We start from the raw sequence: 63,074 nt of genomic DNA, 5'->3' as shown, positions 1-63,074 counted from the left end.
GCCTTGTGCTTTGGACATGCATCCAGGACTCACTTCACTTTTGTAGCAATTGTTTAGCTCTTCAGTCTGATGTCCAAGCAAACCTCAGGGAAAGGGGAATGTTCCGTCTTACCACCTTTGTACTTCCCCTTCATCTAACCCCCTCCATCTCCGATATCAACCTGGTGAACCTTCTCTGTACTCCCTCCAAGGCCAATGTATCTTTACACAAATAAGGGGACCAAAATTGCACACAGTACTCTAGTTGCGGTCTCACCAGTGCCCTGTACAGTTACAGCAAGACCTCCCTGCTTTTATATTCTATCCCCCTAGCGATAAAGGCCAACGTTCCATTTGCACTGTTTCCTCCGTGCGCACCAGTTTCTTTCCACAGTCCAAAGATGTGTGGGTTGGGTTGATTGGGCATGCTAAAAAATTGCCCTTAGCATCCTGAAATGCGTAGCTTAGAGGGATTAGTGGGTAAATATGTAGGGATATGGGGGTAGGATCTGAATGGGATTGAGGTAGGTGCAGACTCGATGGACTGAATGGCCTCTTTCTGTAGTGTAGGGTTTCTATGATTTAAGCAAAAATAAATGAGGTGAGAGCGATTGGCCTTGAAATTGAGACAGTTTTTGACTGAGGATGGTGTCAAGGGAGCCCCAAAAAATTGAAGTCATTGGGAGTCAGGGAAATAAACATTATACTAATTGGCGTCATACCTAGCACAAACAAAGATGGCTGTGGTTGTTAGATGCCAACCCCATTGTGGCAGGAGTAGCTCAGGGGTAGTGTCCAAGGTCCAGCCAACTTCAGCTTCTTCATTCAGGTCATTCCATTGACCAGAAGGTTCATAATTAAAAAGCTGAACAGTGACAGGAACGCACAATGGGTGGAATTTTCCCCATTGTGCCTTCCACAGGAATCATGGTGGGTAGGACAAAAAAATGCAACTGTCCAGGCAATGGTCCGTTGACCACGGATGGGGATTTCCAGCCTCGGTACGAACGTGGCTGAGAATTCCTGCCCTACGCCCATTACCTGTGCAATAACATCTCCTCATGAGCTGGACTCTACATGAGTTTTTGAGACTGGAAAGGATGTTCGAACAGCACACAGTGAAGACTGGCGTAGATCCAAGATACTAAGTTGGATGAATCAGCAGCAAGAGACTATTTATGGCAGGGGAGTTCATTATCCAGCGATGAAGCGGAGAGCCTTTGGCAAACTAAAACAATATGCTAATAAATGATAACTCTTATGCTGTTGGTATGTATCCCATCAAGAATGCTAAGATTGTTTCTTTCATTTATTCATTCACAGGTATTGTGCCTCGGTCCGCCTTGTTGTCCAACAAGGGGCATACACGCGGTGGGTCATGCGAGGGCTGCTCTTGGATGTTTCGGGAGTAGCTTAGTGCTTCACGTCGTTAGTGTACGCTTAAACTGGACCAGCTGATGGGCACCTCGACAGCTCAGTGACTATCACTGTTTGCTGTGCAGATACATGGATTTGGGCCAGTGTCCGTGGGAGTTTGCGCATTCTCCCCGTGCTTGTGTGGGTTTTCTCTGGGTGCTCCGGTTTCCTCCCACACCCCAAAGATGTGCTCTTAGGCTGATTGGTGTAACAAATTGTCCCTAAATTAGTCCCCCCTCAATCTGGTTTCCAATGTGGAGTGCCATAAGTGCAGACAAGTGGAAGAGGGGAGTCACAATGTTGAAATGGCGGCGCGGGCTCGTTGGGCCGAAGGGCCTGTTTCCCGTGCTGTGTTATCCTTTGTTCTTTATTGCTGGGAAGGCCCACATTGGATGTGGATATTGCTGGGAAGGCCGGCCCTGCACTCAACCCTAGAACATCAGGATAACAGATACTTGTGTCAGACTCCTATTTATTGACTTCAACACCATTATTCATACAAAACTCATCTCCCAACTCCGTGGCCTGGGACTCGTCTCCTACCTTTGCGACTGTTCCTGAACTTCCTCACCCACAGACCACAATCAGTAAGAATAGGCAACAACGCCTCTTCCACGATCATCCTCTACACTGGTGCCCCACAAGACTGCATTCTCAGCCTGTTACTATACTCCTTATACATCTATGACTGTGCGGCTAAATTCCCCTCCAATTCGATTTTCAAGTTTGCTGATAACACCACTGCAGTGGGTTGGATCTCATCCAATGATGAGACAGAGTACAGGAATGAGATAGGGAATCTGGTGAACTGGTGCAGTGACAATAATCTCTCCCTCACTGTCAACAAAATGAAGGAGATTGTCATCGACTTCAAGAAGAGTAAAGGAGAACATGCCCCTGTCTACATCAATAAGGATGAAGTGGAAATGGTCGAAAGCTTCAAAGTTTTAAGTGTCTAGATCATCAGCAATCTGTCATGGTTCCCCCGTGCTGGCACTATAGTTAAGAAAGCTGACCAATGCCTCTACTTTCTCAAAAGACTAAGGAAATTTGGGCATGTCAGCTACAACTCTCATCAGCTTTTACAAATGCATCATAGAAAGCATTCTTTCAGATTGTATCACAGCTTAGTATAGCTCCTGCTCTGCCCAAGACCACAAGAAACTGCAAAAGGTCTTGAATGTAGCCCAATCCATCACACAAACCAGCCTCCCATCCGTTGACTCTGTCTACCCTTCCCTCTGCCTTAGCAAAGCATCCAGCATAATTAAGGACCCCACGCATTCCGGACATTCTCTCTTCCACCTCTTCCTTCGGAAAAAAGATACAAACCTCTGAGGTCACGCACCAGCTGACTCAAGAACAACTTCTTCCCTGTTGCTGTCAGGCTTTTGAATGGACCTACCTTGCATCAAGTTGATCTTTCTCTCCACCCTAGCTATGACTGTAACACTACATTCTGCACTCTTGTTGTTTCCTTCTCTATGAACGGTATGTTTTTTCTGTACAGCGTGCAAAAAACAATATTTTCACTGTATGCTAATAAATGTGACAATAATAAATCAAATCAAATCTATGTCTCTTGGGACACCTTGGGGCAATTTATCATGGCCAATCCACTTAACCTGCACATCTTTGGATTGTAGGAAGAAACTGGAGCACCCGAAGGAAACCCATGCAGACATGGGGAGAATTTTGCAAGCTTCTCACAGTTGCCTGAGGCAGGAATTGAACCCGAGTCCCTGGCACTGTGAGTAGTGTGAACCATTGTGCCTCTGTGCCACTCCATCGGAAAAATAAACTTGTATTTTTATAGCACCAGGGCGGCACAGTAGCACTAATGTTTTTCTTCATTGTTAATTGTAAATGTTGTTCATTGTTAATCATAAATGTTCTGTACTGTTAGTACAGATCTATACAGCTGTCATCCTTGTTGTTTATTTCACAATTTAACAATTTCTCCATGACAATTTCACAGCGTCAGCAGGTTTGATTCCCGGCTTGGGTCACTGTCTGTGTGGAGTTTGCACATTCTCCCTGTGTCTGCATGGGTTTCCCCTGGGTGCTCCGGTTTCCTCTCACAGTCTGAAAGACATGCAGGTTAGGTGCATTGAGGCAAACAGGCGCCAGACTGTGGGGATTAGGGGAATTTCACAGCGACTTCATTGCAGTGTTAATGTAAGCCTTATTTGTGACAAATAAATAAACTTTATTTTATATTTCATGGCCTCAGGAATTCCCACAGTGTCTTTTTAAAACTGTAGTCACTGTGGTGATTTTCTATTCGACTTCCCAGTCAAGGATTGGTGAAACAATAATTTGAGGATAAGACTATGGGTGGGATTTCTTTCCTCTCCGTGGCAGTGGGAGGTGACTTGTCCTTTGCTGGCAGCGGGATCATATGGTCTGACCGTTGTCACTGGGGTTTCCCGTTGAACGCACCCCTTGCTGCTGGGACACTCGCGATGGGGGTGTGTCATCAGCGGGACCATAACTCTGCCAACGTGGTAGCGATTAACAGCAGTTTAGGATCTGCTCCTTGTCATGCATATGATACGTATGTATAGAATCCTACAGTGCAGAAGGAGGCCATTCAGCCCATCGATTCTGCACCGACCACAATCCCACCTCGGCCCTATTCCCACAATCCCATGCCTTTACCCTAGCTAGTCCCTCTGACAGTAAGGGGCAATTTAGCACGGCCAATCCACCTAACCCACACATCTTCAGACTGTGAGAGGAAACCGGAGAACCTGGAAGAAACCCATGCAGACACGGGGAGAATGTGCAAACTCCACATAGGCAGTCACCCAAGCCGGGAATTGAACCCGGGTCCCTGGTGCTGTGAGGCAGCAGTGCTAACCACTGTGCCACCGTGCCGCTCCACGCAGTTACTTAGCAGGGCATGAACATTGTGCGTTGTACCATCAGAATGATTATCAGTGGTAAATGGCAAAAGAAACAATGGTGACTTGAGGAGGAACTTTGTCACATAGCGATTGGTTAAGATCTGGGATGTGCTGCTGGAGAGTGCGGTGGAAGTAGCTTCAATTGAGATTAGACTGTTATCTGAAAAGGAAGAATGTGTAGGGTTACAGGCAGAAGGTGGAGGTACAGCACTTGGTACTTTCCTCATTCAATAAGTGGTGCATGCGAGAGGGCTGAATGGCCTCCTTCAGTGCTGTGACTTGGAGATGGGGTCTCACAAAATTCATACGTGGTAATTTGCCTTTAAAGGATAACAGCATGATATCACTGGAAGTGAAGTGTGTCATGAAATCTAGTTTTATGTTCATTTTGATTTTGGAGGCATTTCTAGTCTCGGTAACATCCTTGTAAATCTTTTTTGCACACTTTGCAGTTTAATAACTTCCTTCCTATAGCGGGGCAACCAGGATTATACGTAGTGCTCCAAATCTGATCTTACCAACGTCTTGTGCAGTTCTAACATAACATCCCAACTCCTGTACGCAATGCTCTGACCGATGAAGGCAAGTGTGCCAAATACCTTTTTTACCACCCTATCTACCAGTGACGCCACTTTCAAGGAACGACCACCAATTTTGGGGAAAATGAATTAGGAAGTATGCAAGAGTCCACAGTGGGAGGAGCATTGGCAGGTTTGTAGGGTTGGTGGAGATTAGTGGGATCGTGGGGTGGGTTGGGAACATGAAACCTTTGAGGGAACTGAATTATGCAAATGTTAAAGTCAAGTTATTATTGGAAGCCAGCGTATGCAATGAGCACAGGACTTACCTGGTAACACGTACACAAAGAGAACTTTCAAAATTAAATGTGAAGGGCATGCCTTTTCTACATTTGTTGTGACTAGTGTTTCAGAATGTCTGAGCAGAGAGAAGCGAATGACTGATAGGGACTAAATATTTTCGGTCGGAAACAGCTGTCATTGATAACAGTGGATAAACGTGTTCATGGGGATAGTTATCTGGCCACTTGTTTAAGGAATATGAACTTGCTTCTTTGCTTTGTCAAGCACAGTCACCAAAACAAAAAATACTGTAGAGGAAATTTGGTGACCATGCTTGTAGAGGGACTAAATTGGGCTGATTTGGTGCTGGTGGATGAAGGGAATCAGAAAATCAGCCACCTTGTTTCCTCTGCATTGCAACCTCTATTTTTAGATATTATTTTTTGGGACTGAACAAGAGGAACCTTGGGCGGGATTTTATGGCTTCGTCCCAAAACCGCCCGAGGCCAACAGCCCTTCCCATTGTTTGCCCCTCACTCACTCCAATTCCCATGGCGGGTGGGGTGGGTAAAATTCTGGCCATTGGCTCAATCACCTGATCAGCTATCTTTCATGAGATGGAAAGTTTGGCAAATAACAAATATCTTCCATCTAACAGCTGTTTCATTTTAAGGAACAGAATCAGTAACTAAGGAACATAAACTTAGGATAATTGGCAGCCTAACTGATGAAATTTTATTCACTTGCACTGAATTCTTATGATCTGGATAGCACTGCGTGGAAGGGTGGTGGATGCAAACTCAATTGTAACAGTCAAAAAGGGAATGAGATGGAAAAGGAAAGATTTGCGGGGATACGGGGAAAGGGTGGAGTGGGAATCAATGGTCCACTGGTATTATCACTAGATTATTAATCCAGAAACTCAGCTAATATTCTGGGGACCCAGGTTCGAATCCTGCCATGGTAGATGGTGGAATTTGAATTCAATAAAAAATATCTGGAATTAAATATCTACTGAGGACCATGAAACCATTGTTGATTGTCGGAAAAACCCATCTGTTTCACCGACATCCTTTAGGGAGGGAAATCCTTACCCAGTCTGGCCTACGTGTGACTCCAGAGCCACACCAATGTGGTTGACTCTCTCCTGACGTCTGAACAAGGGAACCAAGGATGGACAATAAATGTTGGCCAGCCAGCGACACCCGTGTTCCACGAATTAATTTAAAAAAAATGGATTTAAAAGAACTGGCATTGATATGATGAGCTGGATGGACTCGTTTTGTCCTGTTTGAATCTATGATTGTAGGATAACGTAGGATATCAGGTCCCCTCTCATCCTTCGTCTCTCTAAGGAGATCTTTTCTCCATAGAGAAATGAAGGATGAGGGGTGACCTGATAGAGGTGTATAAGATGATGAGAGGTATTGATCAGGAGGACTCTCAGAGGATTTTCCCCAGGGCTGAAATGGCTGCCACAAGAGGACACAGGTTTAAGGTGCTGGGGAGTAGGTACAGAAGAGATGTCAGGGGTAAGTTTTTCACTCATAGGGTGGTGGGTGAGTGGAATCGGCTGCCATCGGTGGTGGTGGAGGCAAATTCATTAGGGTCTTTTAAGAGACTTCTGGATAAGTACATGGGACTCAATAGGATTGAGGGTTATAGGTAAGCCTAGTAGGTAGAGATAAGATCGGCGCAACGTGTGGGCCGAAGGGTCTGTTTGTGCTGTAGTTTTTCTATGATTCTATGATAGAATGCAAAAATAATGCTGAATATTCTTAAAAGCATTAACATTTAGTGCGGCTATGGTGCGAATGCCATTGTAGTCCTAAACAGGTAACTGAACAGATGAATGTTATCCCTCATTGACCTTCCCGCGTTGAGAATACTGGACTATGAACTGTCAAATGTCTTTATTTTAACATGCTTTATACATATTTATTTCAATACAAGTTGTTGACGACATAGTCGGCCACGTATTTAATGGCCAGCATGGTTTCTTCACACGTCGGTTTAATTTGAGATTCAGGCAACAGGAAGCCGTATCTGCCAGTGTCACGCAGTTCAAAGGTGAAGGAATACTTAATTCCCAGATCGTAGGCCCAATCGTGTGAACCTCCAGCAGCTGGATCTGTGCAAAGACAGCACGCCAACATTAACACCGAGATTTCAACTGGGCAATTTTGCACCTTCCATCAAATCCTCAAAGGAACGTATGGGCGTTACCCTGGGTACCTGGATTACTGCTCCAGTGACAATATCACCAAGCCACTGCTTCCCATCACCAGGTAACAACAACTTGTTCGAATGTGGCACATTTAAAATAAATAACTGACTCCAGGCGGTGAATTTCCACATTCCGACGGAGCGGATCATGGAAAGGTCCGTTGACCTCGGGCGGGAATTTCCAGTTTCAGGGCAAACACAGTTGGAAAATCCTGGTGCTTTGCAGGCACACAAGAGGGTAGCAGTGGAAGGGTGCGTTTCTGAATGGAGGGCTGTGACAAGTGGTATTCCTCAGGGATCAGTGCAGGAGCCTTTGCTGTTTGTAATATAGATAAATGATTTGGAGGAAAATGTAACTTAGTAAGTTTGTAGATGACACAAAGTTTGGTGGATTTGCGGATGGCAATGAGGACCATCAGAGGACACAGCAGGATATAGATCATTTGGATACTTGGACAGAGAGATGGCAGATGGAGTTTAATCCGGACAAATGTGAGGTAATGCCTTTTGGAAGGTCTAATACAGATAGGAAGTATACAGTAAATGGTAGAACCCTTAAGAGTATTGAAGAGCAAAGGGACCTGAGTGTACAGGTACATAGGTCACTGGAAATGGCAATGCAGGTGGAGAAGGTAGTCAAGAACGCATATAGCATGCTTGCCTTCATCAGCCGGAGCACTGAGTTTAAAAATTGGCAAGTCATGTTGATGCTTTATAGAACCTTAGTTAAGCCACATTTGGAATATAGTGTTCAGTTCTGGTCACCACACTATCAGAAGGATGTGGAGGCTTTGAAAAGGGTACAGAAAAGATTTCCCAGGATGTCGGCTGGTATGGAGGGCATTAGCTATGAGGAGAGGTTGGAGAAACTTGGTTTGTTTTCACTGTAACGACAGAGATTGAGGAGTGACCTGATAGAAGTTGACAAGATTTTGAGAGGCATGGACAGAGTGGATAGTCAGAAGCTTTTTTCCAGAGTGGAAGAGTCAATTACTATGGGGCACAGGTTTAAGGTGCGAGGGGCAAGGTTTGAAGGAGATGTATGAGGCAGATTTTTTACACAGAGGGCGGTGGGTTCCTGGAACTCGTTCCTGGGGGAGGTAGTGGAAGCGGACACAGTAGTGACTTTTAAGGGGCATCTTGACAAATACATAAATCGGATGGGAATAGAGGGATATGGTCCAGGGAAGGATGGGGGTTTTAGTTAAGTTGGGCAGCATGGTTGGGGCAGGCTTGGAGGACCAAAGGGCCTGTTCCTGTGCTGTAATTTTCTCTGGTGTTTGTTCTCTTTGTTTAACTGAAGGTAAGAAAGATGCATCAGGAGGGGTGAACAGAAGTGTGTTGATGTGGTGTAGGATTGTAAGGGAGGAGAAAGGCTTTGAGGTGGAATTTCCAGACTTTGGAATCTCAGCAGCCATTCATTTCATATTAGCGTTATTAATAAATTATTTGTTTGTTTACAATGATGACTAAACGTGGAACGAAACCAAAGACTCACAGATGGTGGTAGCTCCAGGACCATAAGTATATTGTGTTCCGTAGAGACTGGCCAGGCGGCGAATTGCTCCCTTAGCAAGGTTATTCTGCAAGAGAGAATGCGGGTTATTCATCATTTCAAAAATAATCAAATACTACACAAAGATTCCAAGTCTGTTTCATTAAGAGTTTAACAAAATATAGTTCCAAATGAATATATTAAAAAAACCATCACTGAGCCAACCAGGGTTGAGATCTTCTTACTTATAAATGTGGGACATTACAGCATTGTGTACTAACTTGGATGGCCAGTCCATCATGAGTGGGATTGCTTATATCTAATTGAACAGAGTAAGAAGTCCCACAACACCAGGTTAAAGTTCAACAGGTTTATTTGGAATCAGAAGCTTTTGGTGCACTGCTCCTTCATCAGGCGAGCACACCTGATGAAGGAAAAGCACTTCAAGAGCTCATGCTACCAAATAAACCTGTTGGGACTTTAACTTGGTGTTGTGAGGCTGCTTACTGTACCCACTCCAGTCCAGTGCCAGCATCTCCACATCGTAACTGAACAGAAAAGTAGGCCTCTACATTAATGACTGATCAAGAAGATGGCAACCTTGAGAGTGCAGCATCTCATTGAAATCTCAGTCTGGATTCCATGTTTAAATCCCGGAATATGGCACCAACCCATAACTGATTTGACTCAAAGATACGGCATTGAGCCCAGCCAACAGTGAATGAAGTAGAATACCGTCCACTTCCCTGGATGGGTGCAGCTTCAACCATACTCAAGAAGCTTGTGACGCCACTGTTTAAAAAAGGAGGTAAACAAAATGCAGGTAACTATAGTCTGGTTAGCTTAACTTCTGCAGTCGGGAAAATGCTTGAATCTATCATCAAGGAAGAAATAGTGAGTCATCTGGATATAAACTGTCCCGTTGGTAAGATGAAGCATGAAGGGCAGGTCATGTTTGACTAATTTGATGGAATTCTTTGAGAACATTATATATGCAGTGGATAATGAGGAACCTGTGGATGTGGTGTATTTGGATTTCCAGAAGGCATTTAACAAGGTGCCATACCAAAGACTGCAACATAAGATAAAGGTGCAGAGTGTTACAGGTAATGTGTTAGCATGGATAGAGGATTGGTAACCCATCAGAAAGCAAAGAGTGGGGGTAAATGGGTGTTTTCTGGTTAACGATCAGTGACTAGTGGTGTGCCTCAGAGATCAGTGTTGGGACTGCAATTGTTTACGATTTATGTCGATGGTTTGGAGTTGGGGACCAGGTGTTGTGTGTCAAAATTCGCAGATGACACTATGAGAGCTGGAAGAGCAAGGTGTGCAGATGACGCTGAAAGTCTGCAAAAGGATCTAGACAATCTAAATGAGTGGGCGAGGGTATGGCAGATGGAGTACAATGTCAGTAAATGTGAAGTCATTCATTTTGGTAGGAATAACAGCAAAATGGACTATTATTTAAATGGTAAAAAATTACAGCATGCTGTTATGTGGAGGGACCTGGATGTGCTTGTTTAGGAATCTCAAGGAGTTGGTTTGCTGGTGCAGCAGGTAATTAAGAAGGCAAATGGAATTTTGTCCTTCATTGCTTGAGGGATGGAGTTTAAAAACAGTGAGATTATGTTGCAGCTATATAAGGTGCTGGGGAGACCACACCTGGAGTACTGTGTACAGTTTTAGTCTTCTTGCTTGAGAAAGGATATATTGGCATTGGAGGGGGGGCAGAGGAGATTCACTAGGTTGATTCTGGAGTTGAGAGGGTTGGCTTATGAGGAGAGACTGAGTAGACTGGGGCTATACTCATTGGAATTCAGAAGAATGAGAAGCGTTGTGATAGAAACATGCAAGGTTATGAAGGGAATAGGTAAGATAGAACCAGGGAAGTTGTTTCCATTGGCGGGTGAAACTAGAACTAGGGGAATAGCTTCAAAATGAGGGGAAGCAGATTTAGGACTGAGCTGATTAGGAACTTCTTCACACAAAGCGTTGTGAATCTGTGGAATTCTCTGTCCAGTGAAGCAGTTGAGGCTACCTCATTGAATGTTTTTAAGGCAAGGATAGATAAATTTTTGAACAGTAAAGGAATTAAGGGTTATGGTGAGCAGGTGGGTAAGTGGAGCTGAGTCCACAAAAAGATCAGCCATGATCTTATTGAATGGCAGAACAGGCTTGAGGGGCCAGATGGCCTACTGCTGCTCCTACTTCTTATGTTCTTAACCATCCAGGACAAAGTTGCCTGTTTGATTGCTACCCCTTCTGCAAACATTCAGTCCCTCCAAAGTGTGTCACAGTTATGTGTATCATCATCAAGATGCACTGCAGGATCTCACCAAGGTTTCTTAGAAGTTTTCAGCCGAGAACGCGATGAACAGTTTAAAAACAAAGGGGTCTCCATTTAAGATGGTAATAAAGATGAATTTCATCTTTAAGTGGGTCATTAGTATTTGGAACTCTCTTCCACAGAGAGTTAAAAGATTAGGGTCTTTGAATATGTTCAAAGCTGAGCTAGATCAATTTTTCGAGATACAGTGGGTCAAGGATTATGTGGTCAGGCAAGAAAATGAAGTGAAGGTCACAAGCAGATTTGCCGTGATCTTAGTAAATGGCAGAGTGGGCTTGATGGGCTGAATGCCTACTCCTGCTCCTATTTCTTATGGATCTGACACATAAGTCAACATGCATCTGTTGCCAGATGAAGCATTTTCTTGTATACATTCATGGAACATGGGTGTCGCTGGCTGGCCAGCATTTATTGCTCATCCCTTGTTGCCCTTGGAAGTCAGTTGGAATCAACCACATTGCTGTGGTTCTGGAGTCACACATAGGCCAGACCAGGTAAGGATGGCAGATTTCCTTCACTAAATTAGTGAACCAGATGGGTTTTCCGACAATCGAGAATGGTTTCATGGTCATCAGTAGATTCTTAATTCCAGATTTTTTATTGAATTCAAATTCCACCATCTTCCATGGTGGCATTCGAACCCAGATTCCCAGGAGTTTCTGGATTAATAGTAAAAGATTAAAGTTTAATTTGTGTCACATGTAGGCATGCATTAACACTGTAATGAAGTTACTGTGAAAATCCCCTAGTTGCCACACTCCGGCAACTGTACGGTTACACTGAGGGAGAATTGAGCATGGCCAATGCCCCTAACCAGCACGCTTTTTAGACTGTGGGAGGAAACCGGAGCACCCAGAGGAAATGCACACAGACATGGGGAGAATGTGCTGACTCCGCACAGACAGTGATCCAAGCCAGGAATTGAACCGGGGTTCCTGGCACTGTGAGGCAGCACTGTGCCACTGTACTGGCTTAGTCTAGTGATAATACTGTCAGGCCACCCGAAGGCTTCTCCTTCTCTATGGGGAGGAAACAATTTTACTCCTCCGATCATCCTGATAAACCAGAGAAACTGCATTGTGGAAGGGAGTTGGGCTCTCAAACTGAGAACCCAAACATCCCACCTCCCACTGAAGCCAAATGTCACTCAGAGAATATAAATCAAAGTGTCAAATTCTGCTTTGCATCGCACGGGTTTGTGAACATGTAAAAGGCTGAGACACATACCAGTTCAGCGTGATTCGGCACTAAGTCATAGGTGTAGGAATAAGGGAAGAGGCACATCTGAGAGTAAGAGTGCATGCTGAGATATGCCTTGATGCTTCCTTTGTGGCGACGGATGAAGTTTGCGACAGCCTGGACTTCTTTCTCAGATTCTACCCGAGGACCACAGTATGTCTCAGAACAAGGGTTCGATGAGGCACCGATTGCTAGAGGACACAATGTGACAGTTAGCAGGACGTGTGATGGTTCTAATTTATTCCAACTCAGATATAGCCCAGAGACAAACAGGAAGCATTGGAATTTTTTTTGCACCCAAGGTCATTCGGCATCTATAGAGAGAAGAAAGATAAGCCAATATTTTAAGCAAGATTTTTCTGGAGGCCAGGTTATCGTGGAAACATGAATCTTTATTTTCACATAATCCTTGGCATTCTTGCTGACGGGAAAGATTATAGCCAGGGTGAGCAGAAATACTTTTTGTCATAGTATACAGATTAAACCTTAGGGCTGAGATTTTCGCCTTGCTGCTGGTGGGATCTTCTGGTCCTGTCGATGGCGCCCCCCCCCCCCCCCCCCCCCCCCGTCCCCCCCCACCCCTCCCCCACTCAGAGATAAGGAGCAACTTCTTCAGCCAGAGAGTGGTGAATTTATGGAACTCTTTGCCGCAGGAGGCTGTGGAGACCAGGTCAATGGAGTGTCTTTGAGACAGAGGTAGATAGGTTGCTCACGGCCCATTCTCAGCTGCCAGTGTTGCCCCGGAGACTGTTCTCTGACGCCAGCCCTTTGTTGGTGCTGGCCCCAATCCCATAACCCAACACTTCTGGAAGCTACTCTTGGCTGCTGATTCTGATTCCAAGGCCTTTGCCGTCACGTTTCACAATAGAACATAGAGCATCGAACCATATAGCACAGGAACAGGCCCTTCGGCCCGCAAACATGCCGAATGTGCCACCAAATTAAACTAATCCCTTGGTCCTCATCCCTCTATTCCTTGCACATTCATGTGCTTATCTAAAAGCCCCTAAATCACCCCTATTGTTTACAAACAGTAACCTTTTTAACTAAATGTCTTGACAAATGATGCTATCGGCGTCAGAGAGAAGAATCATGGTGATGATCCTTAATAAAGAAATTCAATTATGTTTCTAACCATAACAAAACATTCGAAGGTGCTTCACAGTCGAGACATAGAGCCAGGCGGTGGGATTCTCTGGCCTCCCCGTGGCAGGAGATGGCGTAGCATTCGCTGGTGGTGGGATCCATTGGTCCCGCCACTGTCAATATATATGTGATATCGGAGCCGTAGCAATGTGGTTGACTCTCAGCTGCCCTCTGAAATGGCTAAGCGAGGCGTTTAGTTCAAGGGTTTAGTCCGTAGCCTTGTACGCTCTGGTGTTTCAAGAGCTCATCTAAACATTTTAGTCAATGTTGTGAGGGTTCTCTTCCCTCCCACCCTTTCAGGCAGTGAGTCCCAGATTCCCACCACCCTCTGGGTGAAGAAGTTTTGCCTCAAATCCCCTCTAAACCTCCTGCCCCTTACGTTAAATCTCTAGCCCCCAGTTATTGACCCCTCTACTCAGGGGAAAAGATTTTTCCCACCTACCTAATGAGTGTCCCTCAGTTTTTTACACCTCAGTCAGGTCCCCCCACCTCGGCCTTCTCTGCTCTGAGGAAAACACTCTGCCAGGGGGGTTAACACGGTAAATATGTGGGGCTACGGGGATTGGGTCTGAGGAAGATGCTCCATTGGAGAGTCGGTGCAGGCTCGATGGGTCGAATGCACAGTAGGGATTCTAACCTTAGAGCAGGGGACATCCCAGCGAGGTTATCAAGGCCACACGTGGTGAATCCGACATTTTGCTTTTGCATCTTTCCCTTTCTCGTCACATTAACATCACAAAACCGACATCTCCCGCTCCCGTCCAGCTCAGCACATGGCTCTCTGCCTCCCTCTGGTGCTGATGATGTGGAGATGCCGGCGTTTGGACTGGGGTAAACACAGTAAGGAGTCTCACAACACAAGGTTCAAGTCATAAACATAAGAAGATAAGAAATAGGAGCAGGAGTAGGCCATCTGGCCCTTCGAGCCTGCCCCGCCATTCAATAAGATCATGGCTGATCTGTCGTGGCTCAGTTCCACTTTCCGGCCCTCTCCCCATAACCCTTAATCCCCTCTCTTATCAAAAACCCATCAACCCGCTTCTTAAAAATATTTAGCGAGGCAGCCTCCACCACTTCAACGGGCAGAGAATTCCAGAGATTCACTACCCTTTGAGTGAAGAAGTTCTTCCTCAACTCTGTTCTAAACCGCCCCCCCTTTATCTTGAGGCTGTGCCCCCTAGTCCTACTGTCTTTTTTGAGCGGGAAGAGTCTCTCCACCTCTATCCTATCCATCCCATTCATCATCTTATACGTCTCAATGAGATCTCCCCTCATTCTTCTAAACTCTAACGAGTACAAGCCTAGTTTATTCAGCCTCTCCTCATAGCTCAACCCCCTCAACTCTGGCATCAGCCTAGTAAACCTCCTCTGCACTCCCTCCAAGGCCAAAATATCCTTGCGCAGGTGCGGCGCCCAAAACTGCACACAGTACTCCAGCTGCGGCCTCACCAATGCCCTATACAGCTGCAGCAAGACCTCCCTACTTTTATATTCAATCCCCCTCGCGATGAAGGCCAGCATCCCATTCGCCTTCCTGACCACCTGCTGCACCTGCAAGCTGGGTTTTTGCGACTCATGCACAAGGACCCCAAGGTCCCTCTGCACCGTCGCCTGCTGCAGTTTTTCGCCACGTAAGTAATAGTCCTTCCTACCATTCTTCCTACCAAAGTGGACCACCTCACACTTGCCAACATTAAATTCCATTTGCCATTTCCTGGCCCACATCTGTGGTGGGTAAAATGTTAGAATCCGTCATTAAGGAGGAAGTTGCGAGGCATCTTGAAGGGAATTGCTTGATAGAGCGGACGCAACACGGTTTCATTAAAGGGAAGTCGTGTCTGACAAATTTACTGGAGTTCTGTGAGGATGTGTCTAGGGCGGTCGATAGAGGAGAGCCGGTGGATGTGGTCTTTCTGGATTTTCAGAAGGCGTTTGACAAGGTACCTCACAAGAGGTTATTGCAGAAGGTCAGGGGACATGGAGTTGGTGGTAGGGTGTTAGCGTGGATAGAGGACTGGTTGTCAAATAGGAGGCAGAGAGTGGGGGTCAATGGGTGCTATTCGGATTGGCGGTTGGTGACTAGTGGGGTGCCCCAGGGGTCGGTGCTGGGGCCTCAGCTATTTACCATTTATATAGATGATCTGGAGGAGGGAACCGAGTGCAGGGTGTCGAAATTTGCTGATGACACCAAGATTGGGGGAAAGGCAAATTGTGCGGAGGGTGTGGAGAGTCTGCAGAAGGATCTAGATAGGCTGGGCGAATGGGCCAGGAAATGGCAAATGGAATTTAATGTTGGCAAGTGTGAGGTGGTCCACTTTGGTAGGAAGAATGGTAGGAAGGACTATTACTTACATGGCGAAAAACTGCAGCAGGCGACAGTGCAGAGGGACCTCGGGGTCCTTGTTCATGAGTCGCAAAAACCCAGCTTGCAGGTGCAGCAGGTGGTCAGGAAGGCGAATGGGATGCTGGCCTTCATAGCGAGGGGGATTGAATATAAAAGTAGGGAGGTCTTGCTGCAGCTGTATAGGGCATTGGTGAGGCTGCAGCTGGAGTACTGTGTGCAGTTTTGGGCGCCGCACCTGCGCAAGGATATTTTGGCCTTGGAGGGAGTGCAGAGGAGGTTTACTAGGCTGATACTGGAGTTGAGGGGGTTGAGCTATGAGGAGAGGCTGAATAAACTAGGCTTGTACTCGTTAGAGTTTAGAAGAATGAGGGGAGATCTCATTGAGACGTATAAGATGATGAATGGGATGGATAGGATAGAGGTGGAGAGACTCTTCCCGCTCAAAAAAGACAGTAGGACTAGAGGGCACAGCCTCAAGATAAAAGGGAGGCGGTTTAGAACGGAGTTGAGGAGGAACTTCTTCACTCAAAGGGTGGTGAATCTCTGGAATTCTCTGCCCGTTGAAGTGGTGGAGGCTGCCTCGCTAAATATTTTTAAGAAGCGGGTTGATGGGTTCTTGATAAGAGAGGGGATTAAGGGTTATGGGGAGAGGGCCGGAAAGTGTAACTGAGCCACGACAGATCAGCCATGATCTTATTGAATGGCGGGGCAGGCTCGAAGGGCTGGATGGCCTACTCCTGCTCCTATTTCTTATGTTCTTATTATGTTCATTCGCCCAGCCTATCTAGATCCTTCTGCAGACTCTCCACACCCTCCGCACAATTTGCCGTTCCCCCAATCTTGGTGTCATCTGCAAATTTCGACACCCTACACTCGGTTCCCTCCTCCAGATCGTCTCTATAAATGGTAAAAAGCTGAGGCCCCAGCACCGACCCCTGGGGCACTCCACTAGTCACCATCCGCCAATCCGAATAGCACCCATTGACCCCCACTCTCTGCCTCCTATTTGACAACCAACCCTCTATCCACGCTAACACCCTACCCCCAACTCCAAGTCCCCTGACCTTCTGCAATAACCTCTTATGAGGTACTTTGTCAAACGCCTTCTGAAAATCCAGAAAGACCACATCCACCGGCTCTCCTCTATCGACCGCCCTAGACAGAGCCTCATAGAACTCCAGTAAATTTGTCAGACACGGCTTCCCTTCAATGAAACCGTGCTGCGTCTGCTCTATCAAGCCCAACAGGTTTATTTGATAGTAAACACCACTAGCTTTCGGAACACGCTGTTCCTTCGTCAGGTGAGTGGTCTCTGGTGTTAACAAACACAATTTAGTTGAAATAAATTATTGGAATGTGGGTAAATTTGTAAGCTGACCGTAACTGCAACTTAAGCTGAAATATAGCATCAGCGCCGTGTATTAGCACTCACAGGACCCAAAGAGGGGAAGCTTCCAATCAAAATAGGGGAGCCAAGAAACTGAAACAAGGTCAGGAACCTGGATCTGGTTTGATCCACGGTCGTGGCACTAAATCTTTCAACACCTTCCCCATTGCCTTAAATAACACCATTCAGGAGTGAAATTAGGAAGTACATCCACACTCTAAGGTTTGAAACAACTGGCAGCTAATGTTAGGACAATTCCTACATCTTCAATCAGAGATGGGGAGATATTTGATAAGCAGGAGTATTAACGGGAAGTGAGGAGAATCCATTATTATTAGAAGGGTATTTGGCCTCTGATCTTCGGGTAAGCATTCTCCAAGGCGGCCTTCACGACACACGACAGCGCAGAGTCGCTGAGCAGAGACTGATAGCCAAGTTCCACACACATGAGGACGGTCTCAACCGGGATCTTGGGTTCATGTCACACTATCTGTAACCTTCACGACTTGCCTGGACTTGCAAAATCCCACTAACTGTCCTGCCTGGAGACAATACACATCTCTTTAACCTGTGCTTAACGCTCTCTCCACTCACATTGTCTGTACCTTTGAGACTTGATTACCTGTAAAGACTCGCATTCCAACCTTTATTTTGTAAATTGAGTTTGTGTCTTTATATGCCCTGTTTGTAACACATCTCCCACTCACCTGATGAAGGGCAGCGAGCTCTCTGAAGGCTAATGGTTTTTGCTACCAAATAAACCTGTTGGACTTTAACCTGGTGTTGTGAGACTTCTTAAAGTGAGGAGAAGGCAGGTTTATTATGAAAGATTACGTGGCACAGACTGATGGACAGGCTTAGGAGGCCCCTCCACATTGGTTTCCTCCTTCAAGGCACTTTTTTAAAATTCATTTGTGGGACATGGGCGTCACTGGCTGGCCAGCAAATATTGCCCATCATAGAATCTCTACAGTGGACGTTCGGCCCATCAATTCTGCACCAACCATAATCCCACTTAGGCCCTATCTCCATAACCCTATGCATTTACCCCAGCAATTTAGCACGGCCAATCCACCTAACCTGCACATTTTGCCCACACCTTGTTGCCCGAGGGCAGTTGAGAGTCAACCACGTTGCTGTGACTCTGGAGTCACATGTAAGCCAGACTGGGTCAGCACAGCAGATTTCCTTCCCCAAAGGAAGGGACGTTAGTGAACCAGATGGATGTTTCCTACAATCGACAATGGTTTCACGGCCATCAGTAGATTCTTAACTCCAGATAATTTGTATTGAATTCAAATCCTACCATCTGCCGAGGCGGGATTCGAACCCGGGGGCTCCAGCACGTTGGCGGAGTTTCTGGATTAATAGTCCAGCGATAATACCACTAGGCCATTGCCTCCCATGATTCAAAGAGATTTGATAGAACTGTTCATTGTGTTGTTTGTTAAAATAGAAATACTTACAACACCATTTGGCGTCAAAGTTTCGGTTTGGGTCTGTGCCTATACAATGTGTGCCAGGATTCCTGGAACGTGTTTTCCTCCAAAATCGATCCTGTGGGCAGACGCGGCAAAGCAATAAATGTGTAAGATCCCTTCTATCATCCTATCAGATGAACAACTCCTTACATAGCCAAATAATAAAAGGTTCATTCAGAGAAATCATAGATTCCCTACAGTGCAGAAGGAGGCCATTCGGCCCATTGAGTCTATACTGACTCTCCAACAGAGCATCTTTCTCATGCCCATACCCCCTCCCTTTAACCCCAGACACTTACCCCGCAATGGGCCAATTTATAACAGCCAATCATCTAACCTGCGCATCTTTGGAGTGTGGGAGGAAAGTGGGGCACCCGGGAGAAACCCACTGCAGGCACTGTGCAAACTCCCAGTGTCCCAAGTCCAGAATTGAACCCCCAGGTCCCTGGTGCTGTGAGATAGCAGTGCTAACCTCTGTGTCACTGTGCCGCCCAAAATTCGATTGATGCCTGGGATGGGGGTGACCTTATTGAAACACGCGACACCTCGAGGGGATTTGACAGGGTGGATGCTGTAAGGATGTTTCTTCCTTGTGGGAGAAACTGGAACATGGGCACAAGTTTAAAAATAAGGCAGCAGCCATTTAAGATGGAGATAATTCGACACTTTCTCTTCAGAGGGTTATGAGTCCCTGGAACTCTTCCCCAGAAAGTAGTGCAGGCATGGTCATTGAATGTTTGTAGGGTAGAGATAGATAGATTTTGGACTAACAAGAGAGTCAACAGGTTTCAGCAATAGGCAGGAATGTAGAGTTGAAGAAATAATCAGATCAGCCATGATCTTACTAAATAGTGAAGCAGGTTTAAAGGGATTGAATGGCGTATCCCTCTTCCTAATTCATATTTTCATATGTTCATACAGACCTGTTTTACACATTTATTAGAGATTTTTGAGTATGTACTACAAAGAACAAAGAATGAAACAGCCAGGGAAGCAGGCCCTTCGGCCCAACAAGCCCGCGCCGCCATTTTAACACCACCAGTCCCCCCCTCCAGCCATGACCCTTATCTATTGTTTTATGGCCATCCACATTGAGGGAAACTAATTTAGGGACAATTTATTACTCCCAATCAGCCTAGTAGCTCATCTTTGGGGTGTGGGAGGAAACCAGAGCACCCGGAGAAAACCCACGCAAGCACGGGGAGAATGCGCAAACTCCCACAGACACCGGCCCAAATCCACATGTCTGCACAGCAAACAGTGATAGTCACTGAGCTGTCGTCTTGCCCAGCATCTAGTAATCTAGATAAATGGGAACCAGTAAATGTAGTATACCCGGATTTCAAAAAGGCATTCAATAAAGCACCCCATCAAGCGTTAAGAGACAAGTTAAGGGCTTACAGAGTTGGGGTAATATTTTAGCATGGACAGTGGATTGAGCTGAGGCTGACATATCCAAAAAATTCCTACAGTTCAAAAGGGAGCATTCAATCCATTGAGCCTGCACTGACACTTAGACCCTATTGCTATAACCCCACACATTTACCCTGCTAATCCCCCTGACACTAAGGGACAGTTTATAATGGCCAATCCACTTAACCTGCACTTCTTTGGACTTTGGGAGAAAACTAGAGCAGATACGGGGAAAAATTGCAAACACCAGTGACCCAAACCAGGAATCAAACCCAGGTCTCTAGTGCTGTAAGGCAGCAGTGCCACAGGCCATTACTTTTTTCTCAAGCAGTTTTACCTGGACTAATGCATCCTCTGACGTTATGTTGATCATTTACATAATGTTCCATCTATCCCTGATCTTCAATGATGCCCAGATCCAACTTAATTCTTCCTGAAACAATTTTAATTTGGCTGCACAAAACTTAGCCCACGCTTCTCCCATTCTCTCTGACTCAACACATAACCAAATCAGTTCAGGGACTTTGACTCTAAAAGTCTAAGGATTCTGTTCTGTGTAAAGCAAGACACACTGGTTGGAATTTTCCAGTAAAAAGTCTGACAACACCAGGTTTTAGTCCAACCTATTTATTTGATGATATACTCTTAAGCTTTCGAGGAGACTGCCTCTTCGTCAGGTGAATGGAGAGTTCTGGCCTCAGACAGAGCTCTGGTGTTGTCAGACTTTTTACTGTGTTTACGCCAGTCCAACGCCGGCATACCCACACCATGGAATTTTCCAGCCACTGGTGTTACTGCAAATGAGGATGGGGAATTTGGCGCTCAGCCAAATCTTCATTCACTACAGCAGGACCAGAGAACCCTGCCGGTGTGATCAGTCTGAGAAACTGGTCCACTGTCCCAATTCCTAGAGATGAGATCATTGCCTAACTGCAGTGAACGTATCGCCCTTGCAAGGGCTTTTTAAAAAAAAAAATTCTTTCACCGGACGTGGGCTTCACAGGTTAGGCCAGTATTTATTGCCCGTCTGTAATTGCCCCTTGAGAAGATGGTGGTGAGCTGCCTTCTTGAACCTGCTGCAGTCCATGTGGTGTATGTATACCTACTGTGCTGTTAGGGATGGGGTTCCAGGATTTTAATCCAGCAGCAGCAAAGGAACTGCAACATATATCCAAATCAGAGTGGCTTGAAGGTGATGGCATTCACATGCATCTGCTGCCCTTGTCTTTCTAAGTGGTAGATGTTCGAGGTGCTGTCAGAGGAACCTTGGTGATCTGTTGCCATGCATTTTGTAAACACTGCACACTGTTGCTATTCACTAGAGGTCGATGGTGTTTGGAGTGAATATTTAAGGTGATGGTTGGATGAGAATCAAGTGGACTGCTTTATCCCGAATGGTGCTGAGTTTCTTGAGTGTTGTTGGAGGCCAAGTGGAGGATATTCCATTATACTCCTGACCTGTACCTTGTAGATGGTAGACATGCGGGTCAGGAGGTGAGTTACTCACTGCTGAATTTCTGGCGTTCTTTCTGGAGCACAAGTCTTCAGTACTATTGCCGGAATATTATCAGGGCCCAAAGCCTTTGCAGCATCCAGTGCCTTTAGCCATTTCCTGAAATCATGTGGAGTGAATCAAATTGGCATGAAGACTGACATTTGTAGTGCTGGGGAGCTGTGCCTTGATACATTCTGTGTGAGCAAAGATGTAGGCCAAACAAAACCACCTGTACTCCAGTTCCATTGATTTACTCAAATAAAGGCTTAGGGCCCATTTTTAGACAGGACATCTGGAAGCTCCTAGTCTACTGAGGGGAGGAAAGATTTCTCCACCAGGGAGGGAGTGAACCTTTAGAATCTACCTACCCTGGAAGGCAGTGGATGCTGAGTTGTTCAGGTCAAAGCTGAGGTAGAATGATTTTTGGACACTAAGAGAATTAAGGGATATGTGGATAGGGAAGGAAAGTGGAGTTGATGTCAATGATTGACCATGATCCTCTTGAGGGACCACATGACCGTTCCTGGTGCTATTTCGAAGGCTCTTATGTAACCTGGCTTCTGTAGCAAAACTCTTTCAGATTGAGTTTTTGTTTTCCACCATTGACTTCATTTTCCCTTAATCTTTTAACCCTAACGACTGTTTTCTGAATTACTCTGGGTCATCCACAGATGTTGTGACACTTGCCTCGGTCCAGCTATATGCGTAGCCATCCACATTGATAACAGGGACAACCAGGAAATACAGTTTATCAAGGAGTGTGGTCATAGTTGAATCAGATCCATAGTTTCTTGTGGCCTGTGGAAGCAGAAGTTTATTGCATGGGCATGTTTCTCGACTGCTATCGGAAAGTGTTGTAAATAAATCCCACGAGTGTTTTGCTAACCTCTCTCACAAACCACTGGCAAAATGCTGGAGAGATCCACTCCCTGGCATGGATTCCACAGTCCAAGAGGATGGTAGGTTTCGCCGAACCCGTTCTCCTGCCAACCTGTAACAAGAGATTGGCACACGTACTATCATCCCATCAGGCTGCTTTATTGGTCCAAACACACAATCTATCATTATTTCGCAAAACACAAGTCTTTTGACATGTTTGAAGTTTCTTTATTAGTGTCACAAGTAGACTTACATTAACATTGCAATAAAGTTACGGTGAAAATCGCCTAGTCTTCACATTAGTGCCTATTTGGGTACACTGAGGGAGAATTTAGCATGGCTAATGCACTTAACCAGCATGTCTTTTGGGCTATGAGAGGAGCGAGGGCACCTGGAGGAAACCCACACAGACATGGGAAGAATGTGCAGACTCTGCGCAGACAGTGACCGAAGCCAGGAATCAAACCCAGGTCCCTGGCACTGTGAGGCAGCAGTGCTAACCACTGTGCCGTCTTAAGAGAATGGTTTTGATCCGTCGACCTCTGGCTTATGGGCCCAGCACGTTTCCACTGCGCCACCCCTACTGCGCGTCACAGCAGGGTGAAGTGCAGACATCAGAAACCATCACAACAATAACAAATCTGGTAGAAGTCACCTTACCCGGAGGAGATAGATGTGTCGACCTTCATAGCTCCGTCCAATTTTAAAGCGGGAAATTAGTGTTGGGTTTTCAGCGGTGATCTTGACAATCCAGCGATTAATCTGCAATAGAAAAATTGTTTGTGAGCACATCTGGAACATCACAATACCTCCACGGACTGCAACGGTTCAAGAAGACAGCTTAGCATCACCTTCTCAGGGGCAATTAGCGAGGGGCAATAAATGTTGGCCTAGACAGCGATGCCCATGTCCCATGAATAAACTTAAAAAAAACCGATAGCTTTTATTACTTTTTTTAAGAATATTTTTCAAATTGAATACAATTTTCAAAATCCTATATAAATTTACAGTATGAAAATATCTATGGAGGCTGCGGTGCTTGAATCTAGAGGCCTGAGGAAAGACAAGCAGAGGGGATTAGTTGCCTGTCCCCCCTCGCCAAGTCGCTTAAGTTCCATGAGCAACATCTTCTTCAGGCTAATGGCCTCACTAACTGTGGCGTCTGGATAAGGAGAGCGAATGGGAGGGATATCCGGAATAGCCCAATCGCAGACCATCGGACTCGGGGTTTGGGAGTGGTGGTGGGGGAAGATTTTTCTGCTTTTTTTTTGCTTTCACGGAATGATCTTTGAAATGAACATTAAAACGGAACATAGCTTCAGCTGGTATTTACAAGGGGCCACTGAAAAATCTTGCAAGGGAAAGACTTGGCACCTTATCTCATTGACCCACTCAACAATTACTAAATACATACAGGATTCCTTCAATGATACTTGACCACTAATAAATGTCTGCTTTCACCAACTTTCTGGAACCCCTAAAATCCAATCCCCATGAATTCTGCAGTGGGACTAATATCTGCATAGTTTGGATACAGGCCACCTCAGTATTACATTGGTACGCATTGTGCCAATTTTACATCAGAACAATCCTAGCCTAGGAATTCTTCTGGCTGTGATGGTTTATCAACACTTGAATATATATTTGTGTTCTGTCCTGTGTTTGCCAGCAGAATTGTAAACACATTCCAAAATTTGCACCATAACCTCCGAGCAAAGAAAACCTTCAAGGTCACATTGTGACACAGCGTGCTGCCAAGAAAACATATCCGGGAAATCCAAGAAATTGGAATCAGAGAACTCTACAGCGCAGAAGGAGGCCCTTCAGCCCATCAAGTCTGCACCAATCACAATCCCACCCAGGCCCTGCTCCCATATATTATCCCCACTAATCCCTCTAACCTACGCATCCCTGGACACTAAGGGGCAATTTCTTAGTGTGGCCCATCCACCTAACCGACGCATCTTTGGACTGTGGGAAGAAACTGGAGTACTTGGAGGGAACCCACGCAGACACGAGGAGAATGTGCAAATTCCACACAGACAGTGACCTGAGCCAGGAATCGAACACAGGACCCCAGAGCTGTGAAGAAGCAGTGCTAACCACTGTGCTACTGTGCCGGCCAGAAAAAACAGAATATTTTTTGTTGTCCATGTTCTGTTCATATATTTTCAACTAAGGGAAACAACGAGTATTATAATTAAGGCCAGGGATTGAGTGACCGTGTGAATCTATTGTGTTTACCTGAAATGTTAATGAGCCTAGTAACACAGCAAATAGATGTTTATCTGAAGCAACTTAGTAACAATGGGTACAGAACATGGATAGTTTTTCAAAGTTTAAGTTTATTTATTAGTATCATAAGTAGGCTAATATTAACACTGCAATGAAGTTACTGTGAAAACCCCCTAGTCGCCACAATCTGGTACACTAAGGAAGAATTTAGCACGGCCAATGCACTTAACCAGCACATCTTTCGGACTGTGGGAGGAAATCAGAGCACGTGGAGGAAACTCGCGTAGACAATAACCCGAGCCAGGAATCGAACCCAGGTCCCTGTCACTGTGAGGCAGCAGTGCTAACCACTGCGTCATTGTGCCACCCACTGTTGTCAAGGATTCAAAGGATAAGGTAAAGTGGATAAAGGGAGTCAACTTTTCTTTTAAACTCTAAAAGGTAAAATAAAGAGAAGGAAAGTAAATGTTATGAAAGTGCATTGCTAAAGAAACGAGGTAAGATAAGAGAGAAATTAAAGGGAAAACCGTATATAAGGAAGATCCTCTTGGGGACAGTGACCATTGTATGGTGGAGTTTCTGGTGCAGATGGAGGAGGAGAAAGTGGGTTCCTGGACACGCGTCCTTTGTTTGAACAGAGGGGAGTACGGTAGGATGAGAGAAGAATTGGCGAATGTGGACTGGGGGAGCGCGTTGGAAGGTAGGTCTGCTGAGGAGAAGTGGAGGATCTTTAAGGAGATCTTTCTTGGTGCTCAGCAGAAATTTATTCCGATGGTCAAAAAGGACCGTTGGAGGAGAGGTAATAAGCCGTGGATAACGAAGGAGGTGAAGGAAAGTGTTAAAGTAAAAGCGGAGGCGTTTAGAGTAGCTAAGAGTAGTGGGCAAGAAGAGGATTGGGAGAGGTTTAAATGTCAACAGAGATTGACAAAGAAGTTGATAAAGAAGGGTAGGAGAGACTATGAAGCTGGGCTAGCGCTTAATATAAAAAAGGATAGCAAGAGTTTTTATAAATATATAAAAAGGTAGAGGCTGGCTAGGGTGAACGTTGGTCCCTTAGAGGATGTGGTAGGGGATGGGGATATGGCTGAGGTCTTGAATAACTTTTTTGTTTCGGTCTTCACGGAGGAGGACGTGAATAATTTGCCGGATGTTAGAGATGGAAAGGTGGTAGGACTGGAGGGTCTCGATGGCATTACTGTTACTAGAGAGGCGTTGCTCGACAGACTGGAGGGGCTGCTTGTGGACAAGTCCCCAGGACCGGATGGAATGCATCCGAGGGTCCTGAAAGAAATGGCGGAGGTGATAGTGGATGCCTTGGTGGTTATTTTCCAGATGTCGCTGGATTCCGGGGAAGTGCCGGAAGATTGGAAAACGGCTAATGTTACGCTGTTGTTTAAGAAGGGTGCCAGGCAAAAGGCGGGGAATTATAGGCCTGTAAGTTTAACGTCTGTTGTAGGTAAAATGTTAGAATCCGTCATCAAGGAGGAAATAGCGAGGCATCTTGAGGGGAACTGCTTGATAGAGCAGACGCAGCACGGTTTCGTTAAAGGGAAGTCGTGTCTGACAAATTCACTGGAGTTCTATGAGGATGTGTCTAGGGCGGTGGATAGAGGAGAACCAGTGGATGTGGTCTTTCTTGATTTTCAGAAGGCATTTGACAAGGTACTTCACAAGAGGTTATTGCAGAAGGTCAGGGAGCATGGAGTTGGTGGTAGGGTGTTAGCGTGGATAGAGGACTGGTTGTCAAATAGGAGGCAGAGAGTGGGGGTCAATGGTTGCTATTCGGATTGGCGGATGGTGACTAGTGGAGTGCCCCAGGGGTCGGTGCTGGGGCCTCAGCTATTTACCATTTATATAGATGATCTGGAGGAGGGAACCAAGTGTAGGGTGTCGAAATTTGCTGATGACACCAAAATTGGTGGAAAGGCAAATTGTGCGGAGGGTGGGGAGAGTATACAGACGATCTAGATAGGCTGGGCGAATGGGCCAGGAAATGGCAAATGGAATTTAGTGTTGGCAAGTGCGAGGTGGTCCACTTTGGTAGGAATAATGGTAGGAAGGATTATTACTTACGTGGAGAAAAACTGCAGCAGGCGACGGTGCAGAGGGACCTCGGGGCCCTTGTGCATGAGTCGCAAAAACCCAGCTTGCAGGTGCAGCAGGTGGTCAGGAAGGCGAATGGGATGCTGGCCTTCATCGCGAGGGGGATTGAATATAAAAGTAGGGAGGTCTTGCTGCGGCTGTATAGGGCATTGGTGAGGCCGCAGCTGGAGTACTGTGTGCAGTTTTGGGCACCGTACGTACGCAAGGATATTTTGGCCTTGGAGGGAGTGCAGAGGAGGTTTACTAGGCTGATGCCGGAGTTGAGGGGGTTGAGCTGTGAGGAGAGGCTGAATAAATTAGGCTTGTACTCGTTAGAGTTTAGAAGAATGAGGGGGGATCTCATTGAGACGTATAAGATGATGAATGGGATGGATAGGATAGAGGTGGAGAGACTCTTCCCGCTCAGGAAGGACAGTAGGACTAGGGGGCACAGCCTCAAGATAAACGGGGGGTGGTTTAGAACAGAGTTGAGGAGGAACTTCTTCACTCAAAGGGTGGTGAATCTCTGGAACTCTCTGCCCGTTGATGTGGTGGAGGCTACCTCGCTAAATATTTTTAAGACGCGGGTTGATGGGTTTTTGATAAGAGAGGGGATTAAGGGTTATGGGGAGAGGGCGGGAATGTGGAACTGAGCCACGACAGATCGGCCATGATCTTATTGAATGGCGGGGCAGGCTCGAAGGGCTAGTTGGCCCACTCCTGCTCCTATTTCTTATGTTCTTATGTTCTTATGAAATACTGGAACCTATGGGGAAAGTTGCTTTACACCTCAGCCAACAGTATGAATAGCTGTATACCTCCCAACAAGCTGTGTGAAGGAAATCTGATTTGAGAAACAAACTGCTGGTTAATTTCAGAACCAAATCCAAGAGACATGAAGGCCTTGTGTGGTAACATTTACTGGATTTATATCGATCTCAAAATCTATAAGGTTTTGATTTGATTTAGTATTTTCAGATGTATTGGAACACAGTGAAAAGTATTATTTCTTGCGCGCTATACAGATGAAACACACCATTCATAGAGTACATAGGCAAAAAGGAAAGGATAAGATGTTGTCACACTAATTGGGAAGAGTTAGCTCTGATGGAAGTTAAGTCAAGATTGTTTAGAACTGTTTAAAGTAGTGATGCTGTGTAAAGCCACTGTTTTATCAAAATGTAATTCTATTTTTTTTCTATTTCTCAATAAACATTTGCTTTGTTAAAATCATCAAAAGGAGTTGGGGATTTCAAGTCTCTCCTCACACTATACAAATTGCAAACACAGTTGAGGGTAGTTGTTTCCTTCTGGGATTTTGAACAACTCGGGATTTACCGTTAGCCGTGCCTTTAACCAGAGGAACTCTTACATGCCGAGCATCAAATTATACACCTTCAGAATGATCTTACATTTCTGTTTAATTTTGTGACACAATCATGTTTTTACCTCCTTCAACCGATGATATTTTTCATAGTTGTAGCCTGTTGAACTGATTTTTTTTCGGTCAAACTGTTTCTCCACCAGGGTCTGCACGTTCTCAACTAATATGCTGTGCAAAGTAAGATTAATGTGAACATGGTCATTCTGGGTGGTTAAGACAAAGAGGGCAGATCTCTCACAATTCACTCAAAGATTACACCCAGTGTCCAGCGCCATCTATTGGGCTGTTTGGGAAAACATTGCATTGCAAGCCAGCTATGCTCACAAAATGAGTGATAGCCACGGATCAAAATGTTTCTGTTCATTGCTCCTGTTTGCAATCCTTCGAGTAAACTCTTAAAATTGAGCAATATTTTCTTTTGGTATTAAGATCCGCACGTGGAAAGCTATTTTCTCCTGAGTTTACTAAGCAGCTGACTATTGCACACCAACATAACCACTAGGTGATAGTCTATCGCTTTTCAAAGTCATTTGCAGATATTTAAAATTCACTTACTCACAGATGGATACCAGGATGCTGACTGGGTCGTGATGGTTTGAGTTATAAAGAGACGCTGGATAGACTGGAATTTTTTTTCTCGTAGGAGGCTTAGGGGTGACCTTATAGTGGTATATAAAATAATGAGGGGCATAGATCAGCTAGACAGTCAATGTCTTTTCCCAAAGGTAGGGGAGTCTAAAACTAGAGGGCATAGGTTTAAGGTGAGGGGGGAAAGATACTAAAGGGTCCAGAGGGGCAAATTTTCCTCACAGAGGGTGGTGAGTGTCTGCAACAAGCTGCCAGAGTTAAAATTTTGTCTTTTAAAAAGCATTTAGACAGTTACATGAGTACAATGGATATAGAGGAATATGGGCCAAATTTGGGCAATTGGGAGTAGATTAATTGTTAAAAAAAGGGATGACATGGACAAGTTGGGCTAAAGGGCCTGTTTCCATGCTGTAAACCTCTATGTGGATGAGACACACCTTTAAAAATGCTTATTTTTTGTGACAAACTGGTTTTCAGCTGCTTTGATGAAACGACAGTGGGTTCCCCCACCTGAATACATCAAAATATGTTTAAAGGCAAATGTAAAATAAGAAATTAGGTTCTGATACACGTAGTTCATAAGATATAGGAACAAAATTAGGCCATGCAGCCCATCGAGTCCACTCCGCCATTCGATCACGGCTGATATACTACTCAAACCCATTTTTCTCCCTTCTCCCCATAACCCTTCAACCCATTACCAATTAAAAAATCTGTCTAACTCCTCCTTAAATTTATTCATTGACCCAGCATCCATCCACTGCACTTTGGGGTAGTGAATTCCACAGATTTCATTGGGTTACAAGTAAATTTGGTAATGTGCAAATTAGTTTGAAAGGAAGGTGAGCAAAAAAATAATATTTGAGGTGACTGGGGCTGATTGGCGTCCAATTTGTGTGGAGTCATCGAATACACCCAAGGCAGGAACTTCACCCTCTCACCCTTCCCCTCAGGTTTCTGATTGGTAAAAGTCAATACAAGGTCTGAAACTAACTGATATTTCAATTCAATCTTCTCCAGTCCAGCCCGTATGTACGAGGCCCAGAAAGCATCGACCCTGAAATCCACACTCCTGTTTGTGGTCACCAACTCGGCCGAATCCGGCTGCCAAAAATCAACCTGCGCACACGTCAATGAGACAATTAATGGCTTCATCAAATGCAATTAAATGATTTTCATAGAATCTCTACAGTCTGCACCGACCACAATCCCACAACCAACCCCCCCACCCCCCCCAGGCCCTATCCCCTTAATCCCATGTATTTACCCTACTATTCCCCCTGCACTGTGAGTGCTGATTGGCTAATTGAGAGTGCTTTTGGATTTGGGTGGAAACGGGGAGCTCAAGTGGTTATTTATAAGGAGGTAACTAGTCACTAAACTTGCTTTCAGGATTAGCTAAATTAGTTCTTTAAATGGGAAGTGAAAAGCTGCTCTTTAGTTCATGCATTCCTGAAACAGGTGTCAGCTCTCTGTGACACATCTTTGGAAAGTTTATTTATTAGTGTCACAAGTAGGTTTACGTTAACAGTAGCAATGAAGTTACTGTGAAAATCCCCTAGTCACCACACTCCAGTGCCTTTTTCAGTACACTGAAGGAGAATTTAGCATGACTAATGCACTTACCCAGCACGTCTTTCAAACTCTTGGAGGAAAGCGGAGGCCCAGAGGAAACCCACGCAGACATGGGGAGAACGTGCAAACTCTACACAGACAGTGAGCCAAGCAGGAATCAAACCCAGGTTCCTGGTGCTGTAAGGCAGCAGTGCTAACCACTGTGTCACCTCAAAATTAAATAGCAGTGAGTGCGAATTAGCAACATGAGATCATACCTTCACGGAACTGGCCATGTTCCTTATAAACTGCAGGTGCTGTTCATTTTCCGGCCACAGGCGCAAAACTTTCTCGCTGTCAACAAAAACTATATATCACTTTTAGAAGGTGCACACCTCCCTCACTCCCACGGCACACTGAAAACAACAACTTGCATTTATATAGCAGATATGCTGCCTCACAGCTCCAGGGTCCCAGGTTTGATTCCGGCCTCGGTTCACTGTCATTGTGGCATTTACATGTTCTCCCCGTGACTGCATGGGTGCTCCAGTTTCCCCCTACACTCCAAGGGTGTGCCGGTTAGATGGACTGGCCATGCTAAATTGCCCCCTAGTGTCCCACGATGTAGAGGTTAAGGGGGATAAGTGGGATAAATGCATGGGGTTAGAAGGTTAGGGAGGAGGGTGGTAGGCCTGGGTTTGATATTTCATTGCATAGTCAATGCAGACTTGATGGGCTGAATGGCCTCCCCCTGCACTGTCGGGATTCTAGGATTCTGTAATATGACCGAGTAAGTTCTTCAGGTGCTTCACAGGAGCAAGCGGAGAAAAATTTACACATCGTAAGGATGCATTAAAACTGGCGATCAAAAATTTGATTAAAGAAATATTTTTTAATGCTATCTTTAGGAGAGGAGGGAGGTTGAAAGGCTCAGGGTTTAAAGTTGATTTATCAATGTCACAAGTCAGCTCACATTAACGCTGCAACAAAGTTACTGTGAAAATCCCCTAGTTGTCACACTGCGCGCCTGTTGGGGTATGCTGAGTGCAAATTTAGCATGGTCAATGCACCTAACCAGCACAAGGGAAACTGAAGCACCCAGAGGAAACCCACACAGACACGGGGAGATTGTGCAGCCTCCACACGGACAGTGACCCAAGGCTGGGAATCGAATCCAGGTCTCTGGCACTGTGAGGCAGCAGTGTTAATCACTGTGCCACTGCGCTGCCTTAGGGCTGAAACAGCAGAAGGCATGGCCACGAATTATAGTAAAAAGTCTGACAACACCAGGTTTTAGTCCAACCTATTTATTTGATAATATACTCGCAAGCTTTCGGGTTAGCCCCTTCGTCAGGTGAATGGAGAGTTCTGGCCTCAGACAGAGCATATAAACTCTGTCTGAGGCCAGAACTCTCCATTCACCTGACGAAGGGGCTAACCCGAAAGCTTGCGAGTATATTATCAAATAAGTAGGTTGGACTAAAACCTGGTGTTGTCAGACTTTTTACTGTGTTTACGCCAGTCCAACGCCGGCATACCCACATCACGAATTATAGGACAAGGGAAATGTGGAATGCCTATAAGTCAAGAATTGAAAGAGATATCACTGGGTTGTAAGCTGAAGGAGGTTGCAGAGATAGGAATGGCTAGGGCTATGGGCAATAATTTAATGAATTCAGGGACATTCCTTACCCAGCATACTTATAACCAGGCGCTCCAAATGAAACCACGGCGACAAAACCTAGAAACAAAAGTGCCTTCATTGTTCTCCTATAGTGGATGAGACACTCGAGCAGGTCAGCCCTGTTTCTATCCTTCATGGTATCTGCAGCAAATACACAAGTACAGAGTGACATGCCTAGAATTTGTCTCCTCATATCTTTGGCAAATTGCTTTCTGAAATGGGTGTTTCTGAAATGGAACTTCCCTGCAGTTGATCATCTGAACTCTGACATTCTTGTCAATCCACACAGTGAACATCCTATACCTCAACAGCCTATTATCATATTTCTCAGGAAAAATAATTTTCACATGCATCACCAGCCTGGAGCTTCTTGCTCTAAGGGATCATGCACGACTACAGAAAGTTTTGCAAAAGAATGTTAATTTGCTGCCGATTAGTGACAAACAAGCCTTGTGCTTTGGACATGCATCCAGGACTCACTTCACTTTTGTAGCAATTGTTTAGCTCTTCAGTCTGATGTCCAACCAAACCTCAGGGAAAGGGGAATGTTCCGTCTTACCACCTTTGTACTTCCCCTTCATCTAACCCCCCCATCTCCGGTATCAACCTGGTGAACCTTCTCCGTACTCCCTCCAAGGCCAATGCATCCTTACACAAATAAGGGGACCAAAATTGCACACAGTACTCTAGTTGTGGTCTCACCAGTGCCCTGTACAGTTACAGCAAGACCTCCCTGCTTTTATATTCTATCCCCCTAGCGATAAAGGCCAACGTTCCATTTGCACTGTTTCCTCCGTGCGCACCAGTTTCTTTCCACAGTCCAAAGATGTGTGGGTTGGGTTGATTGGGCATGCTAAAAAATTGCCCTTAGCATCCTGAAATGCGTAGCTTAGAGGGATTAGTGGGTAAATATGTAGGGATATGGGGGTAGGATCTGAATGGGATTGAGGTAGGTGCAGACTCGATGGACTGAATGGCCTCTTTCTGTACTGTAGGGTTTCTATGATTTAAGCAAAAATAAATGAGGTGAGAGCGATTGGCCTTGAAATTGAGACAGTTTTTGACTGAGGATGGTGTCAAGGGAGCCCCAATAAAATTGAAGTCATTGGGAATCAGGGAAATAAACATTATACTAATTGGCGTCATACCTAGCACAAACAAAGATGGCTGTTGTTGTTAGATGCCAACCCCATTGCGGCAGGAGTAGCTCAGGGGTAGTGTCCAAGGTCCAGCCAACTTCAGCTTCTTCATTCAGGTCTTTCCATTGACCAGAAGGTTCATAATTAAAAAGCTGAACTGTGACAGGAACGCACAATGGGTGGAATTTTCCCCATCGTGCCTTCCACAGGAATCATGGTGGGTAGGACAAAAAAATGCAACTGTCCAGGCAATGGTCCGTTGACCACGGATGGGGATTTCCAGCCTCGGTACGAACGTGGCTGAGAATTCCTGCCCTACGCCCATTACCTGTGCAATAACATCTCCTCATGAGCTGGACTCTACATGAGTTTTTGAGACTGGAAAGGATGTTCGAATAGCACACAGTGAAGACTGGCGTAGATCCAAGATACTAAGTTGGATGAATCAGCAGCAAGAGACTATTTATGGCAGGGGAGTTCATTATCCAGCGATGAAGCGGAGAGCCTTTGGCAAACTAAAACAATATGCTAATAAATGATAACTCTTATGCTGTTGTTATGTATCCCATCAAGAATGCTAAGATTGTTTCTTTCATTTATTCATTCACAGGTATTGTGCCTCGGTCCGCCTTGTTGTCCAACAAGGGGCATACACGCGGTGGGTCGTGCGAGGGCTGCTCTTGGATGTTTCGGGAGTAGCTTAGTGCTTCACGTCGTTAGTGTACGCTTAAACTGGACCAGCTGATGGGCACCTCGACAGCTCAGTGACTATCACTGTTTGCTGTGCAGATACATGGATTTGGGCCAGTGTCCGTGGGAGTTTGCGCATTCTCCCCGTGCTTGTGTGGGTTTTCTCTGGGTGCTCCGGTTTCCTCCCACACCCCAAAGATGTGCTCTTAGGCTGATTGGTGTAACAAATTGTCCCTAAATTAATCATAAATGTTCTGTACTGTTAGTACAGCTCTATACAGCTGTCATCCTTGTTGTTTATTTCACAATTTAACAATTTCTCCATGACAATTTCACAGCGTCAGCAGGTTTGATTCCCGGCTTGGGTCATTGTCTGTGTGGAGTTTGCACATTCTCCCTGTGTCTGCATGGGTTTCCCCTGGGTGCTCCGGTTTCCTCTCACAGTCTGAAAGACATGCTGGTTAGGTGCATTGAGGCAAACAGGCGCCAGACTGTGGGGATTAGGGGAATTTCACAGCAACTTCATTGCAGTGTTAATGTAAGCCTTATTTGTGACAAATAAATAAACTTTATTTTATATTTCATGGCCTCAGGAATTCCCACAGTGTCTTTTTAAAACTGTAGTCACTGTGGTGATTTTCTATTCGACTTCCCAGTCAAGGATTGGTGAAACAATAATTTGAGGATAAGACTATGGGTGGGATTTCTTTCCTCTCCGTGGCAGTGGGAGGCGACTTGTCCTTTGCTGGCAGCGGGATCATATGGTCTGACCGTTGTCACTGGGGTTTCCAGTTGAACGCACCCCTTGCTGCTGGGACACTCGCGATGGGGGTGTGTCATCAGCGGGACCATAACTCTGCCAACGTGGTAGCGATTAACAGCAGTTTAGGATCTGCTCCTTGTCATGCATATGATACGTATGTATAGAATCCTACAGTGCAGAAGGAGGCCATTCAGCCCATCAAGTCTGCACCGACCACAATCCCACCTAGGCCCTATTCCCACAATCCCATGCCTTTACCCTAGCTAGTCCCTCTGACAGTAAGGGGCAATTTAGCACGGCCAATCCACCTAACCCACACATCTTCAGACTGTGAGAGGAAACCGGAGAACCTGGAAGAAACCCATGCAGACACGGGGAGAATGTGCAAACTCCACATTGACAGTCACCCATGCCGGGAATTGAACCCGGGTCCCTGGTGCTGTGAGGCAGCAGTGCTAACCACTGTGCCACCGTGCCGCTCCACGCAGTTACTTAGCAGGACATGAACATTGTGCGTTGTACCATCAGAATGATTATCACTGGTAAATGGCAAAAGAAACAATGGTGACTTGAGGAGGAACTTTGTCACATAGCAATTGGTTAAGATCTGGGATGTGCTGCTGGAGAGTGCGGTGGAAGTAGCTTCAATTGAGATTAGACTGTTATCTGAAAAGGAAGAATGTGTAGGGTTACAGGCAGAAGGTGGAGGTACAGCACTTGGTACTTTCCTCATTCAATAAGTGGTGCATGCGAGAGGGCTGAATGGCCTCCTTCAGTGCTGTGACTTGGAGATGGGGTCTCACAAAATTCATACGTGGTAATTTGCCTTTAAAGGATAACAGCATGATATCACTAGAAGTGAAGTGTGTCATGAAATCCAGTTTTATGTTCATTTTGACTTTGGAGGGGTTTCCAGTCTCGGTAACATCCTTGTAAATCTTTTTTGCACACTTTGCAGTTTAATAACTTCCTTCCTATAGCGGGGCAACCAGGATTATACGTAGTGCTCCAAATCTGATCTTACCAACGTCTTGTGCAGTTCTAACATAACATCCCAACTCCTGTACGCAATGCTCTGACCGATGAAGGCAAGTGTGCTAAATACCTTTTTTACCACCCTATCTACCAGTGACGCCACTTTCAAGGAACGACCACCAATTTTGGGGAAAATGAATTAGGAAGTATGCAAGAGTCCACAGTGGGAGGAGCATTGGCAGGTTTGTAGGGTTGGAGGAGATTAGTGGGATAGTGGGGTGGGTTGGGGGTATGAAACCTTTAAGGGGACTTAATTATGCAAATGTTAAAGTCAAGTTATTATTGGAAGCCAGTGTATGCAATGAGCACAGGACTTATCTAGTAACACGTACACAAAGAGAACTTTCAAAATTAAATGTGAAGGGCATGCCTTTTCTACATTTGTTGTGACTAGTGTTTCAGAATGTCTGAGCAGAGAAAAGCGAATGACTGATAAGGACTAAATATTTTCGGTCGGAAACAGCTGTCATTGATAACAGTGGATAAACGTGTTCATGGGGATAGTTACCTGGCCACTTGTTTAAGGAATATGAACTTGCTTCTTTGCTTTGTCAAGCACAGTCACCAAAACAAAAAATACTGTAGAGGAAATTTGGTGACCATGCTTGTAGAGGGACTAAATTGGGCTGATTTGGTGCCGGTGGATGAAGGGAATCAGAAAATCAGCCACCTTGTTTCCTCTGCATTGCAACCTCTATTTTTAGATATTTTTTTTTGGGACTGAACAAGAGGAACCTTGGGCGGGATTTTATGGCTTTGTCCCAAAACCGCCCGAGGCCAACAGCCCTTCCCATTGTTTGCCCCTCACTCACTCCAATTCCCATGGCGGGTGGGGTGGGTAAAATTCTGGCCATTGGCTCAATCACCTGATCAGCTATCTTTCATGAGATGGAAAGTTTGGCAAATAACAAATATCTTCCATCTAACAGCTGTTTCATTTTAAGGAACAGAATCAGTAACTAAGGAACATAAACTTAGGATAATTGGCAGCCTAACTGAGGGAATTTTATTCACTTGCGCTGAATTCTTATGATCTGGATAGCACTGCCTGGAAGGGTGGTGGATGCAAACTCAATTGTAACAGTCAAAAAGGGAATGAGATGGAAAAGGAAAGATTTGCGGGGATACGGGGAAAGGGTGGAGTGGGAAGCAATGGTCCAGTGGTATTATCGCTAGATTATTAATCCAGAAACTCAGCTAATGTTCTGGGGACCCAGGTTCGAATCCTGCCATGGTAGATGGTGGAATTTGAATTCAATAAAAAATATCTGGAATTAAATATCTACTGAGGACCATGAAACCATTGTTGATTGTCGGAAAAACCCATCTGTTTCACCGACATCCTTTAGGGAGGGAAATCCTTACCCAGTCTGGCCTACGTGTGACTCCAGAGCCACACCAATGTGGTTGACTCTCTCCTGACGTCTGAACAAGGGAACCAAGGATGGACAATAAATGTTGGCCAGCCAGCGACACCCGTGTTCCACGAATTAATTAAAAAAAATGGATTTAAAAGAACTGGCATTGATACGATGAGCTGGATGGACTCGTTTTGTCCTGTTTGAATCTATGATTGTAGGATAACGTAGGATATCAGGTCCCCTCTCATCCTTCGTCTCTCTAAGGAGATCTTTTCTCCATAGAGAAATGAAGGATGAGGGGTGACCTGATAGAGGTGTATAAGATGATGAGAGGTATTGATCAGGAGGACTCTCAGAGGCTTTTCCCCAGGGCTGAAATGGCTGCCACAAGAGGACACAGGTTTAAGGTGCTGGGGAGTAGGTACAGAAGAGATGTCAGGGGTAAGTTTTTCACTCATAGGGTGGTGGGTGAGTGGAATCGGCTGCCATCGGTGGTGGTGGAGGCAAATTCATTAGGGTCTTTTAAGAGACTTCTGGATAAGTACATGGGACTCAATAGGATTGAGGGTTATAGGTAAGCCTAGTAGGTAGAGATAAGATCGGCGCAACGTGTGGGCCGAAGGGCCTGTTTGTGCTGTAGTTTTTCTATGATTCTGTGATAGTATGCAAAAATAATGCTGAATATTCTTAAAAGCATTAACATTTAGTGCGGCTATGGTGCGAATGCCATTGTAGTCCTAAACAGGTAACTGAACAGATGAATGTTATCCCTCATTGACCTCCCCGTGTTGAGAATACTGGACTATGAACTGTCAAATGTCTTTATTTTAACATGCTTTATACATATTTATTTCAATACAAGTTGTTGACGACATAGTCGGCCACGTATTTAATGGCCAGCATGGTTTCTTCACATGTTGGTTTAATTTGAGATTCAGGCAACAGGAAGCCGTATCTGCCAGTGTCACGCAGTTCAAAGGTGAAGGAATATTTAATTCCCTGATCGTAGGCCCAATCGTCCGAACCTCCAGCAGCTGGATCTGTGCAAAGACAGCACGCCAACATTAACACCGAGATTTCAACTGGGCAATTTTGCACCTTCCATCAAATCCTCAAAGGAGCGAATGAGCGTTACCCTGGGTACCTGGATTACTGCTCCAGTGACAATATCATAAGAACATAAGAACATAAGAAATAGGAGCAGGAGTAGGCCATCTAGCCCTTCGAGCCTGCCCCGCCATTCAATAAGATCATGGCTGATCTGTCGTGGTTCAGTTCCACATTCCCGCCCTCTCCCCATAACCCTTAATCCCCTCGCTTATCAAAAACCCATCAACCCGCGTCTTAAAAATATTTAGCGAGGTAGCCTCCACCACTTCAACGGGCAGAGAATTCCAGAGATTCACCACCCTTTGAGTGAAGAAGTTCCTCCTCAACTCCGTTCTAAACCGTCCCCCCTTTATCTTGAGGCTGTGCCCCCTAGTCCTACTGTCTTTTTTGAGCGGGAAGAGTCTCTCCACCTCTATCCTATCCATCCCATTCATCATCTCATACGTCTCAATCGCCAAGCCACTGCTTCCCATCACCAGGTAACAACAACTTGTTCGAATGTGGCACATTTAAAATAAATAACTGACTCCAGGCGGTGAATTTCCACATTCCGATGGGGCGGATCATGGAAAGGCCCGTTGACCTCGGGCGGGAATTTCCAGCTTCAGGGCAAACACAGTTGGAAAATCCTGGTGCTTTGCAGGCACACAAGAGGGTAGCAGTGGAAGGGTGTGTTTCTGAATGGAGGGCTGTGACAAGTGGTATTCCTCAGGGATCAGTGCAGGAGCCTTTGCTGTTTGTAATATAGATAAATGATTTGGAGGAAAATGTAACTTAGTAAGTTTGTAGATGACACAAAGTTTGGTGGATTTGCGGATGGCAATGAGGACCGTCAGAGGACACAGCAGGATATAGATCATTTGGATACTTGGACAGAGAGATGGCAGATGGAGTTTAATCCGGACAAATGTGAGGTAATGCCTTTTGGAAGGTCTAATACAGATAGGAAGTGTACAGTAAATGGTAGAACCCTTAAGAGAATTGAAGAGCAAAGGGACCTGAGTGTACAGGTACATAGGTCACTGGAAATGGCAATGCAGGTGGAGAAGGTAGTCAAGAACGCATATAGCATGCTTGCCTTCATCAGCCGGAGCACTGAGTTTAAAAATTGGCAAGTCATGTTGATGCTTTATAGAACCTTAGTTAAGCCACATTTGGAATATAGTGTTCAATTCTGGTCACCACACTACCAGAAGGATGTGGAGGCTTTGAAAAGGGTACAGAAAAGATTTCCCAGGATGTCGGCTGATATGGAGGGCATTAGCTATGAGGAGAGGTTGGAGAAACTTGGTTTGTTTTCACTGTAATGACAGAGATTGAGGAGTGACCTGATAGAAGTTGACAAGATTTTGAGAGGCATGGACAGAGTGGATAGTCAGAAGCTTTTTTCCAGAGTGGAAGAGTCAATTACTATGGGGCACAGGTTTAAGGTGCGAGGGGCAAGGTTTGAAGGAGATGTATGAGGCAGATTTTTTACACAGAGGGTGGTGGGTTCCTGGAACTCGTTCCTGGGGGAGGTAGTGGAAGCGGACACAGTAGTGACTTTTAAGGGGCATCTTGACAAATACATAAATCGGATGGGAATAGAGGGATATGGTCCAGGGAAGTATGGGGGTTTTAGTTAAGTTGGGCAGCATGGTTGGGGCAGGCTTGGAGGACCAAAGGGCCTGTTCCTGTGCTGTAATTTTCTCTGGTGTTTGTTCTCTTTGTTTAACTGAAGGAAAGAAAGATGCATCAGGAGGGGTGAACAGAAGTGTGTTGATGTGGTGTAGGATTGTAAGGGAGGAGAAAGGCTTTGAGGTGGAATTTCCAGACTTTGGAATCTCAGCAGCCATTCATTTCATATTAGCGTTATTAATAAATTATTTGTTTGTTTACAATGATGACTAAATGTGGAACGAAACCAAAGACTCACAGATGGTGGTAGCTCCAGGACCATAAGTATATTGTGTTCCGTAGAGACTGGCCAGGCGGCGAATTGCTCCCTTAGCAAGGTTATTCTGCAAGAGAGAATGTGGGTTATTCATCATTTCAAAAATAATCAAATACTACACAAAGATTCCAAGTCTGTTTCATTAAGAGTTTAACAAAATACAGTTCCAAATGAATATATTAAAAAAACCATCACTGAGCCAACCAGGGTTGAGATCTTCTTACTTATAAATGTGGGACGTTGCAGCATTGTGTACTAACTTGGATGGCCAGTCCATCATGAGTGGGATTGCTTATATCTAATTGAACAGAGTAAGAAGTCCCACAACACCAGGTTAAAGTTCAACAGGTTTATTTGGAATCAGAAGCTTTCGGTGCACTGCTCCTTCATCAGGCGAGCACACCTGATGAAGGAAAAGCACTTCAAGAGCTCATGCTACCAAATAAACCTGTTGGGACTTTAACTTGGTGTTGTGAGGCTGCTTACTGTACCCACTCCAGTCCAATGCCAGCATCTCCACATCGTAACTGAACAGATAAGTAGGCGTCTACATTAATGACTGATCCAGAAGATGGCAACCTTGAGAGTGCAGCATCTCATTGAAATCTCAGTCTGGATTCCATGTTTAAATCCCGGAATATGGCACCAACTCATAACTGATTTGACTCAAAGATACGGCATTGAGCCCAGCCAACAGTCAATGAAGTAGAATACCGTCCACTTCCCTGGATGGGTGCAGCTTCAACCATACTCAAGAAGCTTGTGACGCCACTGTTTAAAAAAGGAGGTAAACAAAAGGCAGGTAACTATAGTCTGGTTAGCTTAACTTCTGCAGTCGGGAAAATGCTTGAATCTATCATCAAGCAAGAAATAGTGAGTCATCTGGATATAAACTGTCCCATTGGTAAGATGAAGCATGAAGGGCAGGTCATGTTTGACTAACTTGATGGAATTCTTTGAGAACATTATATATGCAGTGGATAATGAGGAACCTGTGGATGTGGTGTATCTGGATTTCCAGAAGGCATTTAACAAGGTGCCATACCAAAGACTGCGACATAAGATAAAGGTGCAGAGTGTTACAGGTAATGTATTAGCATGGATAGAGGATTGGTAAACCATCAGAATGCAAAGAGTCGGGGTAAATGGGTGTTTTTCTGGTTAACGACCAGTGACTAGTGGTGTGCCTCAGAGATCAGTGTTGGGACTGCAATTGTTTACGATTTACGTCGATGATTTGGAGTTGGGGACCAGGTGTTGTGTGTCAAAATTCGCAGATGACACTATGAGAGCTGGAAGAGCAAAGTGTGCAGACGACGCTGAAAGTCTGCAAAAGGATCTAGACAATCTAAATGAGTGGGCGAGGGTATGGCAGATGGAGTACAATGTCAGTAAATGTGAAGTCATTCATTTTGGTAGGAATAACAGCAAAATGGACTATTATTTAAATGGTAAAAAATTACAGCATGCTGTTATGTGGAGGGACCTGGATGTGCTTGTTTAGGAATCTCAAGGAGTTGGTTTGCTGGTGCAGCAGGTAATTAAGAAGGCAAATGGAATTTTGTCCTTCATTGCTTGAGGGATGGAGTTTAAAAACAGTGAGATTATGTTGCAGCTATATAAGGTGCTGGGGAGACCACACCTGGAGTACTGTGTACAGTTTTAGTCTTCCTACTTGAGAAAGGATATATTGGCATTGGAGGGGGGGGCAGAGGAGATTCACTAGGTTGATTCTGGAGTTGAGAGGGTTGGCTTATGAGGAGAGACTGAGTAGACTGGGGCTATACTCATTGGAATTCAGAAGAATGAGAAGTGTTGTGATAGAAACATGCAAGGTTATGAAGGGAATAGGTAAGATAGAACCAGGGAAGTTGTTTCCACTGGCGGGTGAAACTAGAACTAGGGGAATAGCTTCAAAATAAGGGGAAGCAGATTTAGGACTGAGCTGAGGAGGAACTTCTTCACACAAAGCGTTGTGAATCTGTGGAATTCTCTGTCCAGTGAAGCAGTTGAGGCCACCTCATTGAATGTTTTTAAGGCAAGGATAGATAAATTTTTGAACAGTAAAGGAATTAAGGGTTATGGTGAGCAGGTGGGTAAGTGGAGCTGAGTCCACAAAAAGATCAGCCATGATCTTATTGAATGCCAGAACAGGCTTGAGGGGCCAGATGGCCTACTGCTGCTCCTACTTCTTATGTTCTTAAGCTTGACACCATCCAGGACAAAGTTGCCTGTTTGATTGCTACCCCTTCTGCAAACATTCAGTCCCTCCAAAGTGTGTCACAGTTATGTGTATCATCATCAAGATGCACTGCAGGATCTCACCAAGGTTTCTTAGAAGCTTTCAGCCGAGAACGCGAGGAACAGTTTAAAAATAAAGGGGTCTCCATTTAAGATGGCAATAAAGATGAATTTCATCTTTAAGTGGGTCATTAGTATTTGGAACTCTCTTCCACAGAGAGTTAAAAGATTATGGTCTTTGAATATGTTCAAAGCTGAGCTAGATCAATTTTTCGAGATACAGTGGGTCAAGGATTATGTGGGCAGGCAAGAAAATGAAGTGAAGGTCACAAGCAGATTTGCCGTGATCTTAGTAAATGGCAGAGTGGGCTTGATGGGCTGAATGCCTACTCCTGCTCCTATTTCTTATGGATCTGACACATAAGTCAACATGCATCTGTTGCCAGATGAAGCATTTTCTTGTATACATTCATGGAACATGGGTGTCGCTGGCTGGCCAGCATTTATTGCTCATCCCTTGTTGCCCTTGGAAGTCAGTTGGAATCAAGCACATTGCTGTGGTTCTGGAGTCACACATAGGCCAGACCAGGTAAGGATGGCAGATTTCCTTCACTAAATTAGTGAACCAGATGGGTTTTCCGACAATCGAGAATGGTTTCATGGTCATCAGTAGATTCTTAATTCCAGATTTTTTATTGAATTCAAATTCCACCATCTATCCTGGTGGCATTCGAACCCAGATTCCCAGGAGTTTCTGGATTAATAGTAAAAGATTAAAGTTTAATTTGTGTCACATGTAGGCATGCATTAACACTGTAATGAAGTTACTGTGAAAATCCCCTAGTTGCCACACTCCGGCAACTGTACGGGTACACTGAGGGAGAATTGAGCATGGCCAATGCCCCTAACCAGCACGCTTTTTAGACTGTGGGAGGAAACCGGAGCACCCAGAGGAAATGCACACAGACATGGGGAGAATGTGCTGACTCCGCACAGACAGTGATCCAAGCCAGGAATTGAACCGGGGTTCCTGGCACTGTGAGGCAGCACTGTGCCACCGTACTGGCTTAGTCTAGTGATAATACTGTCAGGCCACCCGAAGGCTTCTCCTCCTTCTCTATGGGGAGGAAGCAATTTTACTCCTCCGATCATCCTGATAAACCAGAGAAACTGCATTGTGGAAGGGAGTTGGGCTCTCAAACTGAGAACCCAAACATCCCACCTCCCACTGAAGCCAAATGTCACTCAGAGAATATAAATCAAAGTGTCAAATTCTGCTTTGCATCGCACGGGTTTGTGAACATGTAAAAGGCTGAGACACATACCAGCTCAGCGTGATTCGGCGCTAAGTCATAGGTGTAGGAATAAGGGAAGAGGCACATCTGAGAGTAAGAGTGCATGGTGAGATATGCCTTGATGCTTCCTTTGTGGCGACGGATGAAGTTTGCGACAGCCTGGACTTCTTTCTCAGATTCTACCCGAGGACCACAGTATGTCTCAGAACAAGGGTTCGATGAGGCACCGATTGCTAGAGGACACAATGTGACAGTTAGCAGGACGTGTGATGGTTCTAATTTATTCCAACTCTGATATAGCCCAAAGACAAACAGGAAGCATTGGAATTTTTTTTGCACCCAAGGTCATTCGGCATCTATAGAGAGAAGAAAGATAAGCCAATATTTTAAGCAAGATTTTTCTGGAGGTCAGGTTATCGTGGAAACATGAATCTTTATTTTCACATAATCCTTGGCATTCTTGCTGACGGGAAAGATTATAGCCAGGGTGAGCAGAAATACTTTTTGTCATAGTATACAGATTAAACCTTAGGGCTGAGATTTTCGCCTTGCTGCTGGTGGGATCTTCTGGTCCTGTCGATGGCCCCCCCCGTCCCCCCCCCACCCTTCCCCCACTCAGAGATAAGGAGCAACTTCTTCAGCCAGAGAGTGGTGAATTTATGGAACTCTTTGCCGCAGGAGGCTGTGGAGGCCGGGTCAATGGAGTGTCTTTGAGACAGAGGGAGAGAAGTTCCTGATTAACAAGGGGTTCAGGGGTCACAGGGCGGAGGCAGGAAAATGGGGATGAGAATCATACTGAATGGCGGAGTAGACTCGATGGGCCGAATGGCCTAACTCTGCTCCTATATCATATGGTCTTATTTTTTGCATCAACCCAGGAGAGCCCAGATCTTGCTTTTCAAGGGGAATAGCTTGTCACTGAGTCACTCTGCAGCATGTTTTTAACCACTGGCTGGAATTGCTCACGGCCCATTCTCAGCTGCCAGTGTTGCCCCGGAGACTGTTCTCTGACGCCAGCCCTTTGTTGGTGCTGGCCCCAATCCCATAACCCAACACTTCTGGAAGCTACTCTTGGCTGCTGATTCTGATTCCAAGGCCTTTGCCGTCACGTTTCACAATAGAACATAGAGCATCGAACCATATAGCACAGGAACAGGCCCTTCGGCCCGCAAACATGCCGAATGTGCCACCAAATTAAACTAATCCCTTGGTCCTCATCCCTCTATTCCTTGCACATTCATGTGCTTATCTAAAAGCCCCTAAATCACCCCCATTGTTTACAAACAGTAACCTTTTTAACTAAATGTCTTGACAAATGATGCTATCAGCGTCAGAGAGAAGAATCATGGTGATGATCTTTAATAAAGAAATTCAATTATGTTTCTAACCATAACAAAACATTCGAAGGTGCTTCACAGTCGAGACATAGAGCCAGGCGGTGGGATTCTCTGGCCTCCCCGTGGCAGGAGATGGCGTAGCATTCGCTGGTGGTGGGATCCATTGGTCCCGCCACTGTCAATATATATGTGATATCGGAGCCGTAGCAGTGTGGTTGACTCTCAGCTGCCCTCTGAAATGGCTAAGCGAGGCGTTTAGTTCAAGGGCAACCAGGGATGGGCAATAAATGTTGGCCAGCCAGCGACGCCCATGTCCCACAAATGAATAAAAAAAAATACTCTGCTGGGAAACACGAGCTGGGAAACTCTGACAGAGGGACTAGAAGATTCCCACCGGCGTGACGAGCTGGAATATCACGCCCATAGAGTCATATAGCACAGAAAGAGGCCCTTCGGCCCATTGTGTCTGCGCCAGCCATCAACCAGCTGCCCATTCCCAGCCCATTTCCCAGCACTCGGTCCGTAGCCTTGTACGCTCTGGTGTTTCAAGAGCTCATCTAAACATTTTAGTCAATGTTGTGAGGGTTCTCTTCCCTCCCACCCTTTCAGGCAGTGAGTCCCAGATTCCCACCACCCTCTGGGTGAAGAAGTTTTGCCTCAAATCCCCTCTAAACCTCCTGCCCCTTACGTTAAATCTCTAGCCCCCAGTTATTGACCCCTCTACTCAGGGGAAAAGATTTTTCCCACCTACCTAATGAGTGTCCCTCAGTTTTTTACACCTCAGTCAGGTCCCCCCCGCCCTCGGCCTTCTCTGCTCTGAGGAAAACACTCTGCCAGGGGGGTTAACACGGTAAATATGTGGGGCTACGGGGATTGGGTCTGAGGAAGATGCTCCATTGGAGAGTCGGTGCAGGCTCGATGGGTCGAATGCACAGTAGGGATTCTAACCTTAGAGCAGGGGACATCCCAGCGAGGTTATCAAGGCCACACGTGGTGAATCCGACATTTTGCTTTTGCATCTTTCCCTTTCTTGTCGCATTAACATCACAAAACCGACATCTCCCGCTCCCGTCCAGCTCAGCACATGGCTCTCTGGCTCCCTCTGGTGCTGATGATGTGGAGATGCCGGCGTTTGGACTGGGGTCAACACAGTAAGGAGTCTCACAACACCAGGTTCAAGTCCAACAGGTTTATTTGATAGTAAACGCCACTAGCTTTCGGAACACGCTGTTCCTTCGTCAGGTGAGTGGTCTCTGGTGTTAACAAGCACAATTTAGTTGAAATAAATTATTGGAATGTGGGTAAATTTGTAAGCTGACCGTAACTGCAACTTAAGCTGAAATATAGCATCTGCGCCGTGTATTATCACTCACAGGATCCAAAGAGGGGAAGCTTCCAATCAAAACAGGGCAGCCAAGAAACTGAAACAAGGTCAGGAACCTGGATCTGGTTTGATCCACGGTTGTGGCAGTAACTCTTTCAACACCTTCCCCATTGCCTTAAATAACACCATTCAGGAGTGAAATTAGGAAGTACATCCACACTCTAAGGTTTGAAACAACTGGCAGCTAATGTTAGGACAATTCCTACATCTTCAATCAGAGATGGGGAGATATTTGATAAGCAGGAGTATTAACGGGAACTGAGGAGAATCCATTATTATTAGAAGGGTATTTGGCCTCTGATCTTCGGGTAAGCATTCTCCAAGGCGGCTTTCACGACACACGACAGCGCAGAGTCGCTGAGCAGAGACTGATAGCCAAGTTCCACACACATGAGGACGGTTTCAACCGGGATCTTGGGTTCATGTCACACTATCTGTAACCCTCACGACTTTCCTGGGCTTGCAAAATCCCACTAACTGTCCTGCCTGGAGACAATACACATCTCTTTAACCTGTGCTTAACGCTCTCTCCACTCACATTGTCTGTACCTTTGAGACTTGATTACCTGTAAAGTCTCGCATTCCAACCTTTATTTTGTAAATTGAGTTTGTGTCTTTATATGCCCTGTTTGTAACACATCTCCCACTCACCTGATGAAGGGCAGCGAGCTCTCTGAAGGCTAATGGTTTTTGCTACCAAATAAACCTGTTGGACTTTAACCTGGTGTTGTGAGACTTCTTAAAGTGAGGAGAAGGCAGGTTTATCATGAAAGATTACGTGACTGGTGGACAGGCTTAGGAGGCCCCTCCACATTGGTTTCCTCCTTCAAGGCACTTTTTTAAAATTCATTTGTGGGACATGGGCGTCGCTGGCTGGCCAGCAAATATTGCCCATCATAGAATCTCTACAGTGGACGTTCGGCCCATCAATTCTGCACCAACCACAATCCCACTTAGGCCCTATCTCCATAACCCTATGCATTTACCCCAGCAATTTAGCACGGCCAATCCACCTAACCTGCACATTTTGCCCACACCTTGTTGCCCGAGGGCAGTTGAGAGCCAACCACATTGCTGTGACTCTGGAGTCACATGTAAGCCAGACTGGGTCAGGACAGCAGATTTCCTTCCCCAAAGGAAGGGACGTTAGTGAACCAGATGGATTTTTCCTACAATCGACAATGGTTTCACGGCCATCAGTAGATTCCTAACTCCAGATAATTTGTATTGAATTCAAATCCTACCATCTACCGAGGCGGGATTCGAACCCGGGGGCTCCAGCACTTTGGCGGAGTTTCTGGATTAATAGTCCAGCGATAATACCACTAGGCCATTGCCTCCCGTGATTCAAATAGATTTGATAGAAATGTTCATTGTGTTGTTTGTTAAAATAGAAATACTTACAACACCATTTGGCGTCAAAGTTTCGGTTTGGGTCTGTGCCTATACAATGTGTGCCAGATTTCCTGGAACGTGTTTTCCTCCAAAATCGATCCTGTGGGCAGACGCGGCAAAGCAATAAATGTGTAAGATCCCTCCTATCATCCTATCAGATGAACAACTCCTTACATAGCCAAATAATAAAAGGTTCATTCAGAGAAATCATAGATTCCCGACAGTGCAGAAGGAGGCCATTCGGCCCATTGAGTCTATACTGACTCTCCAACAGAGCATCTTTCTCATGCCCATACCCCCTTCCTTTAACCCCAGACACTTACCCCGCAATGGGGCAATTTAAAACAGCCAATCATCTAACCTGCGCATCTTTGGAGTGTGGGAGGAAAGTGGGGCACCCGGGAGAAACCCACTGCAGGCACTGTGCAAACTCCCAGTGTCCCAAGTCCAGAATTGAACCCCCAGGTCCCTGGTGCTGTGAGATAGCAGTGCTAACCTCTGTGCCACTGTGCCGCCCAAAATTCGATTGATGCCTGGGATGGGGGTGACCTTATTGAAACGCGCGACACCTCGAGGGGATTTGACAGGGTGGATGCTGTAAGGATGTTTCTTCCTTGTGGGAGAAACTGGAACATGGGCACAAGTTTAAAAATAAGGCAGCAGCCATTTAAGATGGAGATAATTCGACACTTTCTCTTCAGAGGGTTATGAGTCCCTGGAACTCTTCCCCAGAAAGTAGTGCAGGCATGGTCATTGAATGTTTGTAGGGTAGAGATAGATACATTTTGGACTAACAAGAGAGTCAACAGGTTTCAGCAATAGGCAGGAATGTAGAGTTGAAGAAATAATCAGATTAGCCATGATCTTACTAAATAGTGAAGCAGGTTTAAAGGGATTGAATGGCGTATCCCTCTTCCTAATTCATATTTTCATAGGTTCATACAGACCTGTTTTACACATTTATTGGAGATTTTTGAGAATGTACTACAAAGAACAAAGAATAAAACAGCCAGGGAAGCAGGCCCTTCGGCCCAACGAGCCCGCACCGCCATTTTAACACCACCAGTCCCCCCCTCCAGCCATGACCCTTATCTATTGTTTTATGGCCATCCACATTGAGGGAAACTAATTTAGGGACAATTTATTTCTGCCAATCAGCCTACTAGCACATCTTTGGGGTGTGGGAGGAAACCAGAGCACCCAGAGAAAACCCACGCAAGCACGGGGAGAATGCGTAAACTCCCACAGACACTGGCCCAAATCCACATGTCTGCACAGCAAACAGTGATAGTCACTGAGCTGTTGTCTTGCCCAGCATCTAGTAATCTAGATAAATGGGAACCAGTAAATGTAGTATACCTGGATTTCAAAAAGGCATTCAATAAAGCACCCCATCAAGCGTTAAGAGACAAGTTAAGGGCTTACAGAGTTGGGGTAATATTTTAGCATGGACAGTGGATTGAGCTGAGGCTGACATATCCAAAAAATTCCTACAGTTCAAAAGGGAGCATTCGATCCATTGAGCCTGCACTGACACTTAGACCCTATTGCTATAACCCCACATATTTACCCTGCTAATCCCCCTGACACGAAGGGACAGTTTATAATGGCCAATCCACTTAACCTGCACTTCTTTGGACTTTGGGAGAAAACTAGAGCAGATACGGGGAAAAATTGCAAACACCAGTGACCCAAGCCAGGAATCAAACCCAGGTCTCTAGTGCTGTAAGGCAGCAGTGCCATAGGCCATTACTCTTTTCTCAAGCAGTTTTACCTGGACTAATGCATCCTCTGACGTTATGTTGATCATTTACATAATGTTCCATCTATCCCTGATCTTCAATGATGCCCAGATCCAACTTAATTCTTCTTGAAACAATTTTAATCTGGCTGCACAAAACTTAGCCCATGCTTCTCCCATTCTCTCTGACTCAACACATAACCAAATCAGTTCAGGGACTTTGACTCTAAAAGTCTAAGGATTCTGTTCTGTGTAAAGCAAGACACACTGGTTGGAATTTTCCAGCCACTGGTGTTACTGCAAATGAGGATGGGGAATTTGGCGCTCAGCCAAATCTTCATTCACTACAGCAGGACCAGAGAACCCTGCCGGTGTGATCAGTCTGAGAAACTGGTCCACTGTCCCAATTCCTAGAGATGAGATCATTGCCTAACCGCAGTGAATGTATCGCCCTTGCAAGGGTTTTTTAAAAAAAAATTCTTTCACCGGACGTGGGCTTCACAGGTTAGGCCAGTATTTATTGCCCGTCTGTAATTGCCCCTTGAGAAGATGGTGGTGAGCTGCCTTCTTGAACCTGCTGCAGTCCATGTGGTGTATGTATACCTACTGTGCTGTTAGGGATGGGGTTCCAGGATTTTAATCCAGCAGCAGCAAAGGAACTGCAACATATATCCAAATCAGAGTGGCTTGAAGGTGATGGCATTCACATGCATCTGCTGCCCTTGTCTTTCTAAGTGGTAGATGTTCGAGGTGCTGTCAGAGGAACCTTGGTGATCTGTTGCCATGCATTTTGTAAACACTGCACACTGTTGCTATTCACTAGAGGTCGATGGTGTTTGGAGTGAATATTTAAGGTGATGGTTGGATGAGAATCAAGTGGACTGCTTTATCCCGAATGGTGCTGAGTTTCTTGAGTGTTGTTGGAGGCCAAGTGGAGGATATTCCATTATACTCCTGACCTGTACCTTGTAGATGGTAGACATGCGGGTCAGGAGGTGAGTTACTCACTGCTGAATTTCTGGCGTTCTTTCTGGAGCACAAGTCTTCAGTACTATTGCCGGAATATTATCAGGGCCCAAAGCCTTTGCAGCATCCAGTGCCTTTAGCCATTTCCTGAAATCATGTGGAGTGAATCAAATTGGCATGAAGACTGACATTTGTAGTGCTGGGGAGCTGTGCCTTGATACATTCTGTGTGAGCAAAGATGTAGGCCAAACAAAACCAAACAAAACCACCTGTACTCCAGTTCCATTGATTTACTCAAATAAAGGCTTAGGGCCCATTTATAGACAGGACATCTGGCAGCTCCTAGTCTACTGAGGGGAGGAAAGATTTCTCCACCAGGGATGGAGTGAACCTTTAGAATCTACCTACCCTGGAAGGCAGTGGATGCTGAGTTGTTCAGGTCAAAGCTGAGGTAGAATGATTTTTGGACACTAAGAGAATTAAGGGATATGTGGATAGGGAAGGAAAGTGGAGTTGATGTCAATGATTGACCATGATCCTCTTGAGGGACCACATGACCGTTCCTGGTGCTATTTCGAAGGCTCTTATGTAACCTGGCTTCTGTAGCAAAACTCTTTCAGATTGAGTTTTTGTTTTCCACCATTGACTTCATTTTCCCTCAATCTTTTAACCCTAATGACTGTCTTCTGAATTACTCTGGGTCATCCACAGATGTTGTGACACTTACCTCGGTCCAGGTATAGGCGTAGCCATCCACATTGATAACAGGGACAACCAGGAAATACAGTTTATCAAGGAGCGTGGTCATAGTTGAATCAGATCCATAGTTTCTTGTGGCCTGTGGAAGCAGAAGTTTATTGCATGGGCATGTTTCTCGACTGCTATCGGAAAGTGTTGTAAATAAATCCCACGAGTGTTTTGCTAACCTCTCTCACAAACCACTGGCAAAATGCTGGAGAGATCCACTCCCTGGCATGGATTCCACAGTCCAAGAAGATGGTAGGTTTCGCCGAACCCGTTCTCCTGCCAACCTGTAACAAGAGATTGGCACACGTACTATCATCCCATCAGGCTGCTTTATTGGTCCAAACACACAATCTATCATTATTTCGCAAAACACAAGTCTTTTGACATGTTTGAAGTTTCTTTATTAGTGTCACAAGTAGACTTACATTAACATTGCAATAAAGTTACTGTGAAAATCGCCTAGTCTTCACATTAGTGCCTGTTTGGGTACACTGAGGGAGAATTTAGCATGGCTAATGCACTTAACCAGCATGTCTTTTGGGCTATGAGAGGAGAGAGAGCACCTGGAGGAAACCCACACAGACATGGGAAGAATGTGCAGACTCTGCGCAGACAGTGACCCAAGCCAGGAATCAAACCCAGGTCCCTGGCACTGTGAGGCAGCAGTGCTAACCACTGTGCCGTCTTAAGAGAATGGTTTTGATCCGTCGACCTCTGGCTTATGGGCCCAGCACGTTTCCACTGCGCCACCCCTACTGCACGTCACAGCAGGGTGAAGTGCAGACATCAGAAACCATCACAACAATAACAAATCTGGTAGAAGTCGCCTTACCCGGAGGAGATAGATGCGTCGACCTTCATAGCTCCGTCCAATTTGAAAGCGGGAAATTAGTGTCGGGTGTTCAGCGGTGATCTTGACAATCCAGCGATTAATCTGCAATAGAAAAATTGTTTGTGAGCACATCTGGAACATCACAATACCTCCACGGACTGCAGCGGTTCAAGAAGACAGCTTAGCATCACCTTCTCAGAACAGAAGGTTGGTTAGGGCAAGATTAGGGCCAGTTACAGACAGTAGGGGGAAGTTGTGTGTGGAACCGGAAGAGATTGGAGAGGGATTGAACCATTATTTCTCTTCGGTGTTCACGCAGGACGATATGAATGTAGCTGAGGAGGTCACTGGGGTGAAGGGGTGTAAAATAGAAAGTATTGTAGTTGATACAGAGGATGTTTTGGATATTCTAGATGGGTTGAAAATAGATAAGTCCCCTGGTCCGGACGGGATTTACCCTAGGATTCTATGGGAGGCAAGAGAGGTGATTGCAGAGCCACTGGCTCTGATCTTCAGGTCGTCGTTGGTCTCTGGTATAGTACCGGAAGATTGGAGGACAGCGAATGTTGTCCCATTGTTTAAGAAGGGGAGCAGAGACTTCCCTGGGAATTACAGACCAGTGAGTCTTACTTCTGTAGTGGGCAAGGTTTTAGAAAGAATTATTAGGGATAGGATTTATAGTTATTTGGAGAGTAATGAATTGATTAGAGATAGTCAGCATGGTTTTGTAGCGGGAAGGTCGTGCCTTACTAACCTTATTGAGTTCTTTGAGAAGGTGACCAAAGAGGTGGATAGGGGTAAGGCAGTAGATGTGGTATATATGGATTTTAGTAAGGTGTTTGATAAGGTTCACCATGGTATGCTTCTGCAGAAAATGCAGATGTATGGGATTGGTGGTAATTTAGGTACTTGGATCAGGAATTGGTTAGCAGATAGGAGACAGAGGGTGGTGGTTGATGGTAATTATTCATCATGGAGTGCGGTTACGAGTGGTGTGCCTCAGGGATCTGTTTTGGGGCCACTGCTGTTTGTAATCTTTATTAATGATCTGGATGAGGGTATAGTTGGGTGGATTAGTAAGTTTGCTGATGACACCAAAGTTGGAGGTGTGGTAGATTGTGAGGAAGGGTGTCGAAGTTTGCAGGGTGACTTGGACAGGTTGCAGAGCTGGGCCGCGAGGTGGCGGATGGAGTTTAATGCGGAGAAGTGTGAGGTAATCCATTTCGGTAGGAATAACAGATGTGTTGAGTATAGGGCTAACGGGAGGCCTTTGAATAGAGTGGAGGAGCAGAGGGATCTAGGTGTATGTGTACACAGATCCCTGAAAGTTGGGAATCAAGTAGATAAGGTTGTTAAGAAGGCGTACGGTGTCTTGGCGTTTATTGGTAGGGGGATTGAATTTAGGAGTCGCAGCGTCATGTTGCAACTGTACACAACTCTGGTGCGGCCGCACTTGGAGTACTGTGTGCAGTTCTGGTCCCCACATTACAGGAAGGATGTGGAGGCTTTGGAGAGGGTGCAGAGGAGGTTTACCAGGATGTTGCCTGGTATGCAGGGGAGGTCCTATGAGGAGAGACTGAGGGATTTGGGGTTGTTTTCACTGGAAAGAAGGCGGCTAAGAGGGGATCTTATAGAAACATATAAGATGATTAGAGGTTTAGATCGGGTGGATGGTGATAGCCTGTTTCCTCGGATGGAGAAATCTAGCACGAGGGGGCATGGCTTTAAATTAAGGGGGGGTAGTTATAGGACGGATGTCAGGGGCAGGTTCTTTACCCAGAGGGTGGTGAGGGACTGGAATGCCCTGCCTGCTGCAGTTGTAAATGCGCCTAGTTTGGGGGCGTTTAAGAGATTGGTGGATAGGTTTATGGACGAAAAGGGATTGGTTTAGATTAGTGGGTCAATGTTTTTTTTTAAAAATAAGACTGGTCGGCGCAACATTGTGGGCCGAAGGGCCTGTTCCGCGCTGTAATGTTCTATGTTTCTATGTTCTATGTTCTCAGGGGCAATTAGCGAGGGGCAATAAATGTTGGCCTAGACAGCGATGCCCATGTCCCATGAATAAACTTAAAAAAAACCGATAGCTTTTATTACTTTTTTTAAGAATATTTTTCAAATTGAATACAATTTTCAAAATCCTATATAAATTTACAGTATGAAAATGTCTATGGAGGCTGCGGTGCTTGAATCTAGAGGCCTGAGGAAAGACAAGCAGAGGGGATTAGTTGCCTGTCCCACCTCGCCAAGTCGCTTAAGTTCCATGAGCGACATCTTCTTCAGGCTAATGGCCTCACTAGCTGTGGCGTCTGGATAAGGAGAGCGAATGGGAGGGATATCCGGAATAGCCCAATCGCAGACCATCAGACTCGGGGTTTGGGAGTGGTGGTGGGGGAAGATTTTTCTGCTTTTTTTTTGCTTTCACGGAATGATCTTTGAAATGAACATTAAAACGGAACATAGCTTCAGCTGGTATTTACAAGGGGCCACTGAAAAATCTTGCAAGGGAAAGACTTGGCACCTTATCTCATTGACCCACTCAACAATTACTAAATACATACAGGATTCCTTCAATGATACTTGACCACTAATAAATGTCTGCTTTCACCAACTTTCTGGAACCCCTAAAATCCAATCCCCATGAATTCTGCAGTGGGACTAATATCTGCATAGTTTGGATACAGGCCACCTCAGTATTACATTAGTACGCATTGTGCCAATTTTACATCAGAACAATCCTAGCCTAGGAATTCTTCCGGCTGTGATGGTTTATCAACACTTGAATATATATTTGTGTTCTGTCCTGTGTTTGCCAGCAGAATTGTAAACACATTCCAAAATTTGCACCATAACCTCCGAGCAAAGGAAACCTTCAAGGTCACATCGTGACACAGCGTGCTGCCAAGAAAACATATCCGGGAAATCCAAGAAATTGGAATCAGAGAACTCTACAGCGCAGAAGGAGGCCCGTCAGCCCATCAAGTCTGCACCAATCACAATCCCACCCAGGGCCTGCTCCCATATATTATCCCCACTAATCCCTCTAACCTACGCATCCCTGGACACTAAGGGGCAATTTCTTAGTGTGGCCCATCCACCTAACCGACGCATCTTTGGACTGTGGGAAGAAACTGGAGTACTTGGAGGGAACCCACGCAGACATGAGGAGAATGTGCAAATTCCACACAGACAGTGACCTGAGCCAGGAATCGAACCCAGGACCCCAGAGCTGTGAAGAAGCAGTGCTAACCACTGTGCTACCGTGCCGTCCAGAAAAAACAGAATTTTTTTGTTGTCCATGTTCTGTTCATATATTTTCAACTAAGGGAAACAACGAGTATTATAATTAAGGCCAGGGATTGAGTGACTGTGTGAATCTATCGTGTTTACCTGAAATGCTAATGAGCCGAGTAACACAGCAAATAGATGTTTATCTGAAGCAACTTAGTAACAATGGGTACAGAACATGGATAGTTTTTCAAAGTTTAAGTTTATTTATTAGCATCATAAGTAGGCTTATATTAACACTGCAATGAAGTTACTGTGAAAACCCCCCAGTCGCCACAATCTGGTACACTAAGGAAGAATTTAGCACGGCCAATGCACTTAACCAGCACATCTTTCGGACTGTGGGAGGAAATCAGAGCACGTGGAGGAAACTCGCGTAGACAATAACCCGAGCCAGGAATCGAACCCAGGTCCCTGTCACTGTGAGGCAGCAGTGCTAACCACTGCGTCATTGTGCCACCCACTGTTGTCAAGGGTTCAAAGGATAAGGTAAGGTGGATAAAGGGAGTCAACTTTTCTTTTAAACTCTAAAAGGTAAAATAAAGAGAAGGAAAGTAAATGTTATGAAAGTGCATTGCTAAAGAAACGAAGTAAGATAAAAGAGAAATTAAAGGGAAAACCGTATATAAGGAAGATCCTCTTGGGGAGAGTGATCATTGTATGGTGGAGTTTCTGGTGCAGATGGAGGAGGAGAAAGTGGGTTCCCGGACACACGTCCTTTGTTTGAACAGAGGGGAGTACGGTAGGATGAGAGAAGAATTGGCGAATGTGGACTGGGGGAGCGCGTTGGAAGGTAGGTCTGCTGAGGAGCAGTGGAGGATCTTTAAGGAGATCTTTCTTGGTGCTCAGCAGAAATTTATTCCGATGGTCAAAAAGGACCGTAGGAGGAGAGGTAATAAGCCGTGGATAACGAAGGAGGTGAAGGAAAGTGTTAAAGTAAAAGCGGAGGCGTTTAGAGTAGCAAAGAGTAGTGGGCAAGAAGAGGATTGGGAGAGGTTTAAATGTCAACAGAGATTGACAAAGAAGTTGATAAGGAAGGGTAGGAGAGACTATGAAGCTGGGCTAGCGCTCAATATAAAAAAGGATAGCAAGAGTTTTTATAAATATATAAAAAGGTAGAGGCTGGCTAGGGTGAACGTTGGTCCCTTAGAGGATGAGAAAGGGGACCTAGTGGTAGGGGATGGGGATATGGCTGAGGTCTTGAATAACTTTTTTGTTTCGGTCTTCACGGAGGAGGATGTGAATAATTTGCCGGATGTTAGAGATGGAAAGGTGGTAGGACTGGAGGGTCTCGATGACATTACTGTTACTAGAGAGGTGGTGCTCGACAGACTGGAGGGGCTGATTGTGGACAAGTCCCTAGGACCGGATGGAATGCATCCGAGGGTTCTGAAAGAAATGGCGGAGGTGATAGTGGATGCCTTGTTGGTTATTTTCCAGACGTCGCTGGATTCCGGGGAAGTGCCAGAAGATTGGAAAACGGCTAATGTTACGTTGTTGTCTAAGAAGGGTGCCAGGCAAAAGGCGGGGAATTATAGGCCTGTTAGTTTAACGTCTGTTGTAGGTAAAATGTTAGAATCCGTCATCAAGGAGGAAATAGCGAGGCATCTTGAGGGGAACTGCTTGATAGAGCAGGCGCAGCACGGTTTCGTTAAAGGGAAGTCGTGTCTGACAAATTTACTGGAGTTCTATGAGGATGTGTCTAGGGCGGTGGATAGAGGAGAGCCAGTGGATGTGATCTTTCTTGATTTTCAGAAGGCGTTTGACAAGGTACCTCACAAGAGGTTATTGCAGAAGGTCAGGGGGCATTGAGGTTGGTGGTAGGGTGTTAGCGTGGATAGAGGATTGGTTGTCAAATAGGAGGCAGAGAGTGGGGGTCAATGGTTGCTATTCGGATTGGCGGATGGTGACTAGTGGAGTGCCCCAGGGGTCGGTGCTGGGGCCTCAGCTATTTACCATTTATATAGATGATCTGGAGGAGGGAACCGAGTGTAGGGTGTCGAAATTTGCTGATGACACCAAAATTGGTGGAAAGGCAAATTGTGCGGAGGGTGGGGAGAGTATACAGAAGGATCTAGATAGGCTGGGCGAATGGGCCAGGAAATGGCAAATGGAATTTAACGTTGGCAAGTGCGAGGTGGTCCACTTTGGTAGGAATAATGGTAGGAAGGATTATTACTTACGTGGAGAAAAACTGCAGCAGGCGACGGTGCAGAGGGACCTTGGGGTCCTTGTGTATGAGTCGCAAAAACCCAGCTTGCAGGTGCAGCAGGTGGTCAGGAAGGCGAATGGGATGCTGGCCTTCATCGCGAGGGGGATTGAATATAAAAGTAGGGAGGTCTTGCTGCGGCTGTATAGGGCATTGGTGAGGCCGCAGCTGGAGTACTGTGTGCAGTTTTGGGCGCCGTACTTACGCAAGGATATTTTGGCCTTGGAGGGAGTGCAGAGGAGGTTTACTAGGCTGATGCCGGAGTTGAGGGGGTTGAGCTATGAGGAGAGGCTGAATAAATTAGGCTTGTACTCGTTAGAGTTTAGAAGAATGAGGAGGGATCTCATTGAGACATATAAGATGATGAATGGGATGGATAGGATAGAGGTGGAGAGACTCTTCCCGCTCAGAAAGGACAGTAGGACTAGGGGGCACAGCCTCAAGATAAAGGGGGGCGGTTTAGAACAGAGTTGAGGAGGAACTTCTTCACTCAAAGGGTGGTGAATCTCTGGAATTCTCTGCCCGTTGATGTGGTGGAGGCTACCTCGCTAAATATTTTTAAGACGCGGGTTGATCGGTTTTTGATCAGAGAGGGGATTAAGGGTTATGGGGAGAGGGCGGGAATGTGGACCTGAGCCACGACAGATCAGCCATGATCTTATTGAATGGCGGGGCAGGCTCGAAGGGCTAGTTGGCCCACTCCTGCTCCTATTTCTTATGTTCTTATGTTCTTATGAAATACTGGAACCTATGGGGAAAGTTGCTTTACACCTCAGCCAACAGTATGAATAGCTGTATACCTCCCAACAAGCTGTGTGAAGGAAATCTGATTTGAGAAACAAACTGCTGGTTAATTTCAGAATCAAACCCAAGAGACATGAAGGCCTTGTGTGGTAACATTTTCTGGATTTATAACGATCTCAAAATCTATAAGGTTTTGATTTGATTTCGTATTTTCAGATGTATTGGAACACAGTGAAAAGTATTATTTCTTGCGCGCTATACAGATGAAACACACCATTCATAGAGTACATAGGCAAAAAGGAAAGGATAAGATGTTGTCACACTAATTGGGAAAGTTAGCTCTGATGGAAGTTAAGTCAAGATTGTTTAGAACTGCTTAAAGTAGTGATGCTGTGTAAAGCCACTGTTTTATCAAAATGTAATTCTATTTTTTTTCTATTTCTCAATAAACATTTGCTTTGTTAAAATCATCAAAAGGAGTTGGGGATTTCAAGTCTCTCCTCACACTATACAAATTGCAAACACCGTTGAGGGTAGTTGTTTCCTTCTGGGATTTTGAACAACTCGGGATTTACCGTTAGCCGTGCCTTTAACCAGAGGAACTCTTACATGCCGAGCATCAAATTATACACCTTCAGAATGATCTTACATTTCTGTTTTATTTTGTGACACAATCATGTTTTTACCTCCTTCAACCGATGATATTTTTCATAGTTGTAGCCTGTTGAACTGATTTTTTTTCGGTCAAACTGTTTCTCCACCAGGGTCTGCACGTTCTCAACTAATATGCTGTGCAAAGTAAGATTAATGTGAACATGGTCATTCTGGGTGGTTAAGACAAAGAGGGCAGATCTCTCACAATTCACTCAAAGATTACACCCAGCGCCCAGCGCCATCTATTGGGCTGTTTGGGAAAACATTGCATTGCAAGCCAGCTACGCTCACAAAATGAGTGATAGCCACGGATCAAAATGTTTCTGTTCATTGCTCCTGTTTGCAATCCTTCGAGTAAACTCTTAAAATTGAGCAATATTTTCTTTTGGTATTAAGATCCGCACGTGGAAAGCTATTTTCTCCTGAGTTTACTAAGCAGCTGACTATTGCACACCAACATAACCACTAGACGATAGTCTATCGCTTTTCAAAGTCAATTGCAGATATTTAAAATTCACTTACTCACAGATGGATACCAGGATGCTGACTGGGTTGTGATGGTTTGAGTTATAAAGAGACGCTGGATAGACTGGAATTTTTTTTCTCGTAGGAGGCTTAGGGGTGACCTTATAGTGGTCTATAAAATAATGAGGGGCATAGATCAGCTAGATAGTCAATGTCTTTTCCCAAAGGTAGGGGAGTCTAAAACTAGAGGGCATAGGTTTAAGGTGAGGGGGGAAAGATACTAAAGGGTCCAGAGGGGCAAATTTTCCTCACAGAGGGTGGTGAGTGTCTGCAACAAGCTGCCAGAGTTAAAATTTTGTCTTTTAAAAAGCATTTAGACAGTTACATGAGTACAATGGATATAGAGGAATATGGGCCAAATTTGGGCAATTGGGAGTAGATTAATTGTTAAAAAAAGGGATGACATGGACAAGTTGGGCTAAAGGGCCTGTTTCCATGCTGTAAACCTCTATGTGGATGAGACACACCTTTAAAAATGCTTATCTTTTGTGACAAACTGGTTTTCAGCTGCTTTGATGAAACGACAGTGGGTTCCCCCACCTGAATACATCAAAATATGTTTAAAGGCAAATGTAAAATAAGAAATTAGGTTCTGATACACGTAGTTCATAAGATATAGGAACAAAATTAGGCCATGCAGCCCATCGAGTCCACTCCGCCATTCGATCACGGCTGATATACTACTCAAACCCATTTTGCTCCCTTCTCCCCATAACCCTTCAACCCATTACCAATTAAAAAATCTGTCTAACTCCTCCTTAAATTTATTCATTGACCCAGCATCCATCCACTGCACTTTGGGGTAGTGAATTCCACAGATTTCATTGGGTTACAAGTAAATTTGGTAATGTGCAAATTAGTTTGAAAGGAAGGTGAGCAAAAAAATAATATTTGAGGTGACTGGGGCCGATTGGCGTCCAATTTGTGCGGAGTCATCGAATACACCCAAGGCAGGAACTTCACCCTCTCACCCTTCCCCTCAGGTTTCTGATTGGTAAAAGTCAATACAAGGTCTGAGACTAACTGATATTTCAATTCAATCTTCTCCAGTCCAGCCCGTATGTACGAGGCCCAGAAAGCATCGACCCTGAAATCCACACTCCTGTTTGTGGTCACCAACTCGGCCGAATCCGGCTGCCAAAAATCAACCTGCGCACACGTCAATGAGACAATTAATGGCTTCATCAAATGCAATTAAAAGATTTTCATAGAATCTCTACAGTCTGCACCAACCACAATTCCGCAACCAACCCCCCCACCCCCCCCAGGTCCTATCCCCTTAATCCCATGTATTTACCCTACTATTCCCCCTGCACTGTGAGTGCTGCTTGGCTAATTGAGAGTGCTTTTGGATTTGGGTGGAAACGGGGAGCTCAAGTGGTCATTTATAAGGAGGTAACTAGTCATTAAACTTGCTTTCAGGATTAGCGAAATTAGTTCTTTAAATGGGAAGTGAAAAGCTGCTCTTTAGTTCATGCATTCCTGAAACAGGTGTCAGCTCTCTATGACACATCTTTGGAAAGTTTATTTATTAGTGTCACAAGTAGGTTTACGTTAACAGTAGCAATGAAGTTACCGTGAAAATCCCCTAGTCACCACACTCCAGTGCCTTTTTCAGTACACTGAAGGAGAATTTAGCATGACTAATGCACTTACCCAGCACGTCTTTCAAACTCTTGGAGGAAAGCGGAGGCCCAGAGGAAACCCACGCAGACATGGGGAGAACGTGCAAACTCTACACAGACAGTGAGCCAAGTAGGAATCAAACCCAGGTTCCTGGTGCTGTAAGGCAGCAGTGCTAACCACTGTGTCACCTCAAAATTAAATAGCAGTGAGTGCGAATTAGCAACATGAGATCATACCTTCACGGAACTGGCCATGTTCCTTATAAACTGCAGGTGCTGTTCATTTTCCGGCCACAGGCGCAAAACTTTCTCGCTGTCAACAAAAACTATATATCACTTTTAGAAGGTGCACACCTCCCTCACTCCCACGGCACACTGAAAACAACAACTTGCATTTATATAGCAGATATGCTGCCTCACAGCGCCAGGGTCCCAGGTTTGATTCCGGCCTCGGTTCACTGTCATTGTGGCATTTACATGTTCTCCCCGTGACTGCATGGGTGCTCCAGTTTCCCCCTACACTCCAAGGGTGTGCCGGTTAGATGGACTGGCCATGCTAAATTGCCCCCTAGTGTCCCACGATGTAGAGGTTAAGGGGGATAAGTGGGATAAATGCATGGGGTTAGAAGGTTAGGGAGGAGGGTGGTAGGCCTGGGTTTGATATTTCATTGCATAGTCAATGCAGACTTGATGGGCTGAATGGCCTCCCCCTGCACTGTCGGGATTCTAGGATTCTGTAATATGACCGAGTAAGTTCTCCAGGTGCTTCACAGGAGCAAGCGGAGAAAAATTTACACATCGTAAGGATGCATTAAAACTGGTGATCAAAAATTTGATTAAAGAAATATTTTTTAATGCTATCTTTAGGAGAGGAGGGAGGTTGAAAGGCTCAGGGTTTAAAGTTGATTTATCAATGTCACAAGTCAGCTCACATTAACGCTGCAACAAAGTTACTGTGAAAATCCCCTAGTTGTCACACTGCGCGCCTGTTGGGGTATGCTGAGTGCAAATTTAGCATGGTCAATGCACCTAACCAGCACAAGGGAAACTGAAGCACCCAGAGGAAACCCACACAGACACGGGGAGATTGTGCAGCCTCCACACGGACAGTGACCCAAGGCTGGGAATCGAATCCAGGTCTCTGGCACTGTGAGGCAGCAGTGTTAATTACTGTGCCACCGCGCTGCCTTAGGGCTGAAACAGCAGAAGGCATGGCCATGAATTATAGGACAAGGGAAATGTGGAATGCCTATAAGTCAAGAATTGAAAGAGATATCACTGGGTTGTAAGCTGAAGGAGGTTGCAGAGATAGGAATGGCTAGGGCTATGGGCAATAATTTAATGAATTCAAGGACATTCCTTACCCAGCATACTTATAACCAGGCGCTCCAAATGAAACCACGGCGACAAAACCTAGAAACAAAAGTGCCTTCATTGTTCTCCTATAGTGGATGAGACACTCGAGCAGGTCAGCCCTGTTTCTATCCTTCGTGGTATCTGCAGCAAATACACAAGTACAGAGTGACATGCCTAAAATTTGTCTCCTCATATCTTTGGCAAATTGCTTTCCAAAATGGGTGTTTCTGAAATGGAACTTCCCTGCAGTTGATCATCTGAACTCTGACATTCTTGTCAATCCACACAGTGAACATCCTATACCACAACAGCCTATTATCATATTTCTCAGGAAAAATAATTTTCACATGCATCACCAGCCTGGAGCTTCTTGCTCTAAGGGATCATGCACGACTACAGAAAGTTTTGCAAAAGAATGTTAATTTGCTGCCGATTAGTGACAAACAAGCCTTGTGCTTTGGACATGCATCCAGGACTCACTTCACTTTTGTAGCAATTGTTTAGCTCTTCAGTCTGATGTCCAACCAAACCTCAGGGAAAGGGGAATGTTCCGTCTTACCACCTTTGTACTTCCCCTTCATCTAAACCCCCCATCTCCGGTATCAACCTGGTGAACCTTCTCCG

General features: G+C 45.3%; 2 protein-coding genes across 2 annotated transcripts; both read right to left on the bottom strand.

The window, feature by feature from the left end:
• Nucleotides 1-7,047: 7,047 nt before the first annotated feature.
• Nucleotides 7,048-32,205, bottom strand: LOC145341529 (carboxypeptidase B-like). Its single transcript, XM_080186509.1, has 11 exons — nucleotides 32,092-32,205; nucleotides 30,678-30,753; nucleotides 29,840-29,964; nucleotides 28,323-28,425; nucleotides 23,217-23,318; nucleotides 22,564-22,668; nucleotides 22,365-22,475; nucleotides 18,755-18,845; nucleotides 12,400-12,602; nucleotides 8,829-8,913; nucleotides 7,048-7,235 (listed from the first exon to the last, which is right to left on the bottom strand). The coding sequence occupies exons 1-11, from the start codon at nucleotides 32,160-32,162 to the stop codon at nucleotides 7,048-7,050; spliced, it is 1,260 nt and encodes a 419-aa protein (XP_080042635.1). The 5' UTR covers nucleotides 32,163-32,205.
• A 5,718-nt stretch (nucleotides 32,206-37,923) lies between these two features.
• Nucleotides 37,924-62,572, bottom strand: LOC145341528 (carboxypeptidase B-like). The gene is made up of 11 exons (XM_080186508.1): nucleotides 62,459-62,572; nucleotides 61,332-61,407; nucleotides 60,494-60,618; nucleotides 58,977-59,079; nucleotides 52,053-52,154; nucleotides 51,400-51,504; nucleotides 51,201-51,311; nucleotides 47,776-47,866; nucleotides 43,681-43,883; nucleotides 40,097-40,181; nucleotides 37,924-38,111 (listed from the first exon to the last, which is right to left on the bottom strand). The coding sequence occupies exons 1-11, from the start codon at nucleotides 62,527-62,529 to the stop codon at nucleotides 37,924-37,926; spliced, it is 1,260 nt and encodes a 419-aa protein (XP_080042634.1). The 5' UTR covers nucleotides 62,530-62,572.
• Between the last annotated feature and the right edge of the window lie 502 nt (nucleotides 62,573-63,074).

This window comes from Carcharhinus amblyrhynchos, chromosome 3 (assembly GCF_965287045.1).
Source record: "Carcharhinus amblyrhynchos chromosome 3, sCarAmb.v2.hapA, whole genome shotgun sequence".
NCBI lineage: Eukaryota > Metazoa > Chordata > Chondrichthyes > Carcharhiniformes > Carcharhinidae > Carcharhinus > Carcharhinus amblyrhynchos.
The sequence above is the reverse complement of the archived record's forward strand: the minus strand, read 5'-3'. Positions and strand labels throughout refer to the sequence as shown.

Excerpts from the sequence above, each read along its gene's own strand:
- LOC145341529 (XM_080186509.1), bottom strand. The coding sequence starts at position 32,162 with ATGAAGGCACTTTTGTTTCTAGGTTTTGTCGCCGTGGTTTCATTTGGA. Across the intron at positions 22,669-23,216 it reads GACACATCTATCTCCTCCGG|GTTGGCAGGAGAACGGGTTC; the intron begins GTAAGGTGACTT and ends CTCTTGTTACAG. Across the intron at positions 18,846-22,364 it reads ACGCATATAGCTGGACCGAG|GATCGATTTTGGAGGAAAAC; the intron begins GCAAGTGTCACA and ends GTCTGCCCACAG.
- LOC145341528 (XM_080186508.1), bottom strand. The coding sequence starts at position 62,529 with ATGAAGGCACTTTTGTTTCTAGGTTTTGTCGCCGTGGTTTCATTTGGA. Across the intron at positions 61,408-62,458 it reads CCTGGTTATAAGTATGCTGG|CGAGAAAGTTTTGCGCCTGT; the intron begins GTAAGGAATGTC and ends TTTTGTTGACAG. Across the intron at positions 47,867-51,200 it reads ACGCCTATACCTGGACCGAG|GATCGATTTTGGAGGAAAAC; the intron begins GTAAGTGTCACA and ends GTCTGCCCACAG.